Genomic DNA, 71,349 nt, shown 5'->3' on the forward strand with positions numbered 1-71,349 from the left:
TCCGCATCACTTCCCTGCTCCATCTTCATAAAGAGGGATCACTTAGATGAGGTCATATGAGGACTTTGGACTCTGTTGAGTGACCAGACATGATAATGGAGCATAACACAGGATGTATGTAGTGTTTACAAAGATTTTCCTTGGCACTTTCTAGTCCTTGATTATTAAAAATCAGAGACATCACTTTGCCCACAAAGGTCTGTATAGTCTAAGCTATGGTTTTTTCAGTAGTCATGTACGTATGTGAGAGTTCGACCATAAAGAAGGCTGAAGAACTGATGCTTTCAAATTGTAGTGCTGGAAAAGACTCAGAGTCCCTTGGACTGCAAAGAGATCAAATAAGCCCATCCTAAAGAAAATCAACCTTGAATATTCTATGGAAGCACTGATGCTGAAGTTGAAGCTCCAATACTTTGGCTACATAATGTGAAGAGCCAACTCACTGGAAAAGATCTTGATGCTGGAAAAGACTGAAGGCAAAAGAAGGGGGAAGCACAGGGTAAGATGGTTAGATACCATCACCAACTCAATGGACATGAATTTGGGTAAACTCCGGGAGATAGTGGAGGACAGGGAAGACTGGTGTGCTGCACTCCATGGCGCTCAGAGTCGGACACAACTTAGTGACTGAAAAAGGACAGTCATTTATTGGTGTATATCACTAACAGAGTAAGCCACCAAAGAACTCAGAAGACTTTGCCTGAAATGGGAGGAAGGGGAGGAGCAGTGAGTCAGTTAAGGTGCCCTTTGGGGATGTGTATTTTGGAAACTACTGATTCAACAACACACCTTGGAGAAGGGAATGACCGCCCACTCCAGTATTCTTGCCTGGAGAATTCCCATGGACAGAGGAGCCTGGGGGGCTACAGTCCGTGGGGTCGAAAGAGTCTGACACTACTGAAACCCCTTTAGCACGCACGCACGATGAAACACAGGTTGAGGTGAGGAGTCAGTGAGAAGCATTAATAGAAGGGTAGGGAGAAGGACTCCTCTGCGAGCCCGCCACTGAGACGCGAAGTGGTGGTTCTAAGGCTCCTTCCAGCTCTAGGACAAGGTAGGATTGTAAGACGGAAGGAAGGGAGGGAGGGAGTGAGAGAAGAAAGAAGGAAGGAATAATGGAGGGAAGAAGGGAGGAAGGAAGAAAGAAAAAGGAAAGGAAGGACGGAAGGGAGAGAGAGGTAGATGGGGGGTGGGGCGGAGGGAAAGAAGGAAGAAAATGGAAAAAATAAAGTTCTCTAGCTGACTAGTTTTAAAACATCGCCACCGATCACCATCAGCGGAGGCAAACACACTATGTCATCTTCTTGACGCTGAGCACCAGTGACTTCCTTTCTGGGAAGGCAGGGGTTACTACCTGGGGCTTGCAGAGCCCTGAGCCCCGCAGGGCACCACGTGGTTCGCTCTAAGAGACCGCGGGGCGCACCCCTCCGGGCGTGGCAGGCCGTCCGCGGAGGAGGGGCAGGAGGCCCGCGGGCGCTCTCCTTGGCTCCCCGGACCACCGCAGGAGAGGGCGGCGGGCATGGCGGAGGCGCGGCCGGGGCCGGCGGGGCTGCAACTCAGCGCGCTGCCCGACCACTCGCCGCTGCTGCAGCCCAGCCTGGCCGAGCTGCGGCGCCGGGCCGGGGCGGCGGGCGCTCCGCTGGCCGGGTGGCTGCTCAGCGACGCCTTCCTGCTGCGGTTCCTGCGCGCCCGGGACTTCGATCTGGACCTGGCCTGGCGGGTAAGGGGACCTTCCCGCCGAGCCCCATCCGGGTGACGCGCCGGGAAGCCGAGGCTGGGCCGGGACCCAGACCGATCCCTCGCCGGGACCCGTGCCGGGAGCCGGGGGCTGCGAGGGCCGTGTAACCTCGGCCCGGACGCTCCCGGGGCGCACCGGGCGGTGACAGCGGGTGTCCTGAGAAATCCCGCGCTGGTCCTTCCAGTTTCTCCAGGGTCGTGGAAACGGGAAACCTCTAAAAGAGTTGGCGCCCTCTGGGGTGAGGGCCTATTTGACCCCAAGCAGTGAAATTCTGCTCTTGGATGAGTCTCCCGAACCTATAAAGTTTTTCGGAAATGCCTTACTCTCCGCGGCAGAGCAGCAGAGATAAAAGATAATGACCTCTGAGATGTGGGAAGCCTAAATTTATTTCATCTCAGCAGATAACTCGACGTGTGGGAGAAATGAAATTGCCAGGAAAACTGAAGATCTGAAGCCAAATTCTAGCAAAAGAGTATTGGTAATAGTAATACTCAAGTCAAGGCATTAAAGCGGTGCAGAGTATTTTCAGCGGAAGGGTCGGGATGAGGCTTCTCCTTTGTGTTTCCAGGTGTGATACACCGGGTTGAGAGCAGGGTGGTGGGAAGACAGAAATCAGAAAGAGGGGTGCGACCTTGAGTTGTGTCACTTTGGACTTAGCATCCGCATTTGTTAAGTAACGGGTAAAAGGCGTCCAGAGATGGCTGGTTTCCAGGTCTGATCATTGACTGGTTTAACAGAACAGGACGTACCAGCGCAGTGACCGCTCAGCAGCTGAACTTGATGGAGCCCTTTCTCCAAGCTGCTAGCTCACCCACAGCGAGCTGGGAGGCAGAGAAGTGTTAAGTGCAGCGTCCCAGAGGTCTCAGTATGGGGATTTTTGCTGTTGATAACTAATTTTTAATTGAAAAAGTACAATAAGTACAGATGCTTTTATTTTAATCCACAAAGAGTAAGCAATGCAAAATAAGTTCCTAAAAGTAACTTTCTAAAGCACAAAATCCCTCACCCCAGACCTTAGTTTACAAACCATCTACCCAGTCGCATTTGTGTTTACCTACCTCTTACCTGTCCAGGTAGAATACAGTCCACAAGCATATGTAGGCTTCCCAGGTGGCCCTAGTGGTAAAGAACCCACCTGGCAATGCAGAAGACAAAAGAGTCCTGGGTTCGATCCCTGGGTCAGGAAGATCCTCTGGAAAAGGGAATGACTACCCACTCCAGTATTCTTCTTGGAAAATCCCATGGACAGAGGGAGCAACCTAGTGAGCTACAGTCCATGTGGTCACAACGAGTTGGATACAACGGAGTGACTAACACTTTTCAAGCATATGTATGTGTTTTACATTTTGCCTTTTTAACCTAACTTAAAAAGCAGAGACATTACTTTGCCAACAAAGGACCGTCTAGTCAAGGCTCTGGTTTTTCCAGTAGTCATGTATGGATGTGAGAGTTGGACTATAAAGAAAGCTGAGCACCGAAGAATTGATGCTTTTGAACTGTGGTGTTGGAGAAGACTCTTGAGAATGCCTTGGACTGCAAGGAGATCCAACCAGTCCATCCTAAAGGAAATCAGTCCTGAATATTCATTTGAAGGACTGATGTTGAAGCTGAAACTCCAATACTTTGGCCACCTGATGTGAAAAGCTGACATTTGAAAAAAGACCCTGATGCTGGGAAAGATTGAAGGTGGGAGGAGAAGGGGATGAGAGAGGATGAGATGGTTGGATGCCATCACTGACTTAGTGGAATGAGTTTGAGTAAACTCCAGGAGTTGGTGATGGACAGGGAGGCCTGGCGTGCTGCAGTCCATGGGGTCGCAAAGAGCTGGACATGACTGAGCAACTGAACTGATCTTAGAGATCACCCTATTTCAACATGTATATTATTCTTTTTGGGGCTGTGTACTGTTTCATTGTCTCAATTTATTCTATTAAAATGTATTAACCAGTCTCCTGTATTGGACATAGGATTTGTCGTCAGACATTGGCAGTGCTGTCATGCACATGCTGTTCATTTCTACATTCAGTGATTACTTTTTGAATTCCTACCGTTTGCTTGGCAGTTCACAAAAGACAGAAACCGAGACAAATGGGGCTTCTTCCGTCACCAACTGAGTCTGATAGTATGTGTCTGTCTTTGTATAAAAATAGGAAAATCCTTACAAGATAAGTTCAGAACTTGAACAGCTGATGTACTGTGTGCATTCTCAATGTTGATAAATAAACCAGTTGTCCTCCAAAGTGTTTCCATTATTTTATCACTTCTATATTACATAGTGGTGTCTTTCCTCATATTATCACCCGCTGTGTCATCATACTTTATGATCTGTGTGTCAACCTGCTAGGCGATTAACTGTTTCCCATTATTATTATAATATGTTTAATTATAATTTGTTTAATTATAAATGAGGTTAATCATCTTTCATATAGTTAACATTTTAAAATTCCTTTCTAATTAACTGCTTGTTTTGCTATTTGTTTTATTCCACTTCGCTTACATAAAATACAAAACATCTTATTCATAAAATATCTTCTTGTATTAAAGAAAATAGGCTGTTGGCCTAGTTTCTGTCTTTTGACATTGTTAGTGCTATTTTCTTTCTGTACAGAATTTTAAAGTTTTTATGTCATCAAATATATTGATTTCATTGTTCTGTGATTGCTTCTAGTTTCATAAGCTCTTCTGCAAAATTTTCTCTAGTAATTTATGGCTTCACTTTTTATGTTGGGGTTGTCGATCTACTGGGCTTTAGTTTGAACTTAGGAAGCAAATAAGAGCCTGCCTATTTCCTTTGTTTGTCAGATGGCTACCTAGGTGTCCTGATATTTACTCACTTGCTACTAAATATGAAGAAACAATCTCAGTTTCCATGATAAGTATAGTTCAAATGGTACATTAAACATGTATAGTAGCTAACAATTAAAAGTGTATGATTTACAGATTTCATTTTGGTCGCATTAAGAAAATAATTTTATTTATTTGTTTATTTTTGGCTGTGCTGGGTCTTTATTGTTGTGTGGGCTTTTCTCTATTTTGGGAAGTAGGGGCCACTCTCCAGTTGCAGTGTGTGGGCTTCTCACTGTGATGGCTTCTCTTGTTCTGGAGCACGGGCTCTAGGGCGCTCAGGCTTCAGTAGCTGCAGGGCAAGGGCTCAGTAGTTTCAGCTCCCATGCTTTAGAGCACAGGCTCGATAGTTGCGGCACACGGGCTTAGTAGCTCTGCAGCATGTGGGATCTTCCTGGACCAGGGATCAAACCCAGGTCTCCTGCACTGGCAGGTGGATTCTTTTTTTTTTTTTTATTAATAGGAGCTGATTTTAAGTATTTTGGAATGAGTTCATCATTCTTAGGCTGAAGGCTTTGAAAATTGATGCCTCCTTTCTATAGAATTTTTGCTTTGTATGTACTTGAGGCTTTGTACATACTTATGTTATAGCACATGCTATGTTATAATCATTTACTTTCTTGTCTGTTTTACCTAATTTGTATAAAATACAAATTTGTGTTAAGATCAGCTGCTTTATCTTATTCATTTTACATCCTCAGCTCCAAAACAATTTATGACACATAGTAAGTACTCAAAAAAGGGCAGGTGGATTCTTTACCACTGAGCCACCAGCGAAGCCCTCATTTTGGTTGCTTTTTAAAAGTAACATCTAAATAGAAGATGAAATAAAATTATCTCCTGCCTCTGTGTTATGTTTTTCCCATATTATTTATTTTCCTGAATTGTTTTCATTGCATCATGTCCTTGAGGACCTGGCTAACTGGACCTTGTCCAAATTGACTGGAAAGGAATCAAGTTTCTGTGAACTCTTTGCCCTATTTTTCTGCCAACTTGAAAGGAAAGAGGGTTAGAGTGTGAAACTATTTCTTCATTTTCCTCCAGAAAAGCAGTTAATTCAATTCACATTGCTTTATTTAAAATATAAAAGCTGTATAGTTTTAGTGTTTGAAGAAAACAAGTTTTAATGAAGTTTCTCATTATTCTAGTTTTTGTATTTGAAGTTATAACAAATTAGTGATTATTTAGAATTCTAATAACTTCTAGAGTGCCAGTTACTTTAGTGAGGAGCATTTGTGTGGATTATCTCATTATTTTCCTATTTTAGAAGAAACTGAGGCATAAAGAGTAAGTAACTTGTCCAGAATAGCAGCTGTTGAGTGGTAGAGCAAGAATCTGAACTTGAGTTGAACTCAGGGTAGCCTGTACTCTTAAGTGCACTACACTTGCCTCATGTGTTTGAAACAACTAGCTGTTAACCTCTGTCTGTCTTGTATATTCTTGTGAATTCTTGTCTTTCACAAGTGAATATTCCTCTTTATATTTTTGTTTCATGTGACATGACTTTTTATTCTTTAATTATTTTTATAGTTTTCCCAAGACTTCAAAGTTTTCAGAATTCCATTGACTCTCCCTACTAATTTCCCACTAAATGCAGCTTCTTTTTTTTTTAATTTTTATTTTTAAATATTAATTTATTTATTTTAATTGGAGGCTAACTACTTTACAATATTGTAGTGGTATTTGCCCTACATAGGCATGAATCAGCCATGGGTGTACATGTGTTCCCCATCCTGAACTCCACTCCCACCTCCCTCCCCATCCCTCAGGGTCATCCCAGTGCACCAGCCCTGAGCACCCTGTCCCATGCATTGAACCTGGACTGGTGATCTGTTTCATATATGATAATATACACATTTCAGTGCTATTCTCTCCTACCCTTGCCTTCTCCCACAGAGTCCAAAAGATTTTTCCTTACTTCTGTGTCTCTTTTGCTGTCTCGCATATAGGGTCATCGTTACCATCTTTCTAAATTAAATATATATGCATTAGTATACTGTATTGTTCTTTTTCTTTCTGACTTACTTCACTCTGTGTAATAGGCTCCAGTTTCATCCATCTCATTAGAACTGATTCAAATGCATTCTTTTTAATGGCTCAGTAATATTCCATTGTGTGTATGTACCACAACTATCTTATCCATTCATCTGCCAATGGACATCTAGGTTGCTTCCGTGTCCTGACTGTTGTAAAGAGTGCTGTGATGAACATTGGGGTACACATGTCTCTTTCAATTCTGGTTTCCTTGGTGTGTATGCCCCACAGTGGGATTGCTGGGTCGTATGGTAGATGGAGAAGCTCTATATAGTCAGCAAAAACAAGACCAGGAGCTGACTGTGGCTCAGATCATGAACTCCTTATTGCCAAATTCAGACTTAAATTGAAGAAAGTAGAGAAAACCACTAGACCATTCAGGTATGACCTAAATCAAATCCCTTATGATTATACAGTGGAAGTGAGAAATAGATTTAAGGGCCTAGATCTGATAGATAGAGTGCCTGATGAACTATGGACAGAAGTTGATGACATTGTACAGGAGACAGGGATCAAGACCAACCCAAGGAAAAGAAATGCAAAAAAGCAAAATGGCTGTCTGGGGAGGCCTTACAAATAGCTGTGAAGAGAAGAGAAGTGAAAAGCAAAGGAGAAAAGGAAAGATATAAGCATCTGAATGCAGAGTTCCAAAGAATAGCAAGAAGAGATAAGAAAGCCTTCCTCAGCAATCATTGCAAAGAAATAGAGGAAAACAACAGAATGGGAAAGACTAGAGATCTCTTCAAGAAAACTAGAGATACCAAGGGGACATTTCATGCAAAGATGGGCTTGATAAAGGACAGAAATGGTATGGACCTAACAGAAGCAGAAGATATTAAGAAGAGGTGGCAAGAATACACAGAAGAACTGTACAAAAAAGATCTTCACGACCCAGATAATCACGATGGTGTGATCACTGACCTAGAGCCAGACATCCTGGAATGTGAAGTCAAGTGGGCCTTATAAAGCATGACTACGAACAAAGCTAGTGGAGGTGATGGAATTCCAGTTGAGCTATTTCAAATCCTGGAAGATGATGCTGTGAAAGTGCTGCACTCAATATGCCAGCAAATGTGGAAAACTCAGCAGTGGCCACAGGACTGGAAAAGGTCAGTTTTCATTCCAATCCCAAAGAAAGGCAATGCCAAAGAATGCTCAAACTACTGCACAATTGCACTTATCTCACATGCTAGTAAAGTAATGCTCAAAATTCTCCAAGCCAGGCTTCAGCAATACGTGAATCATGAACTTCCAGATGTTCAAACTGGTTTTAGAAAAGGCAGAGGAATCAGAGATCTAATTGCCAACATCCGCTGGATCATAGAAAAAGCAAGAGAGTTCCAGAAAAACATCTATTTCCGCTTTATTGACTATGCCAAAGCCTTTGACTGTGTGGATCACAATAAACTGTGGAAAATTCTGAAAGAGATGGGAGTACCAGACCACCTGACCTGCCTCTTGAGAAACCTGTATGAAGGTCAGGAAGCAACAGTTAGAACTGGACATGGAACAACAGACTGGTTCCAAACAGGAAAAGGAGTACGTTAAGGCTGTATATTGTCACCCTGCTTATTTAACTTATATGCAGAGTACATCATGAGAAACACTGGACTGGAAGAAGCACAAGCTGGAATCAAGATTGCCGGGAGAAATATCAATAACCTCAGATATGCAGATGACACCACCCTTAGGGCAGAAAGTGAAGAGGAACTAAAAAGCCTCTTGATGAAAGTGAAAGTGGAGAGTGAAAAAGTTAGCTTAAAGCTCAACATTCAGAAAATGAAGATTATGGCATCTGGTCCCATCACTTCATGGGAAATAGATGGGGAAACAGTGGAAACAGTGTCAGATTTTATTTTTTAGGCTCTAAAATCACTGCAGATGGTGACTGCAGCCATGAAATTAAAAGATGCTTACTCCTTGGAAAGAAAGTTATGACCAACCTAGATAGCATATTCAAAAGCAGAGACATTACTTTGCCAACAAAGGTCCATCTAGTCAAGGCTATGGTTTTTCCTGTGGTCATGTATGGATGTGAGAGTTGGACTGTGAAGAAAGCTGAGCACTGAAGAATTGATGCTTTTGAACTGTGGTGTTGGAGAAGACTCTTGAGAGTCCCTTGGACTTCAAGGAGATCCAACCAGTCCATCCTAAGGGAGACCAGTCCTGGGTGTTCATTGGAAGGACTGATGCTGAAGCTGAAACTCCAATACTTTGGCCACCTCATGCCAAGAGTTGACTCATTGGAAAAGACTCTGATGCTGGGAGGGTTGGGGGCAGGAGGAGAAGGGGACGACAGAGGATGATATGGCTGGATGGCATCACCAAGTCAATGCACATGAGTCTGAGTGAACTCCAGGAGTTGGTGATGGACAGGGAGGCCTGGCGTGCTGCGATTCATGGGGTTGTAAAGAATCAGACACGACTGAGTGACTGAACTGAACTGATGGTAGTTCTATTTCCAGTTTTCTAAGGAATCTCCACACTCTTCTCCATAGTGGCTGTACTAGTTTGCATTCCCAGCAATAGTGTAAGAGGGTTCCCTTTTCTCCACACCCTCTCCAGCATTTATTGCTTGTAGACTTTTTGATAGCAGTCATTCTGACCGGTGTGAGATGGTACCTCATTCTGGTTTTGATTTGCATTTCTCTGATAATGAGTGATGTTGAGCATGTTTTCATGTGTTTGTTAGCCATCTGTATGTCTTTTTTGGAGAAATGTCTGTTTAGTTCTTTGGCCCATTTTTTTTATAGGATCATTTATTTTTCTGTAATTGAGCTGCAGGAGCTGCTTGTATATTTTGGAGATTAATTCTTTGTCAGTTGCTTTCTTTGCTATTATTTTCTCCCATTCTGAAGGCTGTCTTTTCACCTTGCTTATAGTTTCTTTCATTGTGCAAAAGCTTTTAGGTTTAATTAGGTCCCATTTGTTGATTTTTGCTTTTATTTCCATTACTCTGGGAGGTGGGTCATAGGGGATTCTGCTGTGATTTATGTTGGAGAGTGTTTTGCCTATGCTTTCCTCTAGGAGCTTTATCATTTCTGGTCTTACGTTTAGATCTTTAATCCATTTTGAGTTTATTTTTGTGTATGGTGTTAGAAAGTGTTTTAGTTTCATTCTTTTACAAGTGGTTGACCAGTTTTCCCAGCACCACTTGTTAAAGAGATTGTCTTTTCTCCATTGTATATTCTTGCCTCTTTTGTCAAAGATAAGGTGTCCATAGGTGTGTGGATTTATCTCTGGGCTTTCTATTTTGTTCCATTTGTTTTTTGTCTTTGTGCCTACTGTCTTGACTGTAGCTTTGTATTATAGTCTGAAGTCAGGCACGTTGATTCCTCCAGTTCCATTCTTTTTTCTCAAGATTGCTTTGGCTATTCGAGGTTTTTTGTATTTCCATACACATTGTGAAATTATTAGTTCTAGTTCTCTGAAAAATACTGTTGGTAGCTTGATAGGGATTGCATTGAATCTATAGTTTGCTTTGGGTGGTATACTCATTTTCACTATATTGACTCTTCTGATCCATGAACACGGTGTATTTCTCCATCTATTTGTGTCATCTTTGATTTCTTTCACCAGTGTTTTATGGTTTTCTATATATAGGTCTTTTGTTTGTTTAGGTAGATTTATTCCTAAGTATTTTATTCTTTTAGTTGCAATGGTAAATGGAATTGTTTCCTTAATTTCTCTTTCTGTTTTCTCATTGTTAGTGTATAGGAATGCAAGGGATTTCTGTGTGTTGATTTTATATCTTGCAATTTTACTATATTCATTGATTAGCTCTAGTAATTTTCTGGTGGAGTCTTTAGGGTTTTCTATGTAGAGGATCATGTCATCTGCAAATAGTGAGAGTTTTATTTTTCTTTTCCAATCTGGATTCCTTTTATTTCTTTTTCTTCTCTGACTGCTGTGCCCCAAACTTCCAAAACTATGTTGAATAGTAGTGGTGAGAATGGGCACCCTTGTCTTGTTCCTGACTTTAGGGGAAATGCTTTCAATTTTTCACCATTCAGGATAATGTTTGCTGTGGGTTTATCATATAAGGCTTTTATTATGTTGAAGTATGTTCCTTATATTCCTGCTTTCTGGAAGGTTTTTTTTTTTTTTTTTTTTAAGTGGACGTTGAATTTTGTCAAAGGCTTTCTCTACATCTATTGAGATAATCATATGATTTTTATTTTTCAATTTGTTAATGTGGTGTATCACATTGATTGATTTGTGGATATTAAAGAATCCTTGCATCCTTGTGATAAAGCCCATTTGGTCATGATACATGACCTTTTTAATATGTTGTTAGAATGTGTTTGCTTGAATTTTGTTAAGGATTTTTGCATCTATGTTCATCAATGATAATGGCCTGTAGTTTTCTTTTTTTGTTGCATCTTTGTCTGGTTTTGGTATTAGGGTAATGGTGGCTTCATAAAATGAGGTTGGCAGTTTACCTTCCTCTGCAATTTTCTGGAAGAGTTTAAGTAGTATAGGTGTTAGCTCTTCTCTAAACTTTTGGTAGAATTCAGCTGTGAAGCCATCTGGTGCTGGGCTTTTGTTTGCTGGAAGAGTTCTGATTACAGTTTTGATTTCTGTGCTTGTGATGGGTCTGTTAAGATTTTCCATTTCTTCCTGGTTCAGTTTTGGAAAGATACTTTTCTAAGAATTCATCCATTTCTTCCAAGTTGTCCATTTTTGGGGCATATAGTTGCTGGTAGTAGTCTCTTATGATCCTTTCTATTTCTGTGTTGTCTGTTGTGATTTCTCCATTTTCTTTTTTGATTTTGTTAATTTGATTCTTCTCCCTTTTTTTCTTGATGAGTCTGGTTAATGGTTTGTCTATTTTATTTATCTTCTCAAAGAACCAGCTTTTAGCTTTGTTGATTTTTGCTGTGGTCTCCTTTGTTTCTTTTTCATTTATTTCTGCCCTAACTTTTATGATATCTTTCCTTCTACTAACCCTGGTGTTCTTCTTTTCTTCCTTTTCCAGTTGCTTTAGGTGTACAGTTAGGTTATTTATTTGATTTTTTTCTTGTTTCTTGAGGTAAGCTTGTATTGCTATGAAGCTTCCCCTTAGCACTGCTTTTACTGAGTCCCATAGGTTTTGGGTTGTTGTGTTTTCATTTTAATTCATTTCCATGCATATTTTGATTTCTTTTTTGATTTCTTTCGTGATTTGTTGGTTATTCAGATGCGTGTTGTTTAGCTTCCATATGCTTCTATTTTTAATAGTTTCTGCCACCCCCCACCCCCAGTAGTTTACATCTAATCTTACTGCATTGTGATCAGTAAAGATGCTTGGAATGATTTCAATTTTTTTGAATTTACCAAGGCTAGATTTATGGCCCAGGATGTGATCTATCCTGGAGAAGGTTCCGTGTGCACTTGAGAAAAAGGTGAAACTCATTGTTTTGGGGTGAAATGTCCTATAGATACCAATTAGGTCGAAGTGGTCCATTGTATCATTTAAAGTTTGTGTTTCCTTGCTTATTTTCTGTTTAGTTGATCTATCCATAGGTGTGAGTGGGGTATTAAAGTCTCCCACTATTATTGTGTTACTGTTAATTTCCCCTTTCATACTTGTTAGCATTTGTCTTACATATTTCAGCGCTTCTGTGTTGGATGCATATATGTTTATAATTGTATCTTCTTCTTGGATTGATCGTTTGATCATTATGTAGTGTCCTTCTTTGTCTCTTTTCACAGCCTTTATTTCAAAGTCTATTTTATCTGATATGAGTATTGCTAGTTCTGCTTTCTTTTGGTCTCTATTTGAGTGAAATATCTTTTTTCCAGCCCTTCACTTTCAGTCTGTATGTGTCCCTTATTTTGAGGTGGATGTCTTATAGACAGCATATATAGGGTCTTGTTTTTGTGTCCATTTAGCCAGTCTTTGTCTTTTAGTTGGAGCATTCAACCCATTTACATTTAAGGTAATTATTGATAACTATGATCCTGTTGCCATTTACTTTGTTGTTTTGGGTTCGAGTTTATACACCTTTTCTGTGTTTCCTGTCTAGAGAAGATCCTTTAGCATTTGTTGAAGAGCTGGTTTGGTGGTGCTGAATTCTCTCAGCTTTTGCTTGTCTGTAAAGCTTGATTTCTCTTTCATATTTGAATGAGATCTTTGCTGGGTACAGTAATCTGGGTTGTAGGTTTTTCTCTTTCATCACTTTAAGTATGCCCTGCCATTCCCTTCTGCCCTGAAGAGTTTCTATTGAAAGATCAGCTGTTATCCTTATGGGAATCCCCATGTGTGTTATTTGTTGTTTTTCCCTTTCTGCTTTTGATATTTGTTCTTTGTGTTTGATCTTCATTAGTTTGATGAATATGTGTCTTGGGATGTTTCACCTTAGGTTTATCCTGTTTGGGACTCTCTGGGTTTCTTGGACTTGGGTGGCTATTTCCTTCCCCATTATAGGGAAGTTTTCAACTATTATCTCCTCAAGTATTTTCTCATGGCCTTTCTTTTTGTCTTCTTCTTCTGGGACTCCTATGATTCAAATGTTGGGGGGTTTGACATTGCCCCAGAGGTCTCTGAGGTTGTCCTGATTTCTTTTAAATCTTTTTTTCCTCTCTGCTTCATTTATTTCCACCTTTATATCTTCCACCTCACTTATCCTATCTTCTGCCTCAGTTATTCTACTGTTGGTTCCCTCCAGAGTGTTTTTGATCTCAGTTATTGCATTATTCACTATATATTGACTCTTTTTTATTTCTTCTAGGTCCTTGTTAAACTGTTCTTGCATCTTCTCAATCCTTGTCTCCAGACTATTTATCTGTAACTCCATTTTGTTTTCAAGATTTTGGATCATTTTTACTATCATTATTCTGAATTCTTTTTCAGGTAGACTCCCTATCTCTTCCTCTTTTCTTTGGTTTGGTGGGCGTTTATCATGTTCCTTTACCTGCTGAATTTTTCTCTGCCTTTTCATCTTGTTTGGATTTCTGTGTTTGGGGTGGCCTTTCTGTATGCTGGAAGTTTGTGGTTCCTCTTTATTGTGAAGGTTCCTCCCTGTGGGTGGGGTTGGACAAGTGGTTTGTCAAGGTTTCCTGGTAGGAATTTTGCATCAGTGTTCTGGTGGATGGAGCTGGATCTCTTCTCTCTGGAGTGCAATGAAGTGTCCAGTAGTGAGTTTTGAGGTGTCTATGGGTTTGGTGTGACTTTGGGCAGCCTGTATATTAATGCTAAGGGCTATGTTCCTGTGTTGCTGGAGAACTAGTGTGGTATGTCTTGCTCTGGAACTTGTTGGCTCTTGGGTAGAGCTTGGTTTCAATGTAGGTATGGAGGCTTTTGGATCAGCTCTTGTCGATTAATGTTCCCTGGAGTCAGGAGTTTTCTGGTGTTCTCAAGTTTTGGATTTAAGCCTCCTGCCTCTGGTTCAGTCTTATTTTTACAGTAGCCTCAAGACTTCTCCATCCATACAGCACCAATGATAAAACATCTAGGTTAATGGAGAAAAGATTGTCCACAGTGAGGGACACCCAGAGAGGGTCACAGAGTTACATGGAGAAGAGAAGAGGGAGGAGGGAGATAGATGTGACCAGGAGGAGAAGAAGTGGAGTCAAAAGGGGAGAGAGCAAGCTAGCCAGTAATAATTTCCTTATGTGCTCTCCACAGTCTGGATCCCTCAGAGATGTTCACAGAGTTATACAGAGAAAAGAAGAGGGTGGAAGGAGACAGAGGTGGCCAGGAGGATAAAAAGGAGAATCCAAAGGAGAGAGACAGATCCAGCCAGTAATCAGTTCCCTAAGTGTTCTCCACAGCCTGGAATACCCAAAGAGATTCACAGAGTTAGGTAGAGAAGAGAAGCGGAAGGGAGGAGATAGAGGCGATTTGGGGGCAAAAACGGAGAGTCAAAAGGGGGAGAGGGCAATCAGGCCAGTAATCACACTCCAAAGTAAAAATGGGTACTGAAGATTTGATTCTTAAAGGTTCAAAATTGATAACAAATACCAAAAAGCAAAAATTAAAAATCTAGAGTAGAGGTTAAAGTCTCAAAAATACAATATTAAAAAAAAATCACAAAAATTATAAAAAATATATATGAAATTTGCTTTAAAATGAAAATTAAAGGAGTAATGAAAGACTTAAAAATATAAAAAGTTTAAAAAATGATAATAGTAAAATATATCTAGGAATTTTTCTGGTGCTGTTGCCGGCAGTGTGGGATCAGTTCAGTTTCAGATAGTTCCTTGTTCCAGCTTATACTTCTTCTTGAGGTCTATATGCCCCTTCCAATGTAGTCTGTGCTAACTACACGGTTTTAGTCTGTCACACCTGTCCCTTCTGAAGTGGTTCTCTCTGTTTATTTTGGCTTCTGTTAGCAAATCTCTTCAATGTCTAATTTCCACCCTGACACAAGGGGGCGAAGGTGGTCACTTATTTAGGCTCACTTGTTCAGTTGTGCTGTGGGGACGGAGGAACACTGCAAATATCACTGGTGTGTGTGGGGAGTGCTTGCAGTGTCTGGGCCACACTGCGTTTGCGCCCACTCCCAGTGTGGGCTTTCCCTGTCTGTACTGCTCAGGCTCCAGGTTGCTCTGCAAGGGAATTGTCTAAAGTGGGCTCTGGGTTGCGTGTACTTCCCAGGTCTAAGCTGCTCAGGTTCAGATTCTTGGGTACTCCATAAAGGCACAGACTCAGTTGGGCCTGGGTTTTGTGCCCTTCCCAGGTTCGAGCAGCTCAGGTGACCAGGTGCTTGGCGAGCGCACGCTCCCCAGGTGGGCGGTGCATCTTGTCACCTCCCCCATGCCAACCGCTCGGTTTCCTGAGTATGCAGTGGGAGCGCCGTCTCAGGTGTGCCATATGTCTCCTCTGGGGAGCTGATCTCTGGCTGTGACCCTCCTGGCAGATGTCCACCATCCGGGAGCCCAGGAAGACTTGGTTAGCAACTTGGGAGCCTGCTCACAGTTTGCTAGAGGATGCCATCTCTGGGGCCGAGATCGCCCCTTGCCTTCTGGCTCTGGCTGTCGCTTGCCTGCCTCTCTGCCTTCCGGCGAGGATGGGCCAGTCCACAGCCGGCTAGCTCTCCTCTGGTATTCGTTCAGTCCTTTGTTCTGTGAGTGAGCCCAGCAGTGCCTTAGGTTAGAGCTTTTTTCGGGAAGCTTCTCTCTCTCTCTCTTTCTTTTTCTCTCTCTCCGGCTATCCCACAGTTTGGATTGCTATCGCAGTTAGCTCCCTCAGATTATCCTCAGGGCATTCAGACCCAGTCCTTACTCTAAGCAATGCAGCCCGTGCCTCCCTGTCCAGCCCCCACTTGCTGGTGGCTGACGCGAGCATCTGGGCTACTTCTACTCTGGGAGTTGTGGTTAGGTGTGTAATCTGTGGGTTTTATTTATTTATTTTCTCCTCCCAGTTATGTTTCCCTCTGAAATTCCAAAACTCCCCACAGACCCGCCAGTGAGAGGGTTTCCTGGTGTTTGGAAACTTCTTCTCTTTCATGACTCCCTCCCCGGGATGGGTCTCTGTCCCTAATTCTTTTGTCTCTCTTTTTATCTTTTATATTTTGTCCTACCTCCTTTCAAAGATAATGGGCTGCCTTTCTGGGTGCCTGGTGTCCTCCGCCAGCATTCAGAAGTTGTTTTGTGGAATTTACTCAGTATTCAAATGATCTTTCAACGAATTTGTGGGGGAGAAAGTGGTCTCCCAGTCCTATTCCTCTGCCGTCTTAGGGCCGCCCCCTAAATACAGCTTCTTTTGTAAAGTTTACCTTACAAGAGTCAGTTTCAGTCTCCACTCTGCTCCTGATAGTTACTGCCCTCCCATTAATGTGTAATTTCTTCAAACTTGGACGTGAGTCTGAGTGAACTCTGGGAGTTGGTGATGGACAGGGAAGCCTGGTGTGCTGCGATTCATGGGGTCGCAATGAGTCAGACACGACTGAGCGACTGAACTGAACTGAACCCACAAAATGGGGTAACCATAGTTACCTCTCAGAATGGTCATGAGCAAGAATTGAAATGATACTATTAAATGCTAGAAAAGTGGCACAAAGATGGTTGTAACTTTATTTGAAAGTATGTACTCTGTTATGAAGCATGGTTAAGATAAGCTGTAACTTTTAAACTTATTTATTGCTAATGGTGGTACAAAACAGGCACCTTTGGGGAATAAATATTCACTTGCAGCTGGGTTTTTTTTTGTTGCTGTAGACTTTATGTGGTTTGTTGGATAATTGCTGAGTAGCAGTTTACATAATTTTATGTAATTTATTTATGTAAGCTGGACCTTTGAATTTATCAGTGAAAAGGTAATAATCAAAGATCCAGGTGTAGAGCTGTCAGTTTGCAAAAATTAAGTGTCAAAAGGATGAGGGTGATTTGTACATCTTCCAACACATCTGGTTTAATCATATATTTATTTATTCTTTCACTCAATACATGTACCTATTTCCTGAGTGCCCAGCATTCTGCAGAGATCAATGAGCTGAAGAACCCACCTCTCTTACTTAAAAGAACGCTTTTAATAAAGCTATATTTTTTTTATTATTCCATGGGAAAATAAACATCTCTTTTAAAAAAAGTATTACTTTATTTTTGGCTTTGCTGCATCTTTGTTGCTACATGTGGGCTTTCTCTAGTTGTTGTAGGTGAGGCCTACTCTTCTTTGTGGGGCATGGGCTTCTCTTCGAGGTGCTTTCTCTTGTGGAGCATGGGCTCTGGTGCACGGGCTTCAGTATTTGCAGCACGAGGGCTCAGTAGTTGTGGCTCTTGGGCTTAGTTGCTCCACAGCATGCAGAATCTCCCCAGACCAGGGATCGAACCTGTGTCCCCTGCATTGGCAGGTGGATTCCTATCCACTGCGCCACCAGGGAAGTTCAAATTGTTATTTCTTTATTGGAGCTCCTACAGTGCTTCTGGTGTTTTGCTTGAGTCAAAGTTTAAAGAACTGTTTTTACATCCGAGGGAAGTATCAAAAAAGTGATGAGCATTGAAGATGCTATTAACACTTATTCCCATGCCCACTAAGACAGGAGGAGGAAGAGAAATTCATCTGGTGCATAGAATGAATGCATTAGGACCTACAATGTGTCTTTTGTTCTTGCTGCATTTGGAAACTTCTTTTTAGGTCACCAATTATTTCTTTGTTGGCAAATTTACTGACTTTTTTCCTTTCTAACCTCTCTGTTGCATTTAATTCTTAGTAACATTAAGGCAAGTTTATTAAATACAAACTTGACAGAGTGAGAGAAAGAAAGAGGGAAACAGAGAAGCAGAGCAAAACAGATGCTGTTTCCCTCCTGTCTGTGCATCATGACACCAGTTCTCCTGTGGTGCAACCAGATTCTCTTTTCCTCCAGCCATTCCCAGCCATTTACATCCCCCCAAGGCTTGGTTTTTTAAACTTGTAGGTTCTCCTTCAGATCATTGCTACTTTGTGAATACAGTTATCATGTTTATTCCAATGACTCAAAAGCAAAATTTGTCCTGTCTTATGATCTGAACTTTGATTCTACATTGCTAATAGATCTCTTTAAACTCAACACAAATATATTGTCATTTTAGAAAAACTGAAAATCATAAAGAGATCTATTGAAATATAGTACATTTTAAAAGTGTAATTTGAGGTAAATATTCTCTACCATGGACATCCCAGGTGGCAGTAGTGGTAAAAACACCCTGTCCCTGCCACCCCCACCACAATGAAAGAGACAGATGCAGCAGACTCTGGTTTGATCCCTGGGTCAGGAAGATTCCCTGGAGGTGCAAATGGCAACCCACTCCTTGCCTAGGAAATCCCATGGACAGAAGAGCCTGGCAGGCTACAGTCCATGGGGTTGCAAAGAGTTGGGCATGACTAAAGTGACTTAGCACGCACCTGGTATCTGGATCCCAAAAAGCAAAAAAAGAGGCTTCTTACCCTAGCACAGTGTCACTTCTGTCAAAGGGAGATGAGAGGCCAGCTCAGCTTCGAGAGGAAGGAATCACTGGACTCCACCACCTGGTGGAATTGGGACATATGTACACTGGATGGAGGGCATTTTAAAATATTTATTTATTTATTTTTGACTGTACCATGCAGCTTGTGAGATCAGTTCCCTACCAGGGTTCAAACCCGAGCCCCCTGCACTGGAAGCAGGGGTCTTAACCAGTGGACCACCAGGGAAGTCCCTGAAGGAAGGCATTGTTGACAGCTGTCACTGGGAGTCTCTTTACCATAGGAGACAAATAAAAATTCCTCTCCTTTGAGTTTGTGACTAATTCCTATCACCCAATATTTTGGATGAAGAGTGCTTTTCGTTTTTGCAGCTAAATAGATACCCCAGGTTAAAATCCTATCATAATGGATTTTGTGATCTAGAGTTCTATTAGCTTGGCAAGGGCCCTACATGATGCCAAGACTTTCCTATCACTCTTATAAAAGGCTTACCAGGTGTGCTATCTGTAAACAATTTTTATTTTATTTTTTAGTTACTGAAAAACTACTTTAAGTGGAGAGCAGAATGTCCAGAAATAAGTGCAGATCTCCACCCTAGAAGCATCCTTGGCCTCCTGAAGTCAGGCTATGTCGGTGTCCTGAGAGCCCGAGACCCCACCGGCAGCAAAGTTCTGATTTATAGAATTGGTAAGTCACACACTTCTCCTCTTTTCTATTTTTCTTGACTGCCATATCAGAAGCTTCCATGAGTTTATATTTAAGAGTTTAGCTTTTTAACTTTTAACTTGGGTTTTGTTGTTGTTGCTTAGTCATTAGGTCATTAAGTCATTAAGCAAGGCTCTCTTGGTGGCTCAGTGGTAAAGAATCTGCCTGCTAATTCAGGAGACAGGGTTTTGATCCCTGATCTGGGAAGATTCTACATGCCTTGGAGCAACTGAGTCCATGTGCCACAACTACTGAACCTGTGCTCCTAAGCCCGGGAGATGCAACTACTGAGCTTAAGTGGTGTCCCAGTTACTGAATCCCGAAGGTTCTAGAGCCTGTGCTCAGCAACAAGAGAAGCCACCATAGCGAGAAGCCCACACAACACAACTAGAGAGCAGCCCCTGCTCACCACAAGTACAGAAAAGCCCAAGCAGCAACAAAGACTCAGCATAGCCAAATAAATAAATAAATAAAGTTGTAAAAAACAAAGAGCAATCCCATTGTGCCTTCCTAGGAATACCTCTGATTATTGCTTCTGTTTCTTTGTCTTCATAATTTTCCATGCTATTATACACTACCCATTAACATCTAAATCTGTTAGGGTCAGCCAAAATTCCCTCCTCAATCCCATGAGACCCTTTGGCCTCCAACCCAGCCACCTCCCCACACTTCCCATTCTCAGCCACACTTTTTAAGTTAGTCATGTTCACCACTCACATTTTCTCATAGCTCCTCTCAACATCCCCTGGACTAGTTCCACTCCCATCTTTCTGCTGAAATGACCTGAGCAAATCATCAGTGATCATCTTTTCACAGCAAACCTCTTCCTCTCTGATACCACAGTCTCCTGGTGTTTTCTCCCAACTTAACTGACTATTCTTAGTCTCCTTCACTGGCACTACATATTCTACTTCAAATTCTGAAATTCTTTTAGACATTGGCCCCAGCTTCCTCTTCTTAGCTATATATCTCTGTACTACAACAGAGAGAACCGTTAAGTCCACAATAATCACTGCCATAGGCCTAGATATAACCACAAAATCCCTGAGATTTGTATCTTCAGCCCATCCTCTCTTTGTTTCTCAAAGCTCCAGACAACCAGTTCCCTGTCTCAACTGTACCCGCCTGGACATTTCACCAGCACGATTTTAATGTGTTCAAAACTACCTATAATCTTTCCTTCCCCAAACACAACAAATGGTACCACCATTCTACCCGATTGTCCAAGCCAGAAACTTTGGTATTTTTAGAATTTTACCTTTCTTTAGTCATAAATCTTTTCCCTCCCTTCATCTTGTTAGGTATTGCATGAAACTTTTAATCTGAAGATTTGCATCTTTTTCCAGCTTTGGAAGAATTTTCCTTTCCCCTCTGTTGCCTATTATCTGTGTTTTTTGTCTTCCAGAACTCTGATGAGTTGGATTTTGAAACTTCTGTATCTAGCTGCCCATCTCGTACCTTTTTATTCATACATATTGACTTCTGGCTCTCCTATGCTAAAACTGAGAGAATTCCTCAGCTCGATATTCCAGACCTTTATTCACTTGTTGGCTGTGTGTTTTCTGACATTTGTCCTATTAACAGAGATTTGCTCAAATTGTCATTTTATTTCCAAGAACTCAATTGATTCTTTTTCATAATAGCCTCTTCTCATAGTAATAGCCTAGGGCTTCCCTGGTGGCTCTGACAGTAAAGAATCTGCCTGCAATGCAAGAGAGCCAAGTATGATCCCTGGGTCAGGAAGATCCCCTAGAGGAGGGCATGGCAACCCACTCCAGTATTCTTGCCTGGAGAATCCCATGGACAGAGGAGCCTGGGGGGCTACAGTCCATGGGGTCGCAGAGTCGGACATGACTGAGTGACTAACACACACACAATAATAGCCTACAGTATCTTTATTTTTCCCCACTGAAACTATTTTGTTTCCTTTACCTTTTCTTGTTTTATTAGCTGTCTCCTTCTATTGTAATGCCTTTGTCTATTGAATTGGATCCTTTCTTCTTTTGTGTGTCAGTGTTTTTAAAAATGTTATAATTCGTAGTGGTTGCATATCTTTTTAATAGATCGCCTGCTTGCCTATCCATTACTGTCACTTTTGCCCACCATGGCCTCCCCCAGGACTAGTGGGGGAGGGGAGAGGATAAGAATTCAGCAACTCCTTAGCACAGGTATTCCTTGTTTTTCCTGGGTGGCTACCCTAGTGCTTCTTGACTTGACTTTCCAAGACCACACTCACTGTTCTAGCCTGTGTGGACATGACCGCTACACGCTGCTCATCATGGAGGGGTGTCAGAGAGAATCTACCTGCCTGTCTCACGCATTTCCCTTAGCAACAACCTCTGTGGTTACCATAGGACCCTGGCTACTCTTGGTAATCCAGAGCCTTGCTTTTCCCATTCTCAATACCTTTGAGTGTGGAGCATATCCAGAGGCATTCCCACCTTCAGCCACAGCTCCGTCCTGCATATTTTGTGCTGTAGTTTCATCTGGCCATCAGACACAGCCTGCATTCACTCTTTTATTTTCCCCATGCCCTTAGGAATCTGTTCTTCTTCTTCTTTTTTTAATGTGGACAAGGAGACACATGTGTGATCCCTAGGTCAGGAAGAGCTCCTGGTGAAGGGAACGGCAACCCTCTCCAATATTCTTGCCTGGAGAATCTCATGGACAGAGGCGCCTGGTGGACTATAGTCCATGGGGGTCACAAAAAAGTAGGACACAACTGAGTGACTAACACTTTCACTTTTTTTTTTAAAACGTCTTTATTGAATTTGTTACAATATGGTTTCTGTTTTATGTTTTGGCTTTTGGACCCCAACGCATGTGGGATCTTAGCTCCCAGGGATTGAACCCTCCCCTGCTACACTGGAAGGCAAAGTCCTAACCACTGGACAACCAGGGAAGTTGAAAGAATCTGTTTTTTACTAGGGATTTGAGGGAGGGAGGGAAAAGCAGGCTCATGTTCTTGGACCACCAATTTGATCTGTTATTCTATTCATGATCTTCGTATATGTATTATTTCTATTGATCTTGAAATCTAAAAAGAATCCATTTCCTTCTGTAAATCTTTCTGATCCTTTATTCTTCACACAGTACTGAGATATAAGTTTTTACATTTTTTTTTTTTCACACTGGGACCCAAAAGTTTTCACAGCTTATGATGCATTTCGTGTGAGTCTCATCACGTCGGAGCTTATTGTCCAGGAGGTAGAGACACAGCGAAATGGAATCAAGGCTGTCTTTGATTTGGAAGGCTGGCAGTTTGCTCATGCCTTTCAAATTACCCCCTCTGTAGCCAAGAAGATTGCTGCTGTTCTCACAGTAAGTGTGTAGTCTATTCAGGATTGTTTTGGTTCCATCGCTCACTCGTGTGACCTCATGAACTGCAAGCACACCAGGCTTTCCTGTCTTCACTGTCTCCTGGAGTTTGCTCAAACTCATGTCCATTGAGTCGGTGATGCCGTCCAACCATCCCATCCTCTGTCATCCCCTTCTCCTCCTGCCTTCAATCTTTCCCAGCATCAGAGTCTTTTCCAACGAGTCAGCTCTTCACATCAGGTGGATAAAATATTGGAGTTCCAACTTCAGCATCGGGTTGATTTCCTTTAGGATTGACTGGTTTGATCTCCTTGCTGTCCAAGGTACTGTCTTCAGGATAATGCTTCCAAATATTAAATATAAATTTAGTTGTGTGTTAAAGAGAAGGGATAGTATATTTATTGGGCTTCCTTGGTACCTCAGCTGGTAAGGAATCTGCTTGCAATGGAGGAGACCCTTGTTTGACTCCTGGGTCAGAAAGATCCCTGAAGAAGGGATAGGCTACCCACTCCAGTATTCTTGAGCTTCACTGGTGGCTCAGACAATAATGCAGGAGACCTGGGTTTGATCCCTGGGTTGGCAAGATCTCCTGGAGGAGGGCATGGCAATCCACTCCATTTATTGGGCTTCCCAGGTGATGCTAGTGGTAAAGTCTCTTTCTGCCAAGAGACTCGGGTTCAATTCCTGCATCAGGAAGATCCCCTGGAGTAGGAAGTGGTTCCCTACTCCAATATTCTTACCTGGGAAATCCCATGGACGGAGGAACCTGGTGACCTATAGTCCATGGGGCTGCAAAGAGTCAGACAAGACTGAGCGACTGAGCACAATCACACACATAACTACATTTATTAGAAAATTAAATAAAATTTTAGAAGAGATACATAGAATTCAATAATGGTAAGAGGAAGTAAAATTATTATTTCAAAAAGAAAGACTGTTGCAACAAACTGAAAATATGTTCAAAATTTCAAACCACAGAATTCATACATTTAAACAAGAATGTGATGACTTGATCTGTCATTAAAATTTTGTTCCTAAATTAAAAATTGACTCAAAAAATAATATTGATAACAATGATAATATACAACAAAGTGTCATATAGGTTTGGTTGGTATAGATTGAACAGTTCATTCCAGAAAATAAGTCTTAAAAATGGCCATCATCTTTGACCCAGTAATCCTACTGTGGAAATCTAGCCAAGGAATAATCTTAAATATAGCAAAGACTTTGTGTATAATAATGATGGTTTACTCTGTGCTGGATACTTTACTGAATGTTTTAAATGCATTACCGTTTAATGGCTACACCAAAAGCTTATGACATATGACTATTTTTTTCCATTTTACACATTATTTTACTATGTCAGAGAGGTGACATGCTGCTGCTACTGCTAAGTCACTTCAGTCGTGTCTGACTCTGTGTGACCCCATAGACGGCAGCTCACCAGGCTTCCCCGTCCCTGGGATTCTCCAGGCAAGAACACTGAAGTGGGTTGCCATTTCCTTCTCCAAAGCATGAAAGTGAAAAGTGAAAGGGAAGTCGCTCAGTCGTGTCCGACTCTTCGCGACCCCATGGACTGCAGCCTACCAGGCTCCTCTGTCCATGGGATTTTCCAGGCAAGAGTACTGAAGTGGAGTGCCAGTGCCTTCTCCGAGAAGAAAATTAGAAACAGCTTATTTATCCAGAAATAGGAAAAGGGTTACTTGGACGATGATACAGCCACTTGACAGATTATAGCTTCAATATTTAAAACCCACTATGTTTACAAAAATTGTGTTATGTCTGTGAAACAAAACAGGGTGTAAATTATTTAGAGAGCATAATGGAAATTATGTTTAAAATAAAATTATTCATAGAAAGAACCTGAAAGGAAAAGTGACAATTTGGTAACACATCTCTAAAAGCTGTGTGTTGAAAAAAAAAAAAGAAAAGAATTTTGCATAAAAGAACCTTGGCAGGAAAAAATTAACAACACATCTTTGGTTAGGGAAACTGCTGATAATGTTTTTCTGTCAATTCTTAACTTTGTAACCTTAGAAAAAAGCTGATATTACTTTGATATGAAAGACTTATACCTGTGTCAAAAGTTTAAAAGTGAAAAAAAAGTTTAAGTGTTTGTTTATTGTACTTTTTCTTTTGAAGGAAACTTTTATGAAAGTTTTTTTTCCTCAAAATAAAAATTTGAAGGGAAAAGTTAAATATAAATATACAAGCGACTCACTGATTTTTCAAAAGCACATTTATATGTGATTGGGGGAGACATGTTCTGTGTCTTATTTATGAAATATGCATGTATTTCTTTAAATACTTTGCCTAAGTTACATGGTGAAAACTTTTCTTACTCTAGGGACAGCAAACTATAAATTAGGCTATTGTGTTGATGGCATAATTTTGAAAATTAAATCACACTTTAGGTATTGCTGTACATTTAGCAAGTGTTCAAAAAAGGGGTTTGTTGATAGGATCACATATTGATTTATGTTTTGTTATTAATAAGACATTTTCTTTATTTTCAAAAGGATTCCTTTCCATTAAAAGTTCGTGGTATCCATTTGATAAATGAGCCAATAATTTTCCATGCTGTCTTTTCCATGATTAAACCATTTCTGACTGAAAAAATTAAGGAACGGGTGAGTAAAACATTTTCAAATCACAATTCTTCTGTATTATATGTTCCACTCCTTTTAAAATTTAAGAATAGCTCTCTTATTACCACCCTTCCCCTGACACACACAGAGCATTATCCAAGTGTTTTGAATATTTAATAATCCAACTACTTTTATAAATAAAAATTTCTTTTTAATTAAAATCAAATACCGGATCTCCCATACATGGTTGGTGAGACTGCAAAATGATATATTCCCTATAGAGGGAAGTGTGGCCATAGTTATAAAAATTACAACCTTCACATTTCTGAGATTTTTTTCCAAAGATATACTCATGGGGCTTCCCTAGTGGCTCAGATGGTAAAGAATTCACAGGCTAATGCAACAGACACTGGTATGATACCTGGGTCAGGAAGATCCCCTGGAGGAGGGCAGGGCAACACATTCCAGTATTCTTGCCTGGGAAATCCCATGGACAGAGGAGCCTAGTGGACTACAGTTCATGAGGTTGCAGAGTCAGACACTACTTAGCAATAAAACAACAACAAATACCTGCTCATAAACAAAATTATATATACAATTCATTGTAGCAAAAGATTGGAAACTATCAAGTGTATCATGAGGGAACTGGTTAAATAAGCTATGATACATCCACACAATGGAACACAGTACGACTTGCAGGATGTATTGGGAAGTGAAATAAGACCATGCAGAATAATGTTTATGTTATACTACCTTTTGTATAAAAAGGGAAGACATCAGAAACTATAGTTTTATTTGCATAAAAGTTATCCTCAAAAAGGATATACAACAACCAAATTGTTTACTCAGTATAGAACAGAAGCGAGTTATGGATGGAGTGGATGAGGTTAGGGTTGGGAGCAAGACACTGTCTTGCTGTCTTTTATCTTGTTTTGATTTCTAGCCATGTGAATGTATTATTTATGTAAATAATAAATGTACTTATATTAGACATGTGTAACTGAAAACCGCAGTACCCAAAGTGTGTGACTTAATGTCATGTTAGTTAAAGCAAAGAGATTTGATGTTTTATTACCTATCTTGTGGAGTCTTAGCTCAGGTGGTATCACTTGGAATTTTTCAAGTGTTCACGATAGAATCTGAGTTCCCCAAAATGGCAACCATTCTTCTGCATGAATCTGTAAAGGATAATTTTTTTTTTGTTTGGCCATGCCACATGGCTTGTGGGATCTTAGTTCTCCCACAAGAGATCAAACCTGTGCCTTCTCCAGTGGAAGTTCAGAGTCTAACCACTGGATCTTTCCAAGGAATTCCTTTAAAGGATAATTTTTAGAGCATAATATTTAGACAAATGTTGGCAACATCTAATGCAAGGACACAAACAGGTTTTAAAGGCTTTGATGATTTAAATCTCAAAAATTACTTAAATATAAGTACTGATAATGTGAGTAATAACATATTTGGAATTTTAGAAAGTATATTCTTTCGGATTCTGAAAATGTATTATCTTGCATCTTCTCAGAAAATTATGACCATAGAGCTTCATTTGAGGTTTTCCAGTAGGTATTTCTGTCTGTCTTTAAGAGGAACCACCCCTATTCTTTCATTTTTATAAAAGTCAATTTTTTGTTCATTTTTTCCTCTCTTCAATATAGTTTGATAATAGCTGGCCATCTCTGTAGAACTCTGAAAGACATAAAAATAAGTATTTCTATTTTGAGTTATATTTTGGATCACAAAAACCCCAAGATATAGCAATAAATTGAACCTAATAAACAGGATAATATGAGCAAGAAAAGAAGAAAAATTTAAAATTGAGAAGTTAAGTGGAGCATTTCAGTGGAAGTTAATTGACATGAAACAGATTTGCCAAAATGAGGAGGGTGAGGAAGACCAAATCTTGCCACTTTCTCCCTTTAAATGTTTTGGCAATACTCTGTGAATGATCTTATTTCCTCTTTCTTGAAGTGATAGTAGAATTTTTGAATTAAACATTTCTGAAAAAATCAAGAATTGGGACTGTGAGGTTCCTGAGTACAAGAAACTTGTTTCATTCCTCTTTCAGTCTTTGTATCCTAGCACATGAAGTGAAAGTGGAAGTCTTAGTTGCTCAGTCATGTCCTACTCTTTGCGACCCCCCTGGACTGTAGCCCGCCAGGCCCTTCTGTCCATGAAATTTGCCAGGCAAGAACACTGGAGTGGAGAGCCATTCCCTTCTTGAGGGGAACTTCCCGATCCAGGGATCGAATCCAGGTTTCCCATATCGCAGGCAGATTCTTTACCATCTGAGCCACCAGGGAAGCCTCAACCCTAGCACATCAGTTCAGTTCAGTTCAGTCCAGTCGCTCAGTCCTGTCCAACTCTTTGCGACCCCCATGAATCGCAGCACGCCAGGCCTCTCTGTCCATCACAAACTCCCGGAGTTCACTCAGACTCACGTCCATCGAGTCAGTGATGCCATCCAGCCATCTCATCCTCTGTCGTCCCCTTCTCCTCCTGCCCCCAATCCCTCCCAGCATCAGAGTCTTTTCCAATGAGTCAGCTCTTCGCATGAGGTAGCCAAAGTACTAGAGTTTCAGCTTCAGCATCATTCCCTCCAAAGAAATCCCAGGGCTGATCTCCTTCAGAATGGACTGGTTGGATCTCCTTGCAGTCCAAGGGACTCTCAAGAGTCTTCTCCAACACCACAGTTCAAAAGCATCAGTTCTTCAGTGCTCAGCCTTCTTCACAGTCCAACTCTCACATCCATACATGACCACAGGAAAAACCATAGCCTTGACTAGACGGACCTTTGTTGGCAAAGTAATGTCAACCCTAGCACATAGCAGGTGCTTATTAGAAGATTGAATTTACACATGAACCCTAGCAGATAAGTAAAGGTTGTTTATATATTTGTAACAAGATGTGCTTTTAATCAAAGTTTCCAAGTCTTTAACTTCAGGACATTATATGATGAATTTATATAGTTTAAAATGTTTGAAAATTTAAGTTCTCAACCATCATAATTACTCTTAATTTATTATCCAAAGACTATCTGTCAACTGTACCACATAAATTATTCCCCACATACCTAGTTGTGTGCTCAAATGTATGCTTTTGATAAGAACTAATAAAAAGAAATACACTTTTATCATCTACAGAACTATTTCAGGATATTCCACCTTTTGCTAAGAATCACCAATACATTAGTAGGGAACAGAAGGTATAAAATAATTTCCAAAAATTATTTATTATTTATTTCTGGCTGTGCTGGGCCTTTGTCGCTGCGCAGGCTTGTCTCTAGTTTCGGTGAGCAGGGGCTACTCTCTAGTTGTGGTGCATGGGCTTCTCACTGCAGTGGCTTCTCTTGCTGCAGAGCACAGGCTCTAGGGTGTGGGGGCTTCAGTAGTTGTGGCTCCTGGGCTCTGGAACACAGCTCAATAGTTGTGGCACATAGGGTTAGTTGCTCCTTGGCATGTGGCATCCTCGTGGACCAGAGATCAAACCCGTGTCTCCTGCATTGACAGGTAGATTCTTTACCACTGAGCCACCAGGGAAACCCCCTGATAAGAACTAATAAAAAGAAGTACACTTTAATCATCTACAGAACCATTCCAGGATATTCGATCTTTTGCTAAGAATCACCAATACATTAATAGGAAATAGAATGTATGAAATGATTTTATTTAGTTTTAAAAATCTACTTTTGAAAGAAAAAGTATCTTTTTATAAATTCTGAATAGTTATAAGGATGCAAATATAAGAAAATAGTAAGATGAGCAGCTTCATCAGCTGCTGCTGCTGCTGCTAAGTCGCTTCAGTTGTGTCTGACTCTGTGCAACCCCCTAGACAGCAGCCCACCAGGCTCCCCCGTCCCTGGGATTCTCCAGGCAAGAACACTGAAGTGGGTTGCCGTTTCCTTCTCCAATGCATGAACCTGAAAAGTGAAAGTGAAGTCGCTCAGTTCTGTCTGACTCTGAGCGACCCCATGGACTGCAGCCTACCAGGCTCCTCTGTCCATGGGATTTTCCAGGCAGAAGTACTGGAGTGGGGTGCCATTGCCTTTTCCGTCTAAACATAAGTAAAATTATTGGCTTCATAAGCAGAGGGACAAATGATGCAGATACTACATCATTTGTCCCGACATACTACATGTTCTTCTGTCTTAGATGTGATGAGAATACCTCGTTTTATGATGTTGAGTTTCTGCTGGAAATGCCTCTGCTATACTGGGAGGCAGAGGGCATATCTTCTAAAACATTTTGTCTGTTTCAGATTCATATGCATGGGGACAACTACAAGCAAAGCTTACTCCAGTATTTCCCAGACATTCTTCCACTGGAATACGGTGGTGAAGAGTACTCCATAGAGGACATCTGTCAGGAGTGGGCAAATTTTATAATGAAGTCGGAAAATTATCTCAGCAGCATTTCACAGACGGTTAAAGGAGAAGAAGTTACTTGATGTGAAAGGTTTCCTGATTAAAAATTCATGACTGAGATCCTATCTGGTTATATGAATGAAAGGAAGGGAATCTTTAAATTAATGCTTTTCTGATTTTTTTTTTTTTAATGTAAAAATCTTTTAACTTGAGCAACGTGGGTATTTGGGAAACTTCTTTACTTTTTAAGTATCTTTTCTTTACCTTAGAAGTAATTAAATGTTAGTATACCTTAAAAGCATAGAAGAGGTTCCTTTTTTGGCATTTGAAAGAAAGTTATCTCTGAAGTACCGTCATGTGTACATTTGTGTTTACAGTTTTATTTTTAAAAACTTTTCTGGTTATATAGGTTTAATTATAAATGAATACATAGTCCACTGAAGAAAAATATTAGCACAAATCAACTGACTATAAAAATCTATTCACACTTTTTTAGGTGTGTCAGATGAGACTATAATTCAGATTGAAGTCTGAGTACAGTTTTACATAGTTATTTCCACGGGCCACCAAGCTAGTTCACCTCAGGGAAATTCTGTTTAGCATATCTGCACAATAGAAACTTTTGAATGAAGTCCATATGCAATAAACTATTATACGCTGCATCAGGTCTCTATGAAATTATTCATGTTGATACAATTAACTCCATAGAAATTCAGAGATGGAATAATATTTGGTTGCCATATACATGGACTCTATTTTTAACTAAACAGTAACATGACTACACAAGGGGAAGGAAATGTTTACATTGTAAAACCAGTCAGTTACATCTGGAACTTTTCAGACTATGCATGAAATAATTTAGGTTTTACTATATTATCAGAACATTCTAGCCAAATCCTACAATTCATATTCACTTAAAAAAATCAGTAGTTAAAATGTGCTGTTTGTACTGTAGCTATGTTAATGCATATTTCATTTATTGAGAAAGATATGTCAATACAACTTTCAATTTATGACAATTTTTACAGTATAATTTTGAATTTTATTTTAAACCTAATGAAAGAACACAGGATGCAAAATTTGTTAAACATGTTTTAGCTTAGTTGGGTTTCAACATTAATCATACAATATTAGCTTTGTGAAAGACTATGTAAAGGCTGTTTTTCTTTATAAGAAAATTATTCTAATCAGATGAGTTGGTACTTATGATTCTTTGTACATACATCTGTAAAAAATCAAATGATTATGAATGTTCTTTAGAGAACGTCTTTGTGATTTAGCATTGGGAAGCTAACTGTACATTATAATTTTTGTTAAAAAAATTAGATCATGCTTGTTTTCTAAAAAATGATAAAACCTTTATAAAATCATAAATTTAAAACTGTTTAATTAAAAATAACAGCAGAATAAAAACACTTAAAAAGTGTAAATAACAGCAACAACAAAAAGCTCTAGTTTACCCAACTTTTATTCTTACATGGTTTACATCACAAAGTTCCACTTCATTCACATTTTGGGAACTTAAACCACTTTCTTCTGACTCTATAAAGGAATGATTACTTTAGCACAATAGATAGTATTTTTAAATGTCTTTTAAATATTATTCATGGGTGATGTTATTAACAGTAAATAGAATTAAAGTAAGTCAATCAACAGAAGTACATTTCATGATAGGATTTTGAATTTTTTATGGAATGCAGTGATTCACTGAGGAACATTACAACAATGTAAAATAAACAAGCAGTTTTATAAGGTGGCACGATAAATCACTATTGAACTGTCTCTATTACTTTACAGTAATTGCACCAGAAGTGCCTTTTAAAAGACTAACATGTGCTCATTGTTACTGAACTGCAAGATAATGTTTGTTGAATATTGTTCAAAACAAAATAAAGATTTTTCACTCAAACTATAGCTGTTGGTTGTCCATTTTTAAATAAGAATACTAGGTATTCTTTTTCAAAAACTGCTTTCCTTACAGAAAAGCTTAAGAAAAAAGTATCATCCATCTAGTTGTCCTCAATTTCAATTGCAGACTGGTTCCCCCACTTCCACCACCGCTGCTCAGTTCAATACCACTTTCCCCGGTGTTGTTATGCTTAAAGGGACCACAGATTAATTTCATAAAATTAAGCCATGCATACTTTCAAAAGTTAAAACTTAAGTGATAAAAGCCAGAGTATATCACTTCATCAGATAATTTGATTTGGAAACTATCAGCCCAGATCATGATTTCAGATTATCAATATATTTCCCTTATGGAAATAACACAGAAGTCCTAGAGCAAGTAATAGTTTTGCTACCCACCTAAATCAAGCCAGCAGCTCACAAAACTGGTCAAACATACAAACCTCAAACTCAGCAAACTAGTAAGGTGATGTCTGAAATACTTTTGCTAAGTTGCTCAGGCTCCTCTGTCCATGGGATTCTCCAGGCAAGAATACTGTGGGTTGCCATTTCCTCCTCCAGGGGATCTTCCCAACCCAGGGAATCTTCCCAACCCAGGGATCAAACCTGCATCTCCTGCATTCCTAAGAGATACAAACCTCCACTTAGAAAATAAATAAGACATAGAGATGTCATATATAACATTTTATTGTAATAAATTTGTATGGAGTCAGATGGTTACTAGATGTATTGTGGTGAACATTTCCTAAGGTATGCAAATATCAAATCACTTTGATCACACTTAACATACTCTTGTACATCAATTGTATTTCAAGAAATAAAGGCCTTTTCTTCTAACTCCAGGATCAGGGTCATCTATGAGTCTATTTTATCTTTCTTATTAGATTACTAGTACATATTTCTGTTCCTTCATATTTTAAATAATATTTTATGTTGGACACTGTGTTTAGCTGTAGAGTAACATCTGTAGGTAATATCTCAGATCAGCGACAGCTCTTCCTTTCCTTGATTTGTCAGGTATCACGAGAGCCTAGTAAATCCATCAGGTCTTGAGCTGGGTTGTAGATTTGAGGATTCAGGCTATCTCAGGTTCATTCCCATTCTTCATGATTGATCCACTTGGGTTTTATGGTGTCTTGGATGTTCTCCTTTTTCTTAACAATTCCTTCAACAGATGTTTTAGTGGTGGCAACTGTGTGTATGTGGGGGTGAAGTGGGGTCATTGCCATGACTTATTTCTCTTTATTTCCCCCTTTATCTCCTTCTTTCCCTTCACTGTCCTCTCTTGAAGGGACACTACCCGCTTGTCAAAGCAGCTGTTTTGTCCTCAGAAACAATACTTACCTGAAGTTGCCATCTCTGGCTCCTTCCTGACAGCCAGTACTAACCCTCTAAGAGGGCTTCCCAGGGGTAGGGCTTCAGCCATAAAGAACCCACCTGCCAATGCAGGAGCTGCAGGAGACACAGGTTCCATCCCTGGGTGGGGAAGATCCCCTGGAGGAGGAAATGGCAACTCGCTCCACTATTCTTGTCTGGAGAATCCTCATGGACAGAGGAGCCTGGTGGGCCATGTTCATAGGGCTGCACAGTCAGACACTACTGAGCTCCTGAGCACAGGCATACACAGCCTTCCAAGACCTAGCCTGTGCTCAGTATCCTGGCATTTCATGTTTGACATTTTCTTTCAGGGCTTGGTTTTGCCTATGCTTTGTCTAAATTACTTGCTCCTCTTTCCTCCTTTTCAAAGAGGAAGCCTTGCATCCTCTGCTCTCAGCATGGGAGTCTTGCAGCAGTGGAGAAAACTTGCTGGAGTTTGCTACTTAGCAGTCTTTCTGTTAATTTGATGTTTGTGGTGCCCTCCATCTCCAAGTATTGTTAAAGGTGTATATCATGTGTAACTTTATTTTAAACTCCTTGTATATCTCATGGTTTTTCTTAAGATCTGTAGACAGATTCTGGCTTAGGCAGTTGACATAAGTCTCTGGACACCAGCATAACTTATCTGTTATTTCTTATTGGTATAAAATTAACTCTGTTGATGTGCCATATGCCAAGCTGCTTCAGTCATGTCCATCTCTTAGTGACATTATGGATTGTAGCCCACCAGGCTCCTCTCTCCATGGGATTCTCCAGGCAAGAATAATGCAGTGGGTTGCCATTTCCTCCTCCGGGGGATCATCTTGACCTAGGGATCGAACCTGCTCCTCCTCTCTTACAGCTCCTACATTGGCAGGTGGGTCCTTTACCATTAGCACCACCAACTCTGTTGATAACCAGCTCCAATTTATTAATTTTCATGCATTCTAAATATCAATTATACAATGTATTCATTCTTTTATTTATAATGATTTAAGTTGCACTTAATATTTCACTATTACAAGAGAATGCTACAAAGAACATACTTGTATATGTTTATTTATTCACACATGCAGGCATTTCTCTAGGGCAAATACTAAGTCTAAAAAACGCTGTGTTATACACTATGTGCACCTTCCCTTTTACCACATATTGCCTAATTGCTCCCAAAAACAGTTGTAATACTTTACAATTCTACCAGCAGTGTTGAGACTTCTTGTTTTTCTACACCCTTATTATCAAGGGTACACTTTTTTACACTTCTGTCATTCTGATGGATGTGACATACTATCTTGTTGTAATCTGCATTTCCCTGATGACTAGTGAACCTTTGTCTTTTCATATTATTTTCCTAGTTTTCTATTAGGTTGTTATTCTTTCTTGTTCATTTAGTTCTTTGTACATGCTAGAAATAAACATCTTTGAAATTCTGTATTTTGTAAATATATCTTCCAAATTTGTGCCTTATCTTCAATTCATTTAGTTAAACAGAAGTTTAAAAATTATAACATCATTTAATCTACCAATTTCTTCCACTAACATGTCGTTTTTTAGAAATATGTTTTCTGAAATTCCATCAACGTCATGGACACACAGTCCTATATTTTCTCATCAAAGTATAACAGTTTGCCTTTTACGTTTGTATCTTTACTCACCTAGAGTTTATTTTTGTGTATAATGAGAGGTAATACTTTTTTTCCTATGTGGACAGACAATTGCTCACAACTTCATACTGGTACAGTTTCCTCATCTGTTCATCTGAGTTCAAAACAAGCCAAATATGTAGGGCCTTTCACAAACACATCCATTCAGCTTATCGCTCACCACGCCCTTCCAGAGCAGCATTATTATCTTAACAAAGCATACGACATATTGCATTCTCTCTTCTTGAAATACATTCTCTTCACAAATCCTGTTCTCTCTTTTCCTTACAAAACTGCAAACTTCTAAGACGAAAAAACAAGGCATTGCCCAATTAATCTTTGCATCCTCTATATTTGGCCTTGAGTTGATTATCAAATACTCTTCTATTCTGATTTTCACCCTTATAGGTGGGAACTCCCAGTATAAGCCATATCTTTATATTTTGGTTTTCACATAGAAAGAAAAAGCTTACCTTTCATCTACTAGCCCACCAAAACAAGTTCAGTGTTTCTAAATCTCTTTTCAAATTTGAAACAGAAACCTCAAAAAAACTTTTAGTGATTAGGAACCCAAGTCACCCTTTGTGCCCTGTTGGAGAACAGTCTGCTAAAGTTAGGAGGCACCGTGTGCGGGCCTGGCCTGGACTTGTTTTTGTCGTGATGCCAGGAGTGGGCCCCTCCTTGACCCAGTTCTGAGCTGAGGCGATGCTCGTGGGCGTGTTCACATCTATCCGGCTTTCCTCATCTTCTCTTCGTTTGGTCCAGAAGCCTCTACCTGCACGCAAATGGCAGGATGCGGAAACTACCTCCCCCGTCACCAACCATCCCTGATGGAAAGCGGGGGTGTCCAACTCCGCTGCCAGCATTCCTCAAGACGACTTTGGCACAAAGTTCTCAGGCGACTTCTAGAACCTCTCGCCAGCCTCCCCCGCTGCCTGGTTACCAATCAGGTCAGGCTGCAATCCAGCGCTCCCCACTCGACCGCGGGACCCTGCGCCCCAGTTAGTTCCGGGTGACTCCAGGTCACGTCGAGGAAACAGCTGAAAGGGCGGGCTCGAGTACGCGGATCCCACCGCACTTTCCTGAGCCCCCGCAGACGCCGCGGGGCGGGCTGGGGGCCAGGGGTCCGGGCGGCCGCGGAGCGATGGGGTAGGCGCGGCCTCTGGGTCCCCGGAGTCGCCCGCCCTTGCGGCCCCAGCGCACATGCGCCCGGACGGCCTTTCCCATAGGCCCCCGCGGCGGAGCACCGCCCCCGCCCGACGCCCTCGAGCGGCCGGGTGACAGCAGCTGCCTCACTCTGCTGCTCGCCGGTAGTGCCTTTGAAAGCCGGCGGGAGGCGGCGAGCGCAATGGCGAGACTGGGTCGCCTGCTGAGCGTGTTGGGTCTGGTTCTGTGCGGGGCGACGGGCCTCAGTCTGAGCGCCCCTCCCGCGCCTACCCCCAAGAAGCCCATCATCGGTAAGGAGGCGGCCAGGGCTGGGGCTGGGGCTGGTGAGCCGGGAGCGCGCCCTGGGCGCTTCCAGCTGCTGAGCTTCGGCAGGTGCGTCCGGTCCTGGAAACATCCAAGCCTAGGGATAGGATGTGTGACTTCCTAGCCCAGGGGTCAAACCCTCATTGAGATCCTGCTGAAATATACCTAGGTAATGCTCGTTGATTTCCCGCACATCCTTAGCTCTTAAAATTGAAAGGGAGGAGCATGCACCGTGAAGAATCCTGAGGATGGTTTTTGTGTTTGTACTCATCTAGGAATTTCTGCGGAGAAGGCAATGGCAACCCACTCCAGTACTCTTACCTGGAAAATCCCAGGGACGGGGGAGCCTGATGGGCTGCTGTCTATGGGGTCGCACAGAGTCGGACACGACTGAAGCGACTTAGCAGCAGCAGCAGCAGCAGCAGCAGCAGCAGCAGCAGGAATTTCTGCTAACTAAACCTTCTGTATTCATGCATTATCTTTATTAAAATTTCACTGGTTGAGGGCTCATTTCGAGGAAAAATGCAAAATCGAATTGACTAGATAATTGGGAAATTATGGTATACCTGGCCTTTGTCCTCTTTGGCAGCGGAGGGCAGCCGTGGCTCCTGTGATCCTAGTAGCAATTCTGTTTTGTGTTAAAGTAAAACAAGTCATTTTTCTTTTTCAACACACTTAATGTTCTATAAAGGGAGTAAAATCAATTTGAATCGCCAGAACAAACATTTAAGACTGGGGCAAGGGAAAGCAACCCTGGAGAAATCAGCTCGTATTTGAAATGTGCAAAAAAGTAATTTGTGGGCGGACAACTAGAATTGATTTCATTTTAGCTGGTAGTATTGTTATGCCTTTCATTCTGTTTTTTTTTTTTTCCCTTTATTTCCCACGAAAATGGGCACTGTATTCTGTAACTAAATAGAAAGTAGTTGAGCATTTTTTTCATGGATATTGGTAGTGTCCATTTTTATGTATGTTGTATATCAATATTTGGAACTTGGGATGCATTATTTCATAATCTATGTAAAATAGTGGTTAAAATCTTCAAAGGGAATTAACTCAAAATGAAATCCTATGTAGGTTTACTGGGTGGCTCAGTGATAAAGAATCCGTCTGCCAATACAGGAGATGCAGGAGATTCAAATTTGATCTCTGGGTCAAGAAGATCCCCTGGAGGAGAAAATGGCAACCCACTCCATATTCTTGCCTGAAGAATCCCATGGACAGAGGAGCCTGGCAGGCTACAGTCCATGGGGTGGCAAAGGGTCAGACATGACTTAGCAACTGAGCACATTGCAAAACAAAACTACACAGGATGCTTTATATTTTGATTACAATGTTTGTTCCATGTTATCTGGTAAAATATATGTGCATTTTACTATATGTAATCTATACCTCAGTAAATCTGAGTAAAGGTCCTTCAAAAACAAAAAAACGGATGCAGAGAGACCTTTTAAAGGGCTATTAGAATAATCCAGGTTGGGGGAGGGGTAGGCAGGATGTTTGTTGCTTGGATTAAGATGGTGTTGATGGTGTTGGAGAAACATGCATAGAGAATTTTTTCACTCTTTTACTTTGTTGTCAAGGAAACTATGTGTGTGTGTGTGTGTGTGTGTGTGTGTGTGTGTGTGTGTAGGGAGGGGCCTTCTGCTGGATTTAAGGATCAGTACTCTGACATAGATTCTAGCTTGTGCCAAAGAACCTGGCTTTGGGGGCTTATTTGGCCTCCCTGATGTGGCAAGAAGGAAGCTACTTACAATTCAGATCAGCCTCCACTACTCCTTTCCCAAATCCTATAGATATCCTTTCAGGAGAAGCTTCATGTTTAATTCTGTGAATTAAATGAGTGAAGAAGTGACATTTCTAGGGTGATATGTTTCAGTTTCTAAGCAGGAAAAAAGGACATTACTTGAAATGGAAACTTTATTTTTTTTGTAATTTAGGAATATTAATGCAAAAGTGCCATAATAAGAACATGAGAGCCCTGGGAAAATACTACATTGCTGCATCCTACGTGAAGTTTCTAGAGTCAGCTGGTGCAAGAGTGGTACCAGTAAGGTACGATGCGATAGTTTTTACACTGAATTAAAAAAACTGCAACTGCTGTTTCCTCTCTAAAGTTATCTTTTATCTCTAAAATGAATGCTTTCTCTCCTGCGATTGCATTATTCAAGCACATTAATGTTATACCTGGTTTTTGCCCTAAATCTAATGTTTAGAGTCTCTCATTAAGTTGTTCAAAGTGTGAAGCTACATGTTTCTATCATATCATTAGAGCTGTGTCATGTGTATTAGATAGAGAATGAAATAAGTTCCTTTACTCCAGAAAAGGTGATACTCATCAGATATTACAAAAGCAATGGAGTAAAAGCACTTCTAGATTCACCAGCTTCGTTCTATAATATTAGTGTAAAGAAACATGTAGGGAATCAAGGAATATTCTAGAAGAGGACTTTTCAGAGACCTTCCCACGCCACTTTAGAAGTTTGGAAATGACTAATACAGCACTATTGCTTCGATATTAATTGCAGGTATTGTGACTTTAAAGGAGCTACATTATTTTTGTGGTTTAATGATCTAAGGAACAATAAAATGACTCATGTCATATTTATGACATGATAAATGATTCATGTCATTTTGATTTGGAAAGACTTGAATTTTTTTTTTAACAAAAGCCTTGTTGTTGTATTGATATTATCTTATCACCCCAAAATAGTGTATTTGAGGGTCTTCTCGCACCCTCACCTAATCCATTATAAGTGGTTTCACACATAAAACACAACTGTTTGCTCAGGAAAACCTGTTACTGTAAATAATTTCACATGAAAAATGGTAACAAAAGTAGAACATTAATACTCAAAATGCAAATGCTACAATTTTGAGAATAGTACCACAAAATGGTTTTATGTTTAGATGAACATTTGCTTTTGACATTAGTCTTCAGTTTTTTCATAGCAGTCTAATTTTTTCAAATGAAATCTTCTTTGGAACTTAACAGCAGAGTTTTAGAGCTGAGTTGGAGGTTCTGGACAGTCCTCAAGACAACTTGCAAAGTTTTGATCCTGGAAGCTTTTTCTGTAAGCTGTTCTTTTAGAAAATAGGTTTAATAACATGGGTGGGAGGTGGGAGAGACAAAAGACAGGTAGGCCAGTTCAGAGATGTGAGTGGGTTAGGTGTGAAGCAAGGAAGGCTTGGCTTAGAGCAGTGGTTGTAGAATTGCTAGGTAAATGTCTTTAAAAAAAATCAATAAGACTTGATGACTACTAGGATGAAAAGGCACAGGGAGGAATAGACAAGAATGACAGAGGTTTTGAAACGGAAAGTGTTGAAACTGATGACTTGCAGAATACTGGGATTTATGACTGAGATGCTGAAAACATGGCATACAGGTTAATTTCCAGCTTGGATTCCCAAAGTTCATTTTAAGGTATATTGCTCAGAATTAGAATCATGTGATTCTATAAAAGCAGAGTAATACGTGGCAGCTAAATTCCCAGAGCAACCTGCAAAGGATTGCCTAATATGGAATGAGTCGTGATCACACTGATGATGTTGGTTGGTTTATTTCTGAATTTCGGGTGCTGGGCACTGACTGCTATAGTTCAGAGGGAAAGAGGAGGTGGACGAGAGGAGACCTCAGCAGAATCCTTGAGCAGGCGAAGGCATTTGTGTTTGGTGCCCTTCCTCCTGTCTGGCCTTCACCCTCTGGTGCCCGGTGCACTCAGGTTATTATAATCTCCTGCCCTAGAACTGGAGGGACCCAGAGGATGTCTGCCTCCTGAGAGGTGGCATGTGGCAGCCCACTGGCACTTTTGGTCAAAAATCTGTTTCATTGGTAGTGTTTAAGGTATGTACAAATCAGGAGACTTCATAAAAGTCTGAATTTTTGGCCTTTATTTTTTTTTAACACAGTTTTCTGGAGCTAATTTTGAACAGAACACGAGCTGTCCATTAGCAGCAGTGCCTGTTGCTCCTTTTCATGCTCCGAACCTGTCATTTGCCATCATTCCTAGATGTATGTTGTTTTCTTTAAAGAGAATTTATTGAGGGAGTCTTGCATTTCAAGAAAGTCTGACAACATGCAAATGTCATCTGTGTTCAAAGAACGTGCCCTGGTCTGTTTTGCCTTCACGGTCTCTGAGACACCGAAGTTTGTGACCCCCGTCCCCAACCCACAGTTAAGCCCCTTAATAGTGATGCACTGGGCCCCCAAATTCAGGCATGGACAACGTGGGAACTGTTTTTTAGAATGAGTGAAATGACCAGAGCTCAGCTGCAAGGCTACCTGGCAGGAGTCCCTGGAGAGCAGCTGATTCATCTCAATCCGTTCGCGCTCCTGATGGTGGTAGTTGCCCATCCTGATTTAAATGTCCATGGGGAAGCTTCTGTGTCCCGACTGGTCCCCTCTTTGTTGACATAATCTGGGTAGTTTCACCTGGCAGAACACTGGGACTCAGCGGTTTCCCCGGTGGTCCCACAGCTAAGACTCCGTGCTCCCAGTGCAGGGGGTCTGGGTTCCATCCCCGATCAGGGAGCTAGATCTGATAATGCTGCAACTAAAACCTGATGCAGCCAAATAAATAAATATTTAAAAAAAAAAGAATTATTTTCACCTGGCTTTTAAATATTAATGTGGTAGCTTCATTTAGAGACTTACTTTCTTCAGTTTTGGAAATGGATGTTTTGTAACTATTTTTATCATTTTCAGGCTTGATCTTAAAAATGAAGAGTATGAAAAGCTTTTCAAATCTATTAATGGGTAAGTTGTCAACATTGGTTTAAGACGGTATATGAGGTCTAAGTGATGCAAAAGAGTACGTATGAATACAATATATGTTTCTAGGTAACTGTTTTTCAGTGGTATAAATGTTAGTTTTCTGAGTTATTTTATAGAAATTATTTTGTTGAGCGATGCAAAAATCCTGCAGAGAGAAGGCAGGTTAGAAAATAAATGTTATATAGTAGATAACATTTTTTTTTAATGTGTAACATAATTTTTATTCTTTTAATGCTTGTCTTAAAGGCTTTGAAGCCACTTTGGAGGCCATGACATACTGCTTGCTTAGGGGATTTATGTCTGAAGACTGAAGATATTAATTGGTTATCTTTCAGAAGGTGATTTGAATAGAATTTGGTAAAAAGTTTTATATCCTCTAGCTTCATCACAAAAGATATGATTGCTTAGCTCACAGAAAAAAATCATATGAAAAAATGTAAGACGTATTCATAATTAAAGGAGAGCTAATTATAACAATTAAAAACCACCAGGTTGGCAGAAAGCAGAAAATGTGCTGATGTGCTAAGGTGAGGGTATGAGGAAATAGTGTTCTTGTACTTTATTTGTGGGAGTTGTTGATGCGAATAAGATACAAACAGTCTACATTAAGGAACAGAAGAAAGTTTTCTTTAAGCCATACTGAGGACTATAGCCCAGGAAGAAAGTGCTTCAGAAAAACACTGTGTTATATCTTGACGGATCAAAGAATGTACATCAAACATGACAGGGTTACATTCCTTCCAGGTTTCAACAGAGACGTGGCCAGCAAGTCAGCATGACCTTAATGTCTGGCAAGGGAACCTTATCTTGGAAGGACCACTAGCATGGGCATCATAGGAAGGGCAGCCATTTATCCCTATCTTCAGAGCGGACTTTTCTTTAACTTCTAGATAATGCATTCTTTTCTTAATGATTAAAGCAGAGGTACAGTACATGTTTGATGGGCCATAGACAGACTGTTCTTATTAGCATAAAGTTCAAGTCAAATCATGTATAAGTCAGAATGACTTCCCCATACTAGCTCATGCTAGCTCATAGTAGGTGAAAATTTCTTCTATCAGGGTGGAAGTTAGATAGTCTTTTGGGGGCAGTTTTATAATCTTTTGAAATTAAAAATACACATACCATGTGTCACAGGAAATGCTTCAGAAGCAATTTTATTTTACAAATATAATCCTCTCCTTTAACATGTACACACTACTATATGTGAAATAGGTTACCAACAAGGGTCTGCTGTACAGCCCAGGGATCATACTCAATATTTTATAATAATCTGTAAGGGAAAAGAATCTGGAAAAGAAAACCTAGTCACTTTGCTGTACATCTGAAACTAACACAGCATTGAAACTTGACTATATTTCAATAAAAAGTAAAGCAAAAAAGATATAGTCCTGTCTTACATGATGACCTGGGCCCAAACATATGTACTCTCGTATTGTTTGAAATACCCCTGATTTGGAACCCATCCACCCACCCCAGTTGGGAACTGGGTTAAAAATAAACTATACTCATATGATAGAATATGGTTAAAAATGAGGGTGTCTGTAGATGATGCCCTGAATCACTGTTGTAACCTGAATAGTGTGGTATTGTTACACGAAACAAGCAGGGTACACAGAGGTGTGTGTAGTGTACTCCCATTTGCTTTTGTTTTTGAAGTTGGGGTGAGGAGACATGCATAATATATATCAGATTAACCCAGCAAATCTTAATGATGGTTATTTCTGCTTGGGAGTGGAATAGAGGGAGTCTGTCTTACTGTAAAGCTTTTATTAAAAGAACTTTTAAAAATTAAAAATAATTGCTCATTTTTTTAAAAAGCTATGTTCAAAGTGGTCATTTGCATTCAGGTCAGTTTAGATCAATAAGTATTTAAAATCGGTTCAATTTAGTGAAATATTTACAATGCCTGTTACGTGCAGTGTACTTTGGCATGGACAAAGATAAGTCCAGGAGAGACCATGAGATAGAACCTCGAAAATAAAGTGAGCACGACTCTCCTCTCACTTTAAGAACCACTTTTACTGAGCCCTGTTATGCCATGAACCCTGTACTGTTTTGGGGGGACGGTGCAGAGATGAAAAGGTGGATCCTTGCTTTCAAGGTGTTTGCCAATCAGGAGGGACAGTCAAATTTTACTTTTGAATGAACTGAGGTTAAACATGCCAAGTTCATTCAGAGGCAGCTTTTCAAATACCGACTCAGTAAAAAGGGGGAGCTGCTAATGAGTCTTCATTAAGGCACTTTCCTGCTCGGTTTTGTGACAGATGTTCTGCCTTATAGTTTTGGTATTTCCTACCAGACCATGACCTTACCAACAGCAAGAATTGCCCATCTCTGACTCTCCAGGCTAATACCTATTACTGAATGAACAACAGTCTCAAAAGTGATATTTCTTACATCTCAAATTCATATTTAAGTACTTTTTAAAAATTTTAATATATTTTGTCCAACTTTTGTAATCTGTTTAGAATGTCCTTAGTTACTTTAAGAGCTCTTTAACTTGAAAAGTTGAAATAAAAATATAAATACTTTTCTATATATCTCTTCTATTGGTAGAGTCCAGTAGTCAGATGTTTGTGACGCTCTTCTTTTTTTTCTGAGAAGTTTTTTAGAATTGTCATAAACATGTATAATATCATATAAGAAATGAATCGCCAGTCCAGGTTCGATGCAGGATACAGGATGCTGGGGGCTGGTGCACTGGGATGACCCAGAGGGATGGTATGGGGAGGGAGGTGAGAGGGGGTTCAGGATGGGGAACACATGTACCCCTGTGGTGGATTCATGTTGATGTATGGCAAAACCAATACAATATTGTAAAGTAATTAGCCTCCAATTAAAATAAATAAATTTAAATAAAAAAGAATTGTCATTGTGTTCTTTTTCAAAATTTTCTGATGCCATTCTTATTTCTGAAGAGAACTCAGGGAAATAATAATAAATGAAAATTTTCATGGATATTGAGTTCTAGCCTATTGTATTTTTATGACTATTTCATTCTTTATGGTTATAGCAATTTTTTTTGTGTGTGTGAGCCAAGACTGACTCATGGCTGTGAACCTGCAGTTGATTTTGGCATCTCTGATCATCTTAATTTAAACCTATTAATAGCTACACTTAGAATTTTATTTCTACTTGATTGCTAGCTCTGCCTATTCTTCCCTTGCCCCCAATTTCTTTTACTTTAACTTATCCATACTCTATTTCAAAAATAGACTTGTTTATCCAAGAAGTCTGGTAGAATATGCACAAATGCACTGTTAACTGCAGTAGTTTACACATAGGTGAGATTGTAAGTGTTTTATATTTTTTTGCCAATTTTTTCTCATTTTCTGTAGTGCTCTGGCTGCTTGTGTAATCAGGAAAGGTTGTTTTAAAATAAAAAAAGTGTTGATTTTCTGGGAGGGAGGAGAGGTTGAAATGCACCCTCTTTGATGTTGTTTCAGAGTCCTTTTCCCTGGAGGAAGCGTTAACCTCATGAGGTCCGGTTATGCTCGCGTGGCCAAAATGTTTTACAACTTGTCCATAAAGGTAAGTCTCAGTTATTTCTTATTATTCCAGGTGAGTTTTTGTAATTTTCCAAAAGGGTAATTGTTTTTTAAAGCACGTGGTGATACTTCCTTCACCACTCTGTAGTCTCATCACCCCTTTAACATTTGAGGTGCTGGTTCTTTTCCACCCTGTGGCAGCTCTCACCTATTTTCTGTGTGTTTCATTTAATTCTGGACTCCAGGGAACCCTCCAGTTCTGCTGACCAGCCCTCTGTACTCAGGCTCATTAACATGAACCAGGCACTCACAGTGGCTGAGTAAGCAGTGTCTATTATGTACTGGGCGTTGTTCATAGGTCGTTAATTCTCATCTCCCCTCGCAAGCTGCCCTCAACTCATCCAGTCCTGTTTGACCTTGGACCCTAAGGCTCCACATGCAGTGACTTGTGGAGCCTCTCAGCTTCTCTGTAACCTCACATTGCACTTGCCTTTGCATCATACCTCAAATTCTTGGGATTTCTCCCTGGAACTGTTAGCAGCAATTTTCTAATTAATCTTGCTGGCCCTACCATCTACCCAACCTTAAATAATTCCCTTAAGAAACTGCCTTTGGCATGTGAGATACTTGATGGAAAATGTTGACTGGCTTGGCTCAATGACCTGTAGCCTTCTATGGTCTTTGAGTGAAGAGTGTGCCCACAGCCCACCTTTTGCAGCCTTTGTTTGTGCAGGTACCTGCAGTCAGACTGGTGTTTCTAGAACATATCCTATGTCCTACTTTCAAATCTGCTTTGTCTGTTTCTTTCTATCTCGTCTTGGCATTTGTGCCTTAGCCAGCTTTCAGGGCTAAGGGTTGTGCGCCTTATGGGGAGGGTCCCTCTAGCCCTGCTGGAATGGCATCCTTCTGCTCAACTTTTAGTGTATTTTGTTGCTGTTGATCAGTCACTAAGTCATGTCCACCTCTTTGTGACCACATGGACTATAGCCCGCCAGGCTCCTCTGTCTGTGGGATTTCCCAGGCAAGAATACTGGAGTGGGTTGCCATTTCCTTCTCCAGGGGATCTTCCCGACCCAGGGATTGAACCCTCATCTCCTGCATTCTTTACCACTGAGCTACCAAGGAAGCTCTCTGAGATTAAAGGGCTTTTATCTCAGAGACTCAAGATCTTGGAGTTAGCTGTTGATGTCTCATCAGATTGCATGGTTCTGATACCCTTTGAGGCATTCCTCGTTTTATACCATATGGTTCTGTGTACTTAGTACCTGCTCAGTGGACATTTTTTGAAAAAACTAATGAGCAAAATTGAAATTTAACAAAATTATAAGAAGAATGATTTAAAAATGCATTTGGGAAACATATATATGAATATTATAAAGTAACTCTTCCTTTCGTAAATAGAGACTTGTGTAACCTGGTTTGTTCAAAAAAAAAAAAAAAGGAGTCACCTAACTGCCCAACCCATAAGACACAAAAGGTCTATTTGACAACTTGAAGATTTCAAAGCAAAGGAAAAAGCTTAGCAATCTTGAACTTCCATTTAGGTGTAGCCACTGGGGTCCACAAGCCCTCAGAAGAAGCAGCCTTCAGAAGTGATTTCTGTTAGATCTGTATGGTTCCACTCTGTGTCTTTTGTTCTGCTGATCACAACAAATAAAAGATGTGGTCCCAGCAAGTGGGGATATAACATGTAGTCCAGAAATCCAGTTTGGTACATATGGAGACAGCAGTTCTGTCTTCTTTTGTGTTTATTGTTAACTGAATGTCGTAAGACCTTTCAACATAGCATATGCAATTCTAACTTCTACAAGTAAAAACTTCCTAGATTTGTATATGAAGGATAAAAATCATATCTTGAAGTAGAAAATATAAGAATTAATATTGTTCTATATTTTTCTTACTGAGGAACAGAAAAAAATTCCTTAACATTTTCTGGAGTTACTGGAGTAGGAAGTGGCAACCCACTCTAGTATTCTTGCCTGGAAAATCCCATGGACAGAAGAGCCTGGTGGGCTACAGTCTATGGGGTTGCAAACAGTCAGACATGACTGAGAGAATGAGCGCACACACACACACACACACACACACACACAGTTAGGTTATATTTTACAGTCTATGCAGGAAAACCACGGTTTTTAAGGAAGTTACAAAACCCATTTTTGTAACTATAAGTACATATGGGTTTAATCTTTAATCAGAAAATTCAGTCACCAGAATACTTTTTTCCCAGTCACACTAGTTGTTTCAGTTCCCTCTGAGAACCCTAGTATGCTTGTACTTCTTTGTTTACTGTGTGAAAAGTCGTTAACTTTTGCTTGCTGACTGTTCCCTTCCTTCCAAATTATGGCTTTCATCAGATTAAACCTGATTGGCCGAAGGCTGTTACTATAAATTCTGAGATAATGGAGGGAAAGGAAAACCTCCATTCAGAGTAGTTTCAAACCTGGACAGTCATTTAAAACAATAGGATTTGTACAAAATGTATAAGTAGGCATTTATCTAGCATCATCTTCCATATTTACAGTCCCTAAAGTATAACATGTGTTGTTTGGTAGTTGACTGGCAGATGTCTGTCTCTTTCCCAGCACAACTGAGTCTGGATAGTTTGGTAAATTAAACCTTAAGTGTTATGAGGGTGCTTGGTCTACAGACAGATGAAGTGATAACCAGCTGATAGAAAAGAAAATGCTGGCCTACTACTACTGATCTTGGAAATTCCTTAGAAATCTATGTGTGACTTAGGTGCCCATCTTGTTAGGACAAACTGAATGTATAAATTTTATTATGAAAAGTTTGAATAAGCTTAGTTTTTATCTTTACTCTGCAAAGAGTTTTGGCGAAGGAGACTATTTTCCTGTGTGGGGCACCTGCCTTGGATTTGAAGAGCTTATTTATCTGGTCAGTGGAGAGAGCTTATTAACCCTTACAGATACTGTTGGAATTAAACTGCCACTGAACTTCTCTAGAGGTAAGAATTTTTTTTTTCTGCTCCTTCAAAAGGGTAGTAACTGGGTATGATTAGTAAGTTGCAAATATCCAAGTCAAAAAATAATTGTAACATTTGTTAATTTTTAACTTATTTACACAGGCTTAAGGTGTAACTCTTTGTACTAAGTTATAAAGATGGCTTAAGGGATTTTGCATGTTTATAACTTACTGCTTCTAGTGATATCAGGACCATGCATGATGAAAAACTCTAAACCAAGACCTGGCTTTGAGTTCTAACTTTGTTACTTTGCCTCGGGGAATCATTTAACCTGTCTTAACTTTTACAAATTATTTCTAAAAGCATTTACTTTTTGTGTTTTTTGTTTTTTGTGAGGGTTAAATAAGACAGTGTTTTCCAGGTACTATGCTCAGCACTTTAAACATAACTCTCATAAATGTTAGCTTCAGTCATATCTAACTCTTTTCAACCCTATGGACCATAGCCCACCAGACTCCTCTTTTCATGGGATTTTCTAGGCAGGAATCCTGGCGTAGGTTGCTAGGCCCTCCTCCAGGGGATCTTCCTGAGCCAGGGGTTGAACCTGCATTTCCCCCTTGGCTGTGTACTGTGTTTTGACCCCAACTGGGGTGTACTCCATTCTAGTATACCATCTGGAGGCAGCTCAGGCTCCAGGTAAAGGTCATCTCCCTGACCAGACTACCCTTACATCAGGGACCAGCCTCTAGTCATGCCCCAAGGCTACTCACACTTCTGATCAACTGGCCATGAGTTTGGGGATACCCATGGGTTTAGTGAAGCTTCCCGGGTGGCTTCCCAAGTGGGAAGCTTTTTTTTTTTTTTGAAAGTGGGCTAGGCTCAGGGCTGGGTGGGGTTGGGGTTCAGGGGCTGTGATGTAACTAAGGCCAAGAGAGGGTGCCTGGGCAGGGGGCTGTAGGTGCTCTCCCTCTCCTCCTGGGTGGATAGTCCTCACTTGTGCCAACTGCCGAGGCACCTGGGGCCCTGGCCTCAAGTGCAGCGGCACTGGAAGTGAGGGCGGCGGGCCCGGGTTCAAGGAGGAGGTGGCCGACAGCCCATGTTCAACTGAGTTCAAAATACGCATGTTTCCTGGGAGAAACCACTGTAATTGGTGAAATCCTCGATGGGGGAGGGGCATGGGGCAGCAGAATGGAGGAGGCAGTGAAATAATCTAATTATCATACCAATAAAATGTTCTTATAAGGAAACATCGGCCTGTAAGTGATGACAGCAGTGAATTATAAAGCAGCGTGTCTCCGTGGGTAGGGCTGATCTCTGTACTCTTCATTGAGTACGGAGAGCTTTCCAGGTAGCTCTAGTGCTAAAGAACCCACCTGCCAGTGCAGGAGATGTAAGAGACGCGGGTTCAATCCCTAGGTTAGAAAGATTCCCCTGGAGGAGGGCCTGGCAACCCACTTCAGTATTTTTGCCTGCAGAATCCCCATGGACAGAGGAACCTTGGCGGGCTACAGTCCATAGGATTGCAAAGAGTCAGATGTGACTGAAGCAACTTAGCACACACTCACACACAGGTTTAATAATGCACTGGAATGACTGACAGAGCTCAGAAAGGGCCGTGTTTGCAATAAGAGTTTTGCTGTAAAGGATTCACATGGGCTGAGGTCTGGAGGGAATGCAGAACCTCCTGCCCTCTTTCTGTTGACTCAGGGCACGTCACCCTCCTGGCACATCAATATTTCACCAGCCAAGTGGCTCCAGGGAGCTTTGGTGCTCAGAAGTTTTTATTGGAGGTTCATTGTGAAGGCATGATTGATTACATCACTGGCCATGTTATTGAACTGAGTCTCTAGTCCCTGTCTGTCCCATCCCTGGAGTTCAGGCTGGCTCAAAGTCAGATTTACTCTTGAAGTCCATTTCATATCCATATCCATATGCTGCAGATTCAGGTAAAGCCAGACCTGCTGTAATCACGTGGTCAGTCTTTCTGGTCACCAGCCTCATCCCAAAGCTGTCCAGGGGCCACCTTATGCCACCTCATGAGCATCACAAAGACATGCCCATCCTTCGCGAATTTCCTTAAAATTTCCAGGGGTTTTAAAAGCTCCCATTCGGGAACCCAGGACAAAGACCAGACAAATTTCTTTATTTGCCAGTTTGTGTAAATAGATACTGATTCTTGGGAGTTCCCTGGTGGTCCAGTGTTGAAGAATCCACCTGCCAATACAGGAGACACAGGTTTGATCCCTGGTCTGGGAAGATCCCACACGTCACGGAGCAGCTAAGCCTGTCCTCCACAGCCACTGAAACCCGTGTGCTGTAGAGCCTGTTCTCCACAATGAGAGAATCCACCCACAATGCAAAGTCTGCGCACAACAACCAGAAAGTAGCAAGCCCACCCCACCCCAGGCTCCTGCCCACCGTGTATCCAGAGAAAGCCCACCCCACCCCGGGCTCCTGCCCACTGTGTATCCAGAGAAAGCCCACCCCCACCCCCGCTCCCGCCCACCGTGTATCCAGAGAAAGCCCTCAGGCAGCAGCAAAGATGCAGCACAGCCAAAAAATAAAACTAAAAACAAAAAAGATGATTCTTGTAGGTTACTTGATCTCAGAATCATCAGAATTGAATTCTACCAACCTTTCTTGTTCTCTTACAGATTTTGGTTGGAAAGCAGTAGTTGTTATTCCCAGAACTTATAAAATGCTCTATACTTTTCACAGGTCTTTCTCACATTCAAATAGTGCAAAAATCATATGGGAAATATATGTCTTGGGTCAGTTTCTTTGGGTTGTGTGTGTTTGAAACCGAGTTTATACAAACCAGGAATGAAATTCACTGAAATAAGGAACCAGCAGATTTTGATGATCTGGGGCATGTGCCCAACATGATGATCTGGGGTTCTCATGGACTGTTAGCATCCTGAATGACAGGCTCATTTGAGGACAGCTGACGCTGGGGCCTTGATTAGCATCAGGAGTTTCTTATCCTTTTGCTGCTGTATGTCTGTGTCAGACTCCAGAGTTTTCAGGGAAGTAAAATGCTTCTTTTGATCTGCTAGTGGTTCGTGACCTGGTTTGTGTTCTTTTCCACATTGTTGGTATTTTTAACCATTTAAGTCCCAGATACTTTGAAAATGTATTGGAAGTTCTAGATCCTTTCCTGAGCAAACAAATATATACACATGTGGACAATTTTACCTATTTTTCAGCCCTGTCTAGAGAACTCAAGTTAAAATCCTGCTCATTATCATGTCCAAAGAATTTTAGTTATTTATGTTGCAATTCTAGAAGAAAGGTACGTAAGTATGGAACATATTTGGAACTGTGTGTTGAACTTATTTTGTGCCTGACTAGAATACTCCTGTGGAAATGATGTGTTTGCAAATCATTTCGTCATCTTGATTGTGTCTTCACAGTGGCCTCTCTCTGGCTCTGACTTCAGTGGATTTTATTTTTTTCCTGCGTTTGAATAATTTCTCTTGGGCTTAAATTTTTTCAGGTACATTGCAGAGCAGAATGTTCCAGAATTTTCCTGCTGACTTGCTGTTGTCATTAGCAGTAGAACCTCTGACCGCACATTTCCACAAGTGGAGCCTCTCCGTGATGGTATCTCATTTATTATGCAGTGAAATCCATGCTAAATTTAGATTTACTGCAGAAGTAATCATTTTGGTTTTATTTTTACACTTTAGAATTTTACGAAGAATGAAAAGTTAAAGGCGTTTTTCAGTATATTAACTACAAATACAGATGGCAATATTGACTTTATTTCAACCATGGAAGGTATGTATCACTGCACATGTACACTTTGTTTTATTATATTTATGAATTTTGATTTTATATTTCTCTTATGAATAAAATCATTTAAAATCTCTCTTAAAAATAAAATCATGAATAAAACTTTGGGGACTGAAGTTGGAAGTTAGGGCATTATTGGAGAAAAGAGGCCCATGTTTTGCTCAGGTTCCAAATCAGTTGCGGTTTACCTGGGTCACCTTCTAGGTCAAGGTGATGAAAATGGAAGGGAGGTGAAGACTATGGGGAGGATCAATGAAGCTAAATGGAGAAGATGACTTCTGTTTCTAGCAACATTGCAGATTAAGTACATGCTCCAGACAACAACAAAAAATGTGATTGGCATGCAGAAAAAAATCTCCCTAAATACATTGATGAAAGGACAGTAAGGGTATTTAGGTCCTAAACTCCAGGAGTTAAATGGAGCATTTAAACCAGCATTGTTACTGAATCAGGAGAACTTGAGGTGAAGCTCAGGAGCGCCCTCTCTGGAGAGTACCCCCACGGAGCAGGACCCGAAAGGCTGGACCCTCAACGAATCCTGCGTGCAGAACTGCTCAGAGCTAAGAGCTCATTGAGAGCTGAGACTGTGTCTTATTCTTTGTGTTTCCAGGAGATGTTGAATGGATGACTAATTATGTAAATGGAGGAGATTTGGCTTGGAAATTAGGGCGTCAGTTTTCCGTGTTGGCTGTGTTTCTGGCTGTGTCATTATACCAGGCTCATTTGAAAATTTTATCTTCTGAACACTTCCTGATACCTGCTAGATAGAAACACTGAAACACTGGAGGTGCTCTTATTTGCATATTTCCTTCCTATTCTTGATACTTTTGTTCTAAATTAGTGAGGACAGGGCCCGGTTCCTACCTTGTCAGGAACCTGTATTGATCTTTCAGTGATGTAGTTTACAAAAAAAAAGAGAGTGAATCTCAACTTGTTTCTGAATTTCAGTGTGTATCTCTGTCTAAACATTCATCTGTCTATCTACTTTTCTATCTATCTGAAAAATCTTTGTTACAGTTTATCACTTGTTGTTCAGTTGTGAAGCTGTGTCCGACTCTTTGTGACCCATGGACTGCAGCATGCCAGGCTTCCCTGTCCTTCAGTATCTCCTGGAATTTGCTTACCATTGAGTTGGTGATGCCATCTCATCCTCTGTTGTCCCTTTCTCCTCCTGCCTTCAGTCTTGCCCAGCATCAGGATCTTTTCCAGTGAGTCAGCTGTTCGCATCAGGTGGCCAAAGTATTGTAGCTTCAGCTTCAGCATTTGTCCTTCCAATGAATATTCAGGACTGATTTCCTTTAGGATTGGTTTGATCTCCTTGCAGTCCAAGGGACTCTCAAGAGTCTTCTCCAACCCCACAGTTCAAAAGCATCAGTTCTTCGGCATTCAGCCTTCTTTATGGTCGAGTTTTTACATCCATACATGACTACTGGGAAAACCATAGCTTGACTATATGGACCTTTGTCAGCAAAGTACTGTCTCTACTTTTTAATATGCTGTCTAGGTTTGTAGTAGCTAGGGTGTTTCTTATCCTAAATAGTACTTTTCGTATCTCAAAGAAATATATTAGAAGATCTGTCTTTCAGTTATCTGTGTGTAGCAATTGATTTTCTAGTCATCTAGCCAATGGGTCTCCTGCTGGTGTCACCACATGTGCTCCCAGACAGAGAAAGAGAGTATATTACAGGGAGGTAGGAGGTGACCAGTGGGAGAGGGATGGAGTAGTGACCACAGCTACTTGGTCTTAGGTTCTCCTCTTGTGAACCTTGCCCGAGGAAGGGTAGGATAAAGTAGGTTTCTTTTCTGTGATGTGCTCTCTCCTAGCAGAGTCTCATGGGATACAAGAGGACAGTGCTCTTTTTCCTGGATACCTGTACTTTCAGATCACTCATTCCTCCAAGTATTTTCATATGGTAGTTAGGGTTTTAATTTCAATGCAAAAGTAATAGAGGATTTCTTTTTCAATTAACACACTGTTGACTGGGGGGTTTTTTGCAGAAACTAATGCCTGTGGCCAGAGATTTGTTATGTAAGTGAATATTAAAACACTCCAGTCAGTAATATTTGGGTAACAAAAGACGTATTAATACATCTCTGGTTAATAAATTGTTAAAATGAGGAAAGGCATACGTGTGAAGAAAAAAAATGAGATCAGTATGTAAATTTCTCAGAAAACAAATATCACACATATTCACGTTTTTAAAAGTTACAGAATTTTAAAAACACACTTAGAAGTAGGCGAGTAATATAGTGACATCCTGGGTACCTTTCTGTAAGTTTCAAGAACTTTCACATTTATGTGGCCATTCGTATTTCATACAGTCCATGGGGTCGCAAGAGTTGGACATACTTATTTCATATTTACTTTTTCCTCTTACTAAAATATTTTTTGGAGTAAATCCTAGGGATCATATCATTTTTATATATAAAAGTAGTTAATAATTCTAAGAATAAGTGAACTATAGTAGCAAAAATCTTTCAAATTTAAACTTCTTAAAAAAAACTATTTAAAAATTGATTCACTGAAGTCATGAACCATTCCACAGACCATGAGAGAGGCACAGTGTACGCTGAGACAAACTAGCTAACCTATAAAGACACCAGAGATGCTAGCATAGTTCATTCTCACATGAGTAAGTCATTATATTGGAGGGGATGAAGATGTGGTGTGAAGTGAGGGGAAAAGAAACCCATTGTAGAAGAAACTTGTCACTAATCAGATGTACCCCTGACTATTGAACTGGTCTGTATTCAGAGGCTCAATTATTCCACTCTGCTCTGATCATGCTTACTCCTTGGAAGAAAAGCTGTGAGAAACCTGCTGCTGCTACTGCTGCTAAGTCACTTCAGTCGCATCTGACTCTGTGTGACCCCATAGATGGCAGCCCACCAGGCTCCCCCGTCCCTGGGATTCTCCAGGCAAGAACACTGGAGTGGGTTGCCATTTCCTTCTCCAATGCATGAAAGTGAAAAGTGAAAGTGAAGTCACTCAGTCGTGTCCGACTCTTAGCAACCCCATGGACTGCAGCCCACCAGGTTCCTCCATCCATGGGATTTTCCAGGCAAGAGTACTGGAGTGGGGTGCCAAAGAAACCTAGACAGTGTATTAAAAAGCAGAGGCGTTACTTTGCCAACAAAGGTCCATATAGTCAAAGCTATGGTTTTTCCAGTAGTCATGTATGGATGTGAGAGTTGGACCATAAAAAAGGCTGAGTGCTGAAGAATTGATGCTTTTGAACTGTGGTGTTGGAGTAGACTCTTGAGAGTCCCTTAGACTGCAAGGAGATCAAACCAGTCAATCCTAAAGGAAATCAATCCTGAATATTCATTGGAGGTACTAATGCTAAGACTGAAGCTCCAGTATTTGGCCACCTGATATAAAGAGCTGACTCACTGGAAAAGACCCTGATGCTGGGTAAGATTGAAGGCAGAAGGAGAAGGGGACGACAGAGGACAAGATACTTGGATGGCATCACCAACTCAATGGAGATGAGTTTGAGCAAACTCTGGGAGATGGTGAAGGACAGGGAAGCCTGGCGTGTTGTAGTCCATGGGATCACAAAGAGTCGGACACAACTGAGCAACTAAATGACGAACAACAACAACTCTGATCACCTAGTAAAGTAAATCATATTTCAGATTATAAAAAGTTGTGCATGCGTGCTAAGTTACTTCAGTCATGTCTGACTCTTTTTGACCCCATGGGCTGTAGCCCATCAGGCTCCTCTATTCATGGAATTCTCCAGGCAAGAATACTGGAGTGGGTGGGTAACCGTGCCCTTCTCCAGGGGATCTTCCCGACCCAGAAATTGAACCAATGTCTCTTATGTCTATTGCTTTGACAGGCGGGTTCTTTTACACTAGTCACCTGGGAGTCTCATAAAAGATTATAAGTCAGTTAAATACTGTTATTATGAACCTCACATTGACTGTGAATTGAAATTCTTTGTGATAATAATATGCACAGTTTTACTATGTCTGACATTGTGGGCTATAAAAGTAACATTTTACACAGAATATACAACAGAATTGTAACATCTTAGACCATTGTTACCACTTAATACTCACCAGTCTGTTCTTTGTGCAGGATACCGGTATCCAATATATGGCGTCCAGTGGCATCCGGAGAAAGCTCCTTATGAATGGGGGCAATTACGAGGCATTTCCCATGCACCTAATGCTGTGAAGGCCGCATTTTATTTAGCAGAGTTCTTTGTGGCTGAAGGTAATTTGAGGCAGAGGTTATAATTTTATCACTCTAGTGTGGTTCTGAAGGAAATTGCCCTCGTCTGAACTTTTGTGTATTCTATAAATGTTCTGTAGGTTTAACTTAAGAAAATGAATTTGAGAGCCCTGAAATTGAGATATTAGTAATTTAAATCAAATCAGGACCATTATTTCCGTTAACAGTATTGCATTCTCTAAAGTGGGTTGAAATCTTAACAGCATAAAGATTGTTTCTTTTTTCTTTCTTGATTCCTTTTTTAAAGATTTTTTTCCCATTAGTGTTGGGTTTCCCTGGTGGCTCAGTGGTAAAGAATCTGCCTGCCAGTGCAGGAAATCTGGGTTCTATCCCTAGGTGGGGAAGATCCCATGGAGAAGGAACTGGCAACCCACTCCAGTATTCTTGGCTGGAGAATCCCATGGACAGAGGAGCCTGGCAGGAGGCAGTCCACAGGGTCGTAAAGGGTTGGATACAACTGAGTAACTAAACAACAGCCATCATCATTACTCTTCTTTGGAATAATATTTTAATTGTGACATTATCTGAGAATTAGATCTTATTTTTCCGAGACAGTTATATGAGTTGAATCTATACTCATCAGTCTGTGGATTTAAATCTCTCTGTCTATAAGTATTGGCACATTGGAGAGTTAATACGCTTTGCCTGCTTTTTCATGTTGGAAACACAGATGTAGTCACACAGTGTTATGTTTGTGGGTAATTGAGAATTTGGTGCTAGATGCTTGAGGTTTAGTTGAATGATGTGGGTGTGAGACAGAGCTACAGATGCAGCTCGCCAAGGATGGGGCATCCCTCAGGCGAGGCGTGGGCATGGGAAGACTTGGCCTTCTCCATCCGAGCTTTCCCTGAGGTTTATCACCCCTCTGTTCACACTGGCAGGTATATACTGCATCCTGAGTTCACCGTGGTTTAAGATTATGCTCAGTTGAATGGGTTATTTCTTGACAAAACCCCAAATTAAAAATAAAAATCCAAAAGTTCTCCCATGGGCAGTATTAGTCCTAAGAAACATTTTTAGGTCACGTATGTAGAAGTGAATGAGGACAGCGGTGGGCAGGGCATGGTTTTCTCCAGCACTGTCACAGGCTTGACTCCACTGTCTTCATCTTCCAATGCCCTGTTTCTAAAAAATGCCAGAAAAGCCCATATTGCTTTATTTTGACTTTAAGGTAAGGTCTGAGCCTTCACCCCCTCACATTCAAACTTCAGCTTCGCCGACTTCTTCGTGCCTCCTTCCATTTCTAATTTCCGCCTCTCTTCTCCCCACCACCAACACACCTGCCTCGGCTATACAGTGTCTCCCTCCTCTTTACTCTTGAACCATCTTCAGGAAGTTAGTCTATAAAAAATGATGTAATATTCGTAGTTTGTACTCATGCATGGAGTAAACAATGTATGATTTATGTACAGAATGTATCATGTTCAATCAAGTGAAAGTGTTAGCCACTCAGTCCTGTCTGACTCTCTGTGATCCCATGGACTGTATGTAGCCCACCAGGCTCCTCCATCCATGGAATTCTCCAGGCAAGAATACTGTAGTGGGTTGCCATTCCCTTCTCCAGGGGATCTTCCCAACCCATGGATTGAACCTGCGTCTCCTGCATCGCAGGTGGATGCTTTACCGTCTCAGCCACCAGAGAAATCCCTGTACGTTGCAGTGGGGCAGGTCACTTAGTATACAAAGTACACAGCAATGGGATCCTCTAGAATTTGTCGTTAATACTGACATAGCACATGACAATAATAGGTCACTCTTTATGTGCAGCTTTCAGGGAATAGTTTAGGTACAGTTTCTGCTTTGATTGCTGATGGAGGAGTTGGAGCTTCTTCCTTGATGTTGTAGGCAGGTTTTCCTCCTTTTTTGGTCTATAAGACTAGAGTGATAAATCAACTGCAAAGACTCTTCATTTTAGAAGATTATTTCCAATTATGGTTGTGAGTAGCCTAAGTAAAGAAGAACCAAATAAAAGATTGGGGCTTCCCTGGTGGTCCAGTGGCTAAGACTCTGCTACCAGTGTTAACAAAAATGTTAACAGTATCCACTTCTGTATGGGAATCAGACTAGGTTGCTTGAGAGTTAGGACATTGCCTGGTGAACATTTACATCTCCAGGAGAGGTGTCAAGCCTTGTGCAAAGTAGGTACTTAGTAGGTGCCTAGTAGGTGTTTGAATGTAGCAAGAACAGAGCACCACGTAGGGTCTGGTGCAGAGCAGGTGTGGCTGCTGTCAGGGAATGCTCCTCCAAGTCAGGTACTGCTTTGTTTGGGGGAAATTTTATAAGACATTTTTTCCTTTTTGCTGGCCTTGTCCTGCTAAATAATGCTGATTAGAGGAAGGAACATCATAAAGTAGCCTTTTGAAAGTTGTACCCCATCTTCTTAAAAACTAATCCTTTCTTTGTCTTGCAGCTCGGAAAAGCAATCACCATTTTGAATCTGATGTTGAAGAGACCAAAGCACTAATTTATCAGTACCGTCCAACTTACACTGGAAACGTTTCTTCATTCCAGCAAAGTTATATATTTGATTGAAAGGCTTCACTGTATTAACAGGAATTCTGATTAACTCCCTGAGTAAACTGTTATAATAATGAAAAATGTGCTACTCATGGCAGTAGTAGGTCACAGAGATGCCTTTTCTGTGATGTTACTGGCTCTGATTCTTCATTCAGTATTTTTGTGTATCACATTTGATAATCAGTGAGACAGATAAATAATCATAGTGTGTTTCATGGAAAAGCTTTGTATTATTTAAAGATTAGGAAATAAATTTATTGAAGATACAGATGTTTTATTTTTTCTGATTCTGGCAATACCACTCCCTAAGCCTTCCACCTACCTCATCCTTGCTGAAGACTGTTTTTATTTTTTAATTAATTTTTATTGAGGTATAGTTAACATACAACATTATATGAGTTTTAGGTGTGCAACATATTGATTTGATATTTTTAATACATTACAAAATGTTTGCCACAGTCTAGTTACCATCTCCATAGAATGTTGTTACAATATTATTGGCTGTATTTTCTGTGTGTACATTACATCCCCCTGGCTTACTTATTTTGTAACTGGAAGTCTTTATCTCTTAATCCTTTTTACCTACTTTGCTCAGCCCTCTGTCTTTCTCCCCTCTGGTGACCACCTGCTCATTCTCTGTAACTGTTCCTGTTTAGGTATGTTTATTCATTTGCTTTATTTTTTTCAATCCTAAATATAACTGAAATCATACAGCATTTGTCTTTCTTTGTCTAACTTCTCTCACTTAGTGTAATAACCCTCCAGATCCATCTGTGTTGTCACAAATGGCAAGATTTCGCTCTTTTTTATGGCTGAGTAATCGTGTGTGTGTGTGTGTGTGTGTGTGTGTGTGTTGTACAGACATATATTTCTGTTTCTGCTGTTTCAAATCCATAGTTGAGGCAGAGTTGTGTTTTGAACTTTTATCTCCCAGTGTTCACCATAGTAGTTCCTCAATAAATGTTTGTGACTATTCATGAATGTATCTTTTTTCCATGGAAAATGATTCAAATGCTGTCATATATTTGCTCAGGTATATTTTTATCTATTAGTCTGTGCTTCCCTCTTCCACCCCTTACCATCTCATATACCCTCAGAAACACTTGAAGTTTGGAAATACCTTGAGGGCAACCAAGCAGTTAAAAGAGAGAATTTTTTTTTTTTTTTTTTGAGCTGTTTCTGGCAGCAGGTAAGTATCTGCTCTCCTTGATCTGGAGATACTGCTGGAGAGGGGAGCATGGGAAGCTGAGTGATTGGGCAAGATGCTGGGGAAGATGAGGAATGATTTGATGTGCAGATAGGAGCAATAATCTGAAAAGACTGGATCAGACCATAAGCTTTGGGCAGTAAGGCCACACAGAACATAGAAATTAGAGGTTAACACATTTAATCACTTGAGAAGACCTTAACAGAAGTATGGGAGATTTAGTTTCTGTCCATGAGCATGAAGATTGAGTGTTGTCTTCTCAAATGTGCCATTTCTGACTAACTTCACATCTTTTATCAATCGGAAAAGATAGTGACACAGTAATCTTGCTGGAGAATCCCGTGGACCAAGAAGCCTGGCTGGGCTATAGCCCATGGGGTTGCAAAGAGTCGGACACGACTGAGTGACTTAGCAGCAGCAGCAACGACACTGTTATTACTCACCCTCCCTGGGCTAGCCCATCTGTTGAATTATAGATCTGCTCATTTCCAAAGTTCCCTAGTAACACTGAATCCAGATGGCATTGTAACTCATGGTGCTGTATCAGCCATCTTCCTGCCCGTGAACACTGGCTTCTTATTGCTTGCCATAGTTCTCACTGTGATGGTGACCACAAATGCAGGAAAAGGTGGACTGTTGATTTTTTTCTTGACTCATTACATTTTCCATTTTCCCCAACCGTGTTATGTTTATGCTGGACGCAACTTAATTTCAAAAGCAGAATCTCTTGCAAAGTTTTCAGCCCTCCTGCCTTCCCCACACCACCGCTAGGGTGTTCAGCAAGAGGTCTAAGGGTGAATGAGAGAAGTTTTTTCAGGAAAGGTGTGTGTTCCATGTCAGCGTGGCTGGAGATGACCCAGGGCAGCCTGATGTTGCTTCATTAGTGGAGCCAGCGGAGGACGTGGCTGAGAAGGGTCTGCTGATGTTCGTGAGCATCAGTCAGGAAGCCCTGGGAGTAGACGGGTGGCCACCGCTGGAGAACTGACACCCAGGGAACCTGGGGAAGGGGTGCCAGCGGCCAGAGGCATGGAGGCTGGCAGATGGGTGTTGCCACTCTGCTGCTTTTGGGTTCTGTAAACTAGGTGACACTGTAGTTGGAGAAGGAGCAGCCAGTACACGGGCGCATATGGCGGTTCCAGCCCAGGGCTGGCGAGTCTCCAGCAGCCGATCTCTGAACTTGCCCTGTGCCCATCATGAGAGTCACGGGAACCAGCAGGTCAAGGGACACCCCTGGTGGTCCAGGGGTTAAGGCTCTGTGTGTCCAGTGCAGGGGGCCTGGTTTCAATCCCAAGTAGGGAAACTTAAGATTCCACATGCTGTGTGGTGCTGCCAAAAAAAAAAAAAAAAAAGCATTTGACATCACCATTCTGAAACCCAAGTAAGATGGAGAGTATTGCAAGAGGGCATCAGAGGGCAGACACACTGAAACCATACTCACAGAAAACTAGTCAATCTAATCACACTAGGACCACAGCCTTGTCTAACTCAATGAAACTAAGCCATGCCCGTAGGGCAACCCAAGATGGGTGCGTCATGATGGAGAAATCTGACAGAATGTGGTCCACTGGAGAAGGGAATGGCAAACCACTTCAGTATTCTTGCCTTCAGAACTCCATGAACAGTATGAAAAGGCAAAATGATAGGATACTGAAAGAGGAACTCCCCAGGTCAGTAGGGGCCCAATATGCTACTGGAGATCAGTGGAGAAACAACTCCAGAAAGAATGAAGGGATGGAGCCAAAGCAAAAACAATACCCAGCTGTGGATGTGACTGGTGATAGAAGCAAGGTCCGATGCTGTAAAGGGCAATATTGCATGGGAACCTGGAATGTCAGGTCCATGAATCAAGGCACATTGGAAGTGGTCAAACAAGAGATGGCAAGAGTGAATGTAGACATTTTAGGAATCAGTGAACTAAAATGGACTGGAATGGGTGAATTTAACTCAGATGACCATTATATCTACTACTACGGGCAGGAATCCCTTAGAAGAAATGGAGTAGCCATCATGGTCAACAAAAGAGTCTGAAATGCAGTACTTGGATGCAATCTCAAAAACAACAGAATGATCTCTTTTCGTTTCCAAGGCAAACCATTCAATATCACAGTAATCTAAGTCTATGCCCCAACCAGTAACGCTGAAGAAGCTGAAGTTGAACAGTTCTATGAAGACCTACAAGACCTTTTAGAAGTAACACCCAAAAAAGATGTCCTTTTCATTATAGGGGACTGGAATGCAAAAGTACAAGGTCAAGAAACACCTGGAGTAACAGGCAAATTTGGCCTTGGAATACAGAATGAAGCAGGGCAAAGACTAATAGAGTTTTGCCAAGAAAATGCACTGGTCATAGCAAACACCCTCTTCCAACAACACAAGAGAAGACTCTACACATGGACATCACCAGATGGTCAACACCGAAATCAGATTGATTATATTCTTTGCAGCCAAAGATGGAGAAGCTCTATACAGTCAGCAAAAATAAGACCAGGAGCTGACTGTGGCTCAGATCATGAACTCCTTATTGCCAAATTCAGACTTAAATTGAAGAAAGTAGGGAAAACCACTAGACCATTCAGATACAACCTAAATCAAATCCCTTATGATTATACAGTGGAAGTGAGAAATAGATTTAAGGGCCTAGATCTGATAGATAGAGTGCCTGATGAACTATGGAATGAGGTTCGTGACACTGTACATGAGACAGGGATCAAGACCATCCCCATGGAAAAGAAATGCAAAAAAGCAAAATGGCTGTCTGGGGAGGGCTTACAAATAGCTGTGAAAAGAAGAGAAGTGAAAAGCAAAGGAGAAAAGGAAAGATATAAGCATCTGAATGCAGAGTTCCAAAGAATAGCAAGAAGAGATAAGAAAGCCTTCCTCAGTGATCAATGCAAAGAAATAGAGGAAAACAACAGAATGGGAAAGACTAGAGATCTCTTCAAGAAAATTAGAGATACCAAGGGGATATTTCAAGCAAAGATGGGCTCGATAAAGGACAGAAATGGTATGGACCTAACAGAAGCAGAATATATTAAGAAGAGGTGGCAAGAATACACAGAAGAACTGTACAAAAAAGATCTTCATGACCCAGATAATCATGATGGTGTGATCACTGACCTAGAGTCAGACATCCTGGAATGTGAAGTCAAGTGGGCCTTAGAAAGCATCACTATGAACAAAGCTAGTGGAGGTGATGGAATTCCAGTTAAGCTATTCCAAATCCTGAAAGATGATGCTGTGAAAGTGCTGCACTCAATATGCCAGCAAATGTGGAAAACTCAGCAGTGGCCACAGGACTGGAAAAGATCAGTTTTCATTCCTATCCCAAAGAAAGGCAATGCCAAAGAATGCTCAAACTACCACACAATTGCACTCATCTCAAACACTAGTAAATAATGCTCAAAATTCTCCAAGCCAGGCTTCAGCAATATGTGAACCGTGAACTTCCTGATGTTTAAGCTGGTTTTAGAAAAGGCAGAGGAACCAGAGATCAAATTGCCAACATCTGCTGGATCATAGAAAAAGCAAGAGAGTCCCAGAAAAACATCTATTTCCGCTTTATTGACTATGCCAAAGCCTTTGACTGTGTGGATCACAATCAACTGTGGAAAATTCTGAAAGAGATGGGAATACCAGACCACCTGACCTGCCTCTTGAGAAATCTGTATGCAGGTCAGGAAGCAACAGTTAGAACTGGACATGGAACAACAGACTGGTTCCAAATAGGAAAAGGAGTATGTCAAGGCTGTATATTGTCACCCTGTTTATTTAACTTATATGCAGAGTACATCATGAGAAACGCTGGACTGGAAGAAGCACAAGCTGGAATCAAGATTGCCAGGAGAAATATCAATAACCTCAGATATGCAGATGACACCACCCTTATGGCAGAAATGAAGAGGAACTAAAAAGCCTCTTGATGAAAGTGAAAGTGGAGAGTGAAAAAGTTGGCTTAAAGCTCAACATTCAGAAAACGAAGATCATGGCATCTGGTCCCATCACTTCATGGGAAATAGATGGGGAAACAGTGGAAACAGTGTCAGACTTTATATTTCTGGGCTCCAAAATCACTGCAGATGGTGACTGCAGCCATGAAATTAAAAGACGCTTACTCCTTGGAAGGAAAGTTATGTCCAACCTAGATAGCATATTCAAAAGCAGAGACATTACTTTGCCAACAAAGGTCTGTCTAGTCAAGGCTATGGTTTGTCCTGTGGTCATGTATGGATGTGAGAGTTGGACTGTGAAGAAGGCTGAGTGCCAAAGAATTGATGCTTTTGAACTGTGATGTTGGAGAAGACTCTTGAGAGTCCCTGGACTGCAAGGAGATCCAACCAATCCATTCTGAAGGAGATCAGCCCTGGGATTTCTTTGGAGGGAATGATGCTGAAGCTGAAACTTCAGTACTTTGGCCACCTCATGTGAAGAGTTGACTCGTTGGAAAAGACTCTGATGCTGGGAGGGATTGGGGGCAGGAGGAGAAGGGGATGACAGAGGATGAGATGGCTGGATGGCATCACTGACTCGATGGACGTGAATGTGAGTGAAGTCCGGGAGTTGGTGATGGACAGGGAGGCCTGGCGTGCTGTGATTCATGGGGTCACAAAGAGTCGGACACGACTGAGCGACTGAACTGAACTGATTCTGCTTGAAAGTTTCTTAAAATCCTCTGAGAGAAAAAACTACTGTGCTTGCCAGGCAGCTCTCCTGGCGCCATCCCATCATCATGACTCCCAGAGCAAGGGACCTGTGGTTGAGCCAGGAATAGGGAGGTACAGGGAGGCACCTTGAAGGAGAAAAGTGGGAGGCAGGGACCGTGGAGCTCCCAAAAGGCTCAGAGTGGCCTGCAGGCATGGCCCTGCCCTGGCTGACTCCTCCCCTTATGAAACACTGAGGTGGTCCATCCTGGGACCTGGGCCCACATTTGACCAGCTCCGGGTATGGGCTGCTTCACCTAGAAAGCACTTCTGCCCCCGATGGGTCTCAGGCACTGGAAAGGGGCTTAGACAGCTTGGAGGAAGGTACTGCTCAGTCTGGGGACCTCTGAGGAGACAGGTCTGAGCAGGGACTTCACTCACCTGAGGGCGACACCACCTGGCTCATAACGGGCCCAGGGCCAGCTGTGGCTGAGAGGGTTAAGTAAGAGGCCTTAGAAGGTTTGTTTCTGAGCACAAGTGTGGATGCCATACTCCTCACCGTGGTCGAAGAAGGCAGCCCTCAGTGTCCCAGAACTCTTGCCTTGGGCCTGTTCAAGGTTGTAACCAGGAAAGGTTAATTTTGAATTTATGCTGGATCTGCTTCTGTGACTTTAACCCTCATCTTGCCGCTTTTGTTATGAAACAAAGTGTTAGTCACTCAGTCATGTTGGACTCTTTGTGATTCCATGGACTGTAGCCTGCCAGGCTCCTCTGTCCATGAGATTCTCCAGGCAAGAATATTGGAGTGGGCTGTCAATTTTTATAAACATACATAATGTCCAGCCTCAGGGAGATAACCTCCACCCACCTGTGAAGCACTGTGAGGAAGTGAGACTAACACATCCCCCCAGGCTGAGGCTTGCCATTCTAGGGGACATTTGCAAGGACTGAACAGCCTTTTTACTTCTTTCCTCACCTCCCACCATCTCTGATCCATAAAGGAACCTGGCATTCAGGCCCAGACAAGATGGTTATTTTGAGGACCTAGCCTGCTATCTTCTGGGTCAGCTGGCTCCCGAATTAAGTCCCTTCCTTGTCTCAACCACTTGTTGGGGAGTTACTGGCTTCTTATGCAGTGAGCAGAGCGGGCTTGGACTCGTAACAAGTCAGCTTCTCTTATTCCTAGAGGTGGTTTGTCAGTTGAAACTCATTTGCTTCCAGTCTATGGCAACCCACTCCAGTATTCTAGCCTGGAACATCCTATGGACAGAGGAGCCTGGCAGGCTATCTAGTCCATGGGGTCGCAAAGAGTTGGACACGACTGAGCGATGAACACTTTCACAGTTCCTGGTGTCCAGCAGGGCTTTTCAAACTTGTGTGCACTGGAGTCACTTAGGGGTCTTGTTAAAGTGATTCAGTTAAGATTCTGATTCAGTAGGTCCAGGGTTAAGCCTGAGGATCTGCACTTCTAATCAGTTCCCAAGTGAGAAATGGAATATTTCCTGCCATGTCAGTAAACAAAGGATGTCACGGTCATCAGCAATTGCAGCCACCACTGCTGGGGACCCAGTGAATCCTGAGGGAGCTCAGGAAGGAAATAAAGAGTACCTGTTCTCTAGCAGCCATCAGTCAAGGCTATGGGTTTTCCAGTGGTCATGCATGGATGTGAGAGTTGGACTATAAAGAAAGCTGAGTGCTGAGGAATGCTTTTGAACTGTGGTGTTGGGGAAGACTCTTGAGAGTCCTTTGGACTGCAAGGAGATCCAACCAGTCCATCCTAAAGGAGATCAGTCCTGGGTGTTCATTGGAAGGACTGATGCTGAAGCTGAAACTCCAATACTTTGGCCATCTGATGCGAAGAACTGACTCATTGGAAAAGACTCCGATGCTGGGAGGGATTGAGAGCAGGAGGAGAAGGGGACGGCAGAGGATGAGATGGTTGGATGGCATCACCGACTCAAGGGACATGAGTTTGAGTAAACTCTGAGAGTCGGTGATGGACAGGGAGGCCTGGCATGCTGCAGTCCATGGGGTCACAAAGAGTCGGACACGACTGAGCAACTGAACTGAACTGAGGAGCCATCAGACTGCTGCCACTCCCTTGGTGAGCCCTGAGGAAAGTCAGGATGTGAAAACACAGGACACTGGCCCCAGATAGCTGAGGTGCATATCAGAGGAATGATTTCAGTGAACCCAGATTCTTGTGTCTTCCTAAATACAGAAAAGCACTAAATTCCTTCATTCAGAGATATCTGGTTTTCTTTAATTAACAATCATCTTTTGACATTCAGACTACCTGCCCTTTGTTGCAAAACTTCCATATAACCTGGCTCTCCCCGTCCCCAACCTTGTTCTCTCAGGATTATTTGAGATGCTGTCTCCCGGGCTTGAAGTCCTAAAATTTCCTGCCAAATAAAACGTAACTCTCAGCTTTTAGGTTGTGAATATTTTTTAAGTCCACAAGAGAAAGATTTTTCACTCCTTAGAAACAGAAATTTTGTTATTATTTAGCTTGTACCTTTATTCAAATTTTCTTCTAAAATTCCATGTAATATTTTCATTCTCATAGCTTAAAATTAATGGAAATTTTTTGCAGTAATGAATCAGGAACACTAGAGGTCAGGAGAGAACCAGCTAACCTGATGTTTAACAGGTTGTGTGAACATTCAGCATTTTAGGGTAGTGAATTTTATTTGGCTTCCTGATGCAAAGAGCCGACTTATTGGAAAAGACCCTAATGATGGGAAAGATTGAAGGCAAAAGGAGAAGGGGGTGACAGAGGATGAGATGGTTGGATGGCGTCACCGACTCAGTGGACATGAGTTTGAGCTAACACTGGGAGATAGTGAAACACAGGGAAGCCTGGCTTGCTGTAGTCCACGGGGTTGCAAAGAGTCAGACAGCGCTGAGCGACTGAACAAAACAGGATTCTATGGGTCATTTGGTTGGGGCAGCTAGTGAGTTAACTAACACCCAGGTGCCCCGCCTGAGGCCCAGGTACTTCTGGAGCAAACCAATGAGGCGCTGAATTCATGCAGAGGGTCTTAATTCAGTTTTGCATCTGTGAACAATGGGAGTTAGGGGCTCCTTTCCAATTATATGGTGCTGTGTATCATTTGGGATTATTGTAGAAGTGTGTCTCAGCCTTTCCTACCTTTTTTTTTTTAAACACACCAAAAACATTTTGTATTGGGGTATAGCCAATTAACAAACTTGTGGTAGTTTCAGGTGAACAGCAGAGGGACTCAGCCATACATGTACATGTTTCCATTCTCCCCGAACACTCCTCACATCCAGGCTGGCTCATAACATTGAGCAGAGTTGCATGTGCTATACCATAGGTCTTTGTTGATTATCCATTTTAAACATGGCAGTCGGTACATGACTGTCCCAAAGTAGAGTGTGGTGTGGAGTTAGCACCTAATTTTTATTCCATGTTTGCAGAGTTTTTTGTTTTAGCATCTATATCAAATAATCATTTTTCCCCTACTTATTTACAAGGCTGTCTCTAATATATTAAATTATTGTAAATGCTATTTTGTACTATTTTGTTTCCTTGATTTCTGCTTATTTTTTTTTTTTTTTTTTTTTTAAATTGGAGGATAATTGCTTTACAATGTTGTGGTTTCTGCTGTACATCAACATGAATCAGTCATAATTTATATATATATATATATATATATATATATATATATATATATAAAACCCTGCCTCTTGAGCCTTTTCTCCCATCTCTCCCCTCTAGGTTGTCACAGAGCACCAGGTTGATGCAAGTCTCCCTATGTTTATTATGGCAGTAGTACTAATTTAGTTATAATGGCTTAGTAATATATTTTAATGTATGGCTAATCTTTTGTTTTTTTAAATAATTTGTTTTGATGTACTTTCCTTTTTTTATAGTAAATGAGTTTGAGGATTGGAAAAAACTTAGAGCATTTAGCTTTTTTTCATAAAGCAGTATACAATGCATCTTTTATATCTCTTAATTTAGTTAAGTAGTTTCATTTCTTATGATGAGTTTTCTTAGGTGTTTCCTTGTCTATTACTATTGCTCAGTGGAGTCTGTTTATCTACTTTCTTAAATGCAAAGTTTTAAACATACATCTCTTAAACTCATCAGAATAGGATGTATTTAAAAATTTTTATTTTATTTTATTTTTAATTATTTATTTATTTTTGGCTCCTCTGGGTCTTCGTTGCTGCACGTGGGCCATCTCTAGTTGTCGTGAGTGGGGGCTACTCTTCACTGCAGCGCACAGGCTTCTCGTTGCGGTGGCTTCTCTTGTTGGAGAGCACAGGCTCTAGAGGCTCAGGGCTACAGTAGTTGCAGTTCATGGGCTTAGTTGCTCCCCAGAATGTGGAATCTTCCCAGACCCCATGACTTGAACCCATGTCCCCTGCACTGGCAGGCGAATTCTCATCTGCTGCACCACCAGGGAATTCCTGGATGTATTTTAAAATTTTTAACAGCATTAAAAAATTTTTTTTTGGAAAGAGTAATAGGTACTTGACATACTGGCAGTCCACTCACATTTGTGAATTTTGTACCTGTTCTTTTCACTGAGCCATTTGTAAATTCTAGTGAATTTTAAACTGATTCTTGAGGGCTTATTGCATTTTATTTATATACAATGTATGTATAAATATCTATAATTATATTATGCATAAATATAGCAGTGTTATTAATTTACCTTTTCTTTGTATACATACATATATATATATATATATGCATTTTCCACATTCAATATGTGGATTCTTTCCTAGAAATGGAGTTGAATGTGCATGTTAAATAAATGAGGGCTGAATCAATTGGATATTTAAATGGTGCAATTAGAGTAGCATGGTTAAAGTTTACAGACATCTGCATATATGTGTGCGTGTGTGTTAAGACACTTTAGTCATGTCCTACTCTTTGCGACCATATGGACTGTAGCCCGCCAGGTTCCTCTGTCCATGAGATTCTCTAGGCAAGAATACTGGAGTGGGTTGCCACGCCCTCCTCCAGGGAATCTTCCCGACCCAGGGGTCGAACCCATATCTCTTATGTCTCCTGCATTCGTAGGTGGGTTCTTTACCACTAGTGCCGCCTGAGAAGCCCTTACAGATGTCTACTTTACATAAATAAAAGCATTCCAAGACTTGATAGGCTGGTCACAGCCTGTAATTTTCTGGATGGCATTTTCTCAAACCAGCTATTTACAGGTACGATCAGATGTGTGTGGATTCTCGTTGCTCTGGTACTACAATTAAGCTTTTACCTTTTCTTTCAAAGGTAGGGGTCTTTGAAACAGAAGGGTCTGACAAACTATACAGTGCCTGTAGGGCACTGTGTTGAACTGTAGTTTTAAGAAACAGCTGAGGCTGTGCAAGTGACCGTGTGTCAAGATATTACAGCTCAGGTCTCATCACTTCTCACTAAGGCCTTGAGAATTCTGTGAACCTTGCCAGGTCTCTGCCTTGGGTCATTTTAACGTGCTTCCCTTCCAAAGTCTGTCTGTTAATTTTGACTTTTTTCCCTCTGTAGGAGTTCCTGTATTGTGATGACATAATAGTCATTTACTTTCCCTTTTGTAATAGAAAATTTCTGTTTTACAAAGTTTTTGTTTTGATATATTCTGTCTTAAATGAAAACTTCAACTATTATACAAAGAATTCCTGTATATCCTTCACACAGATGGCCCACTTGTTAACATTTTACACATTTGTATTTTCACTCTCTCTCCTTCTCTGCTTTGTGTATGTGTGCAAGTAGGTGTGTATGTGCACACACACATATACTCTCCTAACCACATGAGATTAAATTGCAGGTGTGTGGCCTCTAATCCCTGGTAAAGAACCTGCCTGCCAATCCTGGAGACTTAAGAGATGCAGGTTGAAGCCCTGGGTTGGGAAGATTCCCTGGAGGAGGGCATGGCCACCCAGTTCTGTATTCTTGCCTGGAGAATCCCCATGGACAGAGGAACCTGGTGGGCTACAGTCCATCAATATTGAGTTGGTCAAAAGGTCCATAACATCTTATGGGAAAACCTGAACAAACTTTTTGGCTAGCCCAATACTTTAATATATATTTTCTAAAAACAGGACTATTTTCTTAAATAATACTGTGTAATTGTCACACCAACAGACTTTGTTAAAATGTTGCCAATTGTCCTGCTATCCTTTGTTATGGCAAATGAAAAAAAAAATGGGGGGCCTGGGATCTAATCCAGAATCACATGCGACATGCCATTATTAATGTCTTCTTAGTATCCTTTAGTCTCTTCCTCAGTCTTTGCCTTGCATATGTGAGTGCTAAGTTGCTTCAGTCGTGTCTGACCCTTTGTGACCCTATGGACTGTAGCCCACCAGGCTTCTCTTTCATGACCTTAAGTTTGTGAAGACTGTAGGTGAATTATTTTGTGGAAGCTTTCTTTAATTGTAAAAAATCCTAAATCTTCAACTAGTTCCAAAGACATGAATTTTAACTTGCAATCGAGTTCTTGTTACCTTAATTTTCCAAGATGTAAACTGAAGTCTTTTACCTCCTAATTATTATAAAGAAGTCAGTGTTCAGTTCAGTTCAGTTTCAGTCGCTCAGTCGTGTCTACCCCATGAATCGCAGCACGCCAGGCCTCCCTGTCCATCACCAACCCCCAGAGTTCACCCAGACTCACGTCCATCAAGTCAGTGATGCCATCCAGTCATCTCATCCTCTGTTGTCCCCTTCTCCTCCCGCCCCTAATCCCTCCCAGCATCAGTGTCTTTTCTAATGAGTCAACTCTTCTCATGAGGTGGCCAAAGTACTGGAGTTTCAGCTTTAGCATCATTCCTTCCAAAGAAATCCCAGGGCTGATCTCCTTCAGAATGGACTGGTTGGATCTCCTTGCAGTCCAAGGGACTCTCAAGAGTCTTTTCCAACATCACAGTTCAAAAGCATCAATACTTTGGCACTCAGCCTTCTTCACAGTCCAACTCTCACATCCATACATGACCACAGGAAAAACCATAGCCTTGACTAGACGAACCTTTGTTGGCAAAGTAATGTCTCTGCTTTTGAATATGCTATCTAGGTTGGTCATAACTTTCCTTCCAAGGAGTAAGCGTCTTTTAATTTCATGGCTGCAGTCACCATCTGCAGTGATTTTGGAGCCCCCAAAAATAAAGTCTGACACTGTTTCCACTGTTTCCCCATCTATTTCCCATGAAGTGATGGGACCGGATGCCAGTGTACAAAGGCACAAACATGGGGAGGGAACTGACATCTGCTGGGTACCTGCAAAGTCCCTGGACTGAGCAGTGATACACATCTCATTTAATCAGCACATCCATCCTGTTGCATACATGACTATTATTGCTATCCCACATTTTGCAAATGAGGAAACAGATGCTCAGAGATTGTAACCTGCTCGTAAGAAAGATAATATTGAGAGTAACTCTGAATGTGGGCATAGAAGCCCAGGCTTTAGAAAGGTGAACAAATAGCCAAATAAAAGGGAAATTCAGGTGGATGTCATCATTGAGCATTTAACTTTTCTATTTCAACCACATAGTATCAGCAAAAACAAACAAAACTGTAATGATGAAAAAAAAATCCCAGGGTGACAGTTTGATCCCTCCACTGAAAAGACCTCTAACAACTAATTCATCTGACTGGTACCCACAGAATCCAGTCACTTCTCACCACTCTTGCCACCCCTTTTGTGGTCAAAGTCACCCCGTCTCTCACCAGGAGTATTGCAACAGTCTCCTTATCCACCACCTGTTCCTACTGTTGCTCCTCCAAGAGTCTCTTCCTTAACAAAGGAGCCAGAGTGATTTTCTTGCATCATTTTTTTTTAGATTCTACATATAAGTGATGTCATATGATATCTGTCTTTGTGGGACTTATTTCACTTAGTATGATTATCTCTAGGTCCGTCTATGTTGCTGCAAATGGCATTATTTCAT

The 71,349-nt window shown here is 41.1% G+C and overlaps 2 protein-coding genes and 1 long non-coding RNA gene across 5 annotated transcripts; 2 read left to right on the forward strand and 1 right to left on the reverse strand.

Moving 5' to 3' along the window:
- The first annotated feature begins 1,439 nt into the window (after positions 1–1,439).
- On the forward strand, positions 1,440–31,973 carry TTPA (alpha tocopherol transfer protein). Of its 3 annotated transcripts, XM_070382340.1 has the most exons (6): positions 1,440–1,720; positions 19,019–19,172; positions 22,318–22,511; positions 25,028–25,138; positions 28,237–28,298; positions 29,351–31,972. In XM_070382340.1, the coding sequence occupies exons 1-6, from the start codon at positions 1,520–1,522 to the stop codon at positions 29,442–29,444; spliced, it is 816 nt and encodes a 271-aa protein (XP_070238441.1). In that variant the 5' UTR covers positions 1,440–1,519; the 3' UTR covers positions 29,445–31,972. The 3 variants fall into 3 exon arrangements, with proteins under 3 accessions (XP_070238441.1, XP_070238439.1, XP_070238442.1); XM_070382338.1 differs by lacking the exon at positions 28,237–28,298 and having other exon boundaries at positions 29,351–31,964; XM_070382341.1 differs by lacking the exons at positions 25,028–25,138; positions 28,237–28,298 and having other exon boundaries at positions 29,351–31,973.
- On the reverse strand, positions 30,773–35,170 carry LOC138990701 (uncharacterized). The gene is made up of 2 exons (XR_011466778.1): positions 34,837–35,170; positions 30,773–31,987 (listed from the first exon to the last, which is right to left on the reverse strand). It is a non-coding gene; the product is annotated as an uncharacterized lncRNA (long non-coding RNA).
- A 404-nt stretch (positions 35,171–35,574) lies between these two features.
- Positions 35,575–57,845, forward strand: GGH (gamma-glutamyl hydrolase). Its single transcript, XM_005892955.3, has 9 exons — positions 35,575–35,820; positions 37,774–37,888; positions 40,539–40,589; positions 44,057–44,141; positions 46,928–47,066; positions 50,521–50,627; positions 50,714–50,804; positions 54,907–55,044; positions 57,473–57,845. The coding sequence occupies exons 1-9, from the start codon at positions 35,712–35,714 to the stop codon at positions 57,592–57,594; spliced, it is 957 nt and encodes a 318-aa protein (XP_005893017.2). The 5' UTR covers positions 35,575–35,711; the 3' UTR covers positions 57,595–57,845.
- The last annotated feature ends 13,504 nt before the right edge of the window (positions 57,846–71,349 follow it).

The sequence above is a fragment of the Bos mutus genome, chromosome 14 (assembly GCF_027580195.1).
Source record: "Bos mutus isolate GX-2022 chromosome 14, NWIPB_WYAK_1.1, whole genome shotgun sequence".
NCBI lineage: Eukaryota > Metazoa > Chordata > Mammalia > Artiodactyla > Bovidae > Bos > Bos mutus.

What these genes read in the sequence shown, in the direction of transcription:
- GGH (XM_005892955.3), top strand. Translation starts at nt 35,712, where the DNA reads ATGGCGAGACTGGGTCGCCTGCTGAGCGTGTTGGGTCTGGTTCTGTGC. An exon ending in CTTTTCAAATCTATTAATGG is followed by an intron (nt 40,590 to 44,056) that starts GTAAGTTGTCAA and finishes ATGTTGTTTCAG; the next exon opens with AGTCCTTTTCCCTGGAGGAA. An exon ending in AGTGGAGCCTCTCCGTGATG is followed by an intron (nt 50,628 to 50,713) that starts GTATCTCATTTA and finishes TTTACACTTTAG; the next exon opens with AATTTTACGAAGAATGAAAA.
- TTPA (XM_070382338.1), top strand. Translation starts at nt 1,520, where the DNA reads ATGGCGGAGGCGCGGCCGGGGCCGGCGGGGCTGCAACTCAGCGCGCTG. An exon ending in AGTTCTGATTTATAGAATTG is followed by an intron (nt 19,173 to 22,317) that starts GTAAGTCACACA and finishes TTTTTTTTTTTT; the next exon opens with CACACTGGGACCCAAAAGTT. An exon ending in AGATTGCTGCTGTTCTCACA is followed by an intron (nt 22,512 to 25,027) that starts GTAAGTGTGTAG and finishes TATTTTCAAAAG; the next exon opens with GATTCCTTTCCATTAAAAGT.